Here is a 72,089-nt window from a genome sequence, read left to right as displayed (position 1 = left end):
CCGTGCAGAACCACTACGAATCGGATCAAGCCGGTTTGTACGCAAACCCGTAGATTCCAAATCCCGTGCAAGTACGCAAACTGACTTATGATCTTTGTCTCCTCTAATGGCTCCGATAGAACTAATCTATCAACCACCATAAAAATAATGGAATAACCATGTACCAGTGAAAGACCTTCTATAAAATCTATAGAAATATCTTCCCAAATATGGTCCGGTATCGGTAGAGGCTATAGTAATCATGCCAGTTTTAATGCAATTGCTTTAACTCTTTGATAGACTTCGCAAGCACGGACAAAACTCGTCACATCTCGCCTTAATCCTAGCCACATGCAACTCTGTGATATCCTCCTATAAGTCCTCAAGACACCATCATAACCAACCTCTACAATTTGATAGAAGTTCTCCAATAATTTCTGTCACAATCTATCATTTGCGGGCACCCGAATGGACCCACCATCTAGCAGCAAATCACCTCGATTCTCCAACTCTGGATAGCGCTCTGAATCATCCAACACCTCCTGTAACAATCTCAAAACATCTAAGTCAGATGTACATGCATACCTCAGCTCTTCAAAAAAAGGAAAAGTGGGAGAAGAATAGGCTACAAGCTTGGTGGTATCAGGTTGGTGTGATGCACTATCGCGCCAACCCGATACCGCCGAGCTTGCAGCCTATTCATCTCCTACCTTTCCCTTTCTTGATGAGCTGAGATATGCATGTACATTTGACCCAGATATTTTGAGATTGTTGTAAGAGGTAATGTATTATCCAGAGCGCCATCTAGAGTTGGAAAATCGAGGTGATTTGCTGCTAGACCGCGGATGCATTCGGGTATTGCAGCGTATTGGTCCAGTTGTATATCGTTTGGAGTTGCCAGAGGAGTCGAGAGTGCATTCTGTCTTCCATGTTTCATTGCTGAGGGAGCGTATTAGAGATCATGAGATTGTTGGACCAGTTCTACCACAGCCATTGGAGGAGATAGAGATTGTAGAGCCAGTTCGCGTACTTGTCAGGCACCAACGACGACATAGTACAGGATTAGAGATGGAGATTCTAGTTAAGTGGCTTGGCAAGCCATCCGATGTAATGACATGGGAGTTGGACACAGATATCTCGGAGCATTTCCTCAACTTTTCACCTTGAGGGCAAAGTGGGGGAAGCGTGGTGGGCTGATACACTTAGTTAGGATTTTATCTAATTAGCTAAATCCAGCTTTGCACATTTCTGAAAAAATATTTGTAGAATATTTAAGACATATTCAAATAATATCAAACTAGTTGGATAAGGTCGACAACCTCTAGATCTACAACTTTGATATTCATGACTTCTCCAGATATAGAATATATCTATGACAAAACGAAATCTTAATCCAAAAGGTATTCGGAGAAGATAAGGAATACTGGTTTAGATGGTTTGTTAGGGTTTCATATTGTTTTAGGACTTGTTGGCTAGCCTCTATAAATATGTGGATGGCACCCAACTTTATATTGCTATTGGATTCTTGATTTTTTGTCTCCTATCTTCTCTCTAAACTCCTCCCTCATCCCTTTTCACCATCTTTCCACCTCTACCGTTGGCAAGGTTTCTCCTCACTTTTAATCTCCCTCAACTGTCGAGCCACCTCTCTTCTTTGGGATCTCGACCACTTCGTTCCCTTCCTCTACTTCCCTTAATCACTTCCACAATCCACCCTCATCTTCATACCCATCCGTAACCCTAACATCCACTCCACCAGTCACCACCACCATTACCCACGTTATTCCGTATTTTCGTCTCTGCTATAGTTCGAATCTATGAAGGGCGTAAATACGAAAGTTATAGATTAGGAAGATACGGATCCAACCCAATTAATTTTATAATTTTCTAACTACCAGAGAATATATGAAAAATATTTTCCCACAGTTGCGTGGACTGCTTCCTGCAATAAATTTAGATCTTAAAGAATTCTTCCATAGCCGATCTTTTGGTTCTAGATCCCATCAATTTAGTATCCAAGCTTTAACAAATTGGTATCATAGAGTTAACACTATGCCAACTTCCGACACATCACATTCCATAATGAACTCTTTGGTGAAGTCCGGTAGAGCTAGAACGTGCGACGTTGTCATTGTTGTTTTCAGTTTTTCAAAGGTTGTAGTGGCTTCATCCGTCCATCCAAAAGAGTCCTTTCTCAGCAAAGAAGTGAGAGGAGCAGCGATCTCATCGTACCTGGCAATGAAGCGACGATAATACCTAGTCAGCCCCAAGAATCCTCGCAATCCTATGGTGGAAGTGAGAATAAGCCAAGCAGTCATGCATGCTACCTTTTGACGATCCGCCGCCACTCTTTTTATTGAGATGATGTGGCCTAAATACTTCACTTGTGGTACTCCCCATAGGCACTTGGACTTCTTAATCTTCAACTGGTTTTGCTTCAATAAATTCAGGGCATTCTCCAAATACCGCCAATGCTCTATTTCAATCCTATTGTACACCAAAATGTCATCAAAACATACAAGGCATACCTTCATAGTAGAGGCCGAAAAATATTATTCTTGAGGCCTCGAAAAGTAGCTAGAGCATTGGTGAGACCAAAGGGCATCACCCAAAACTCGTAGTGCCCATCCGGAGTCTAAAATATAGTCTTGCGCACATCCGCTAGGTAAACTCTAACTTGATGATACCCGGCCCTTAAGTCAAGCTTGCTAAATATAGTCACACCTACAAGCTCATCCAACAATTCCTCTATGACCAGAATGGGATATCGGTCCTTAACGATGATAGCATTTATTGCCCAGTAGACGACACAAAAACGTGCCAATAGCACGAGCGATGAGTAAGAGCTATGACTTGGTTGTATGAAGCCTTGCTCCAACATCTCGGCTACCATCTTGGAGATCACTTTCTTTTGCACATGTGGATACTAATATGGCCTCATGTTCGTCGGGGCTGCCTCTATCCGATAGTCTGCCGTTCGCCTTGGTGGCAACTCCCTTAGTTCCTCAAACAGTCCAGCAACTTTATCTAATAAATTAGACAATTCAATTGTAGTACCTAGACTCATTAGAGACTCATCTCCTGCTGGTTCTAACTAAAGAAGATAGGCCAAATCACTCGCACAAGGCAGCCCCACCATTAGCTGGATCGCTAGAATCGACGGAGAACGAACGCCATCAAGCCGCATATCTTTGTTTCCTTACTTAAATTTCATCCACATGCTCTAGAAATCAAAAGTGATGGGTTCCAAGCTCTGCATCTACTAAGTACCAAGGACAATGTTCGCTCCTCACAGTGTCAATGGATATAAGTCCATAATGATGTCGTGTCCTTGTACCCGTATACCTACCCAACGACACAAGCTCTCCGCTATTTTGTGTCCATAATGATGTCGTGTCCTAGAAAGTTGTGTGTACTCCCAGAATTGATGAGGATGTGCATAGAATGCTTTCTAATGAATTCGTCCACCCGCAATATCCTCGGCGCGGAAGTACCTAAATATGCATGCATTGATATTTTATCTTGGATATCTTCCACCGCACCCCACTCTATGACCTCCTCGTGGATCTCTTCTGAACACTCTCCATCACCAACAATCTTATTGTCCTCCTCGAGACCGTCAATGAGCATCATACTCCCAATCGGTTTGGTACACCAATAACCAGGGGTGAAACGTTTATCACAGCAAAAGTAAAGGCCCTTCACTCTTCGCTCCTCCACCTGGGTAGATATGAGAGTTCGAACATGAGGTCTTGTGCCTTCTCTAACATCAAAAGAGAGTCTCAAGAGTGGTCGTGCTTTAGTACTAGCAGTCGTTGTCTTTGAACCGGTAGAATTTCTAGCCGACATTCTAGGTGCAAACCACCTATCTCGGTTGCCCAAACTTGCTTTCACTGCCATCTTGAAAGCCTTGTACTTTTGCTCCATCCTTAAGAGTGGTAGGACAAAGAGCATGAACATCCACCTATATCTCCTCCCGTAGCCTTGAAATGAATGTGCTTATCAATGTCCATTCGGGCCAATGTAGCTCGCAACGACTACTAACTCTTTCAAATTCTGCTTGGTACTCTAACACGGTCGTCCTCTGAACCATCTTGCTTAATATGGCAGCAAAATCTTCATATACCACTGTCCTAAATCTGCGTGTAATCCTCCTAAAAAAGTCTGCCTAGCTAGTAAATCCTTCACCATGAATAACCGATCAATACCAATGCAATACCGTTCCTTGGAGGTGAAAGCTTGCTATCTGTACCTTTACGTCCTCTGCTATCCCTTAACAATCAAAGTATTATTCCACTTGAAACACCCAATCCGTCGGATCACCGCCTTGGAATTTTGGAAAGTCGAAACGTGCGGATCTCCCACGAATAGAATTGTCAGGTTCACGAAAGATCCTTGATTCCAATCTAAACTTTTGTTCTTGTTGATTTCCTTCTCTGAATCCTTGAGCACGCCCATCACCATCTCTGAAGGGATCAACATCATCCTCTAAGTGCTAATCCTTTTCATCAACAAAACGTATCGATGCCGCACGCCTCTCGAGTTCCACCACCGTCGGTCTTGGGTTGTGTATTAGAAGTAGGGGATGATGTGTAGAAATAGGTAAAAGAGGATCATTGACATTAACATATCGTACCTGGACCTGTGGGATATCGATTCAGTGTGGTTCCACAGCTAGTCCTTTTTGAGGCATGGATCTTCATCGATGAGATAATGAAGCCGATCGATTCATAAGATATTCCTTTAAGACATTATGATCATTTTGCATTGTGTCAACCCTATGCAACAATGTTTGGAACATGCCCCTAAGTTCATCCACCAGGCCCATGTTCACACCCATAGACATTGGTTGACTCGGTCCAACTGTGATTACCCCAAAGGAATCGGCTTCACGGTTAGGGTTATCGTGGATTGAGTCTTCCCTTGTTAGTGTGTTCTCCATCTATCTCCTTGTTGATGCTATCTTTCTTGTTTCCACCATTAGTGAAGGTCTGAGGTTAACCTAGCTCTGATACCAATGATAGGCTACAGAACGATTCCTTTAAGATCTGAATTTATTCTAGAAAACAGTCTGCGCAACTGAGGGAAAATATTCACCAAATATTCTCTTATAATTATAAAATTACGAAACTAAGTGGAATCGATCCATAGATCCCTGATCTACGTTTTTTATATTTATGCCCTTCATAGTTTCGAACTACAATTGGGATGAAAACACGATATAGTGTGGATGACGGTGATGGTGACGGGTGGAGTGGATGATAGGGTTATGGATGATAATAGAGATGAGGGTGGATGTTTGATGTTGTTTAAAAGATAAAAATGAAGGGGAAGAAGTGGTCGAGATCCCAAAAAAGAGGGAGGACTCAATAGACAAGGGAGATTAGAAGTTATGAGAAACCTTGCCAATAGTAAAGGTGGCTGGTTGGTGAAGAGGGAGGAGGGAGATTAAGGTAGAGAGACTAGAGAAATAACAGAGGAGGCAAGAAACTAATATTCTATAAGTATTATAATTTTGACTGCCATCCACACTTTTATAGAGTGTAACACCCAACTCTAAACACGTACACGGCATGAGCCCACACGGCACGTGCGTAGCACCTGACCATTTGGTTAGATACTGACAATCAAATAAACCTGTAGCAACATCATAATTTTATCCACAACATCTAAACTAAGAATAAATCAAGTTTAACTGTCAACAGCATACAAATAACCCTACATGGGCCCTACACAGGCCACAACACATCATCAAGAGCTTTTCACAACTATATATACACAACGGTAGTACATACATAATTATACAAGTACAATGTCACCTGCTAAAATATAAGACAATGATACAGATACACTTTGGAGGATGTCCACTAGTACATCAGATAAGATAACTCATCTGACAGAAAACACTAACCACACTCTACTCCTCACTCACCGGCAAGACCTCTAAGGGAATATCCTGCTCCTCTCAGTCACTTGGGTTTTTGGAAAAGAGAAAACAAGAGAGTCATGAGCTAAAGGCTTAGTGAATAGACCTTACCCCGAATCAGTGAAGCTAAATAGAGAGTAAATCGTGTATTGGATAATATGAATCAGAAAGCAGTATGATGCCATGTATGAACATATATATATATATGTATCCTCAATGACTTATATATAAATGAAATCAATTCTCATGAATGACCATATTATATCCTTAACCGAAAATATATAACATGATGAAATTATCATATAACATCACCGAATATAACACCATATCATGTATAACAATTATGATCCAATGATACTAGTCATATCAATAATGATGCATGATGCATGTCAATCCACATATCTCTCACTATCACAATCATCTATCTCAACTCTAAATATCATCACTATGCTAGACTATGATACCTGGCCCCAAACTCGATACACATCATGTCACAATCTCAGAGCATACCCTGTCATACACTAAGAGTATCTCTGTAGATAAATCATACCCTGCCATACGCTAAGGGTATCTTTGTAGAAAAATCATACCCTGCCATACGCTAAAGGTATCTCAGAAGAAAGTAATCATACCCTGCCATACGCTAAGGGTATATCAATGATAGTTGTACCCTATTATACGCTAAGAGTACAACTATCAACCATCACCATACTCTACCATACGCTAAGAGTATGTCCAGTACCAGTCCGAACCGTTCCAGCCATCACATCACATCACATACACAACTATTGTCATGATTTCCTGTACATGATAAATCATATGCATATATCCAGTACTGTAATAGATCATGCAACTCAAGAATTTAGGTGGTGAAGAAGCCAAGAGAGAAATGATGCAATGTCGACTCCAACCATGTATCTAACACATGCATACTCATGATAAAGATCATCCCGACATAAAATCATGATAGCATAATCATCTCCAATCATCTCTATATATCACCAATGTACTCATATCCCAGATCAGCCGAATCAAATGCATGATAAAATATGCTTGACTGAAATCATCTCTATATAAAGTCATATAATCATGCTGGAAGCCAAAACATGCATGTACATAATATATAATATATCCTAATTTGATAAAGGCGTCTAGGGGATAAGACTACTTACTCCACTGCAGATACCAAACCACCACTTGTTCACGCTGCTACGATAACGATCAAGCCTCGATAGCTAAGTCCACGGGGTCTTGAACAGGGGGTTCGGGATCTGAAATTATTTATAACAAATATGTCAGTCTTTTTATTAATTAAAATTAACCCGACAAAAAGACAGTTTCTTGTTGTAATTATGTACTCTTCATTTCTGTATTTGTTTCATTATTTATTAATCATAATTATATTATTTAATAGTGTATTTAAAACATAATTATCTGCCTATTATTCTCCTTGATAATTAAGAAAATAAGAATTAAGTTACTGCAAATAATTACGTAAGAATATACGTACATAAACCTAATAATTACTATTACCTACCTAGGATTTAAAATAGTAATTTATATTGCAGGTGTTTTGCTAAACATGATATAATTAGAATTATTTAATAACTATGATATAATTAAATATAATTTATACAAATTAAATACATTAAATTAACTAAACTAATTGAATAACTAATAACGTACTCAAATATAATTAGAAATAAAAATGTGCATATATGTATGTATATATATATATATATATAAACTACACATAGTGTTGGGCTCAGCACAGCGCTATGCACAGCAGGGCATTGGACCGAGCCCAGCGCCTTGCCCTGGGCAATCTAAGAAGAAAGAAGGGAAGGAGGAGGAGGAGGAGGATGAGGATGAGGAGAAGAAGAAGAAGAAGAAGAAGAAGAAGAAGAAGAAGAAGAAGAAGAAGAACGCGGAAGGAAGGAGAGGGTTGGGCCGTGGGGGAGGGGTGCGGCCGGCCTCTCCCCGACGGCTCAATCCTCCGGCGGTCACGAGAGAAAGCCGACCAAGAGAGAAAAAGAGATAGATAGAGAGAGAGAGAGAGAAAGAGGAAGAGAAGCAGGGAGGCTCACCGACGTTAGTGGAGGTGGCGACGGCAGCGGCAGGCCGATAGAGTGTCAGCGGTAGTGGGTAGAGAGAGAGAAAGAGTGTTTGAGAGAGAGAAAGAGAGAAAGGTCAGAGAGAGAGAGAAAGAGAAAAAGAGAGAGAGAGAGAGGAAGAAAAGGGAGAGAGGTAGTGGGGAGGGAGGCTGCGGCGGTGGGGGCCCACTATGCCAGCTGGCCTGGCCAGGTTGCCGGGCTAGTGCTTGGGGTGCGCGGCGCCCTTCCTAGCTGCCACTGCATGGCACGAAGCTGTCGTGCCATGCAGTGAAGAAATTTTTTTTTTTTAACCTTGGGTTATTACATAGAGGCTAGCCAACAAGCCAAAATAATAATTATTAACCCTAATTCTAGTGGACTCCCGCCGATCACGTTCAAATGTGCTCGACCGCGTTTGAATGCACAAAAGGCATTCTCTATTTTTGTGAACCTAATGCAGGCGTTTGAACACGCCCGACCATGTTCGAATGCACCCCTTCCGCATTCAAACACAACCTATAGAAAATTTATTTTAATAAAAATAATAACTAGTGCAATAAGAAAAGACTCTAACAAGGTGTATCAGATACCAAATGTAACAATAAAAGAATACGATCCAAAATACAGAATTAAACTCTATGAAAGATCAAAGCTAAAAAAAAACACTAAAGATCATTATACCTCCGGCCATTGGTGTCCAAGTTCACATCTTAACTTGTGATTTTTCTCACATTAGCTTTGGCTCTTCTAAACAAACACTCTAAATTGATAGTGTGGCTTTTTTGAATTGAGTGAATGAGCTCAGGGACCAAATCCACTATGTATAGCCTAGCTTCCATCAAGCTTTATTGTTATGAGTTACCATATTGAAAACAAACGTTCATCTCATGAGAAAATTTTTATCTCAATCAATAAAAAAACCTTCATCTTAATCAACAAGACAACCTTCATTTAATCAATGAGAAAATATTCTAACCATCATGAATGTTTGGTATAAGAGAGAAAAACGTTCGGGCCATACTAAATTGGGTTAAAAGAAAAAAATTTCAAGTTTATGAGATATCTACCTGTTTTGATAAGATTCCGACTAAACATTTTCAAGTTTTGGAGAAAATAAGTCACCGCATTCACATCGTGTTTGAACACGAAATCAAGCGTTCGCATATATAGAGAACGTGTTTTGGCCGTTTGAACCCACAAGGACTACATTCGAACGCACTTGGGCTGCATTCAAATGCACCCACGTAACATGTAAGTTTTTGGACTTCCGAGAGTTCTGTTTTGACTTAGATTTGGCTTTATCTTGTTACCTATATAAGTGTTTGGATGCCTTTACACTAATGAGATTGCTGATTGCTTTTAATAAGAAGGTCTTCGAGCTACAACATTCTTTCACCAATAAGGATTGTCTATTTTACAATGCACCAAACTTTCGTCCTAAGGGTCATCTAGACGAATGATCAATCTTAAGGGTTACTGAGATTGGAGATCAATCATAGGAACAATGAAGCGCGGGATCTAGCAATCAAAATTGAAGAAACAAAGTAATGGGGATCGATGGTTGTTTTGTAAGTCGGTCTTGTAATTGCTATAAGTTTAGTGATTGCTTATGATCCGAGCTAGTTGATTGCTTTTATCTTTCTAGGAGCAAATCATAGCAGTAGAAGCATCCCGATCTTCTAAACCCTAGCCTTCTTCCTCCACTAGCAGCCACCCTATCTTACGACCGTCCACCACCACCCTCCGATGACTGTCACAATGTTGGTTATTTACTATTATTCCATATCTAATCTTTCTCTACTATTTTAACCATAACTTTTTAATACGAATTCGAACATATCGGATTACATCGAAAGAAAATTAGGCTCAATGGATTGAGTCTAATTATTGGTTATTTGGTTTAGTTAGAATCTTAGTAGGTTAGGATTTTATTTAATTAACTAAATCCAACTCTACACAATTTTGGAAAAATATTCGTAAAATATTCTACACTTATCTAAATAATATCAAACTAGCTGTATAAGGTCTCCAACCTCTAGATATATAAAGTTGATATTCATGACTTCTCTAGATTCGGAAACTATTTGTGACAAAATGAAAGCTTAATCCGAGAGGTAATCGGAGAAGATAAGGAATACTAGTTTAGTTAGTTTGTTAGGGTTTTATATTATTTTAGGACTTGTTAGCTAGCCTCTATAAATATGTGGATGGCAGCCAACTTCATTATAGAATTGGATTATTGATTTCTTGCCTCCTATCTTCTCTCTAGACTACTTCCTCCTCCCTCTTCACCATCCTTCCACCTCTATCGTTGGCAAGGTTTCTTCTAACTTCTAATCTCCTTCGACTGTCAAGCCACCCCTCTTCTTTGAGATCTTGACCATTTCGTTTCCTTCGTCTACTTTCCTTAATCACATCCACAATCCACCTTCATCTCTATACCCATCCATAACCCTAATATCCACTCTATTCCGTATTTTCGTCCCTGCTACAGTTCGAATTTGCAAAGGGTATAAATATAAAAGTTGTATATCAAGAAGCTATGGATCTAACCCAATTGGTTTAGTAATTTTCTGACTACCAGAGAATATCTGATGAATATTTTTTCACAATTGCGTGGACTACTTCCTATAATAAATTCAGATCTTAAGGAATTATTCCGTAGTCGATCTTTTGGTACAAGAACCCATCAAAGCGGTATCAGAGCACACCAAATTGGTACCAAAGCTTATCAATTAGTATCAGAGCCCATCAATTTGGTATCAGAGCAGGCGAGCCTCAGACCTTCATTAATGATTGAAACAAGTAGACCTATAGAGAGCACACCAACAATGGAGGACTCAATGCACAATGATCCTAACCGTGAGGCCGATTCTTTTGGAGCGACCATGATAGGACTGAGTCAACCAACATCCATGGGTTCGAATTTGGATAAACTTAGGAGCATGTTCTAAACATTATTGCATAGAGTTGACAATATACAAAAGGATCATAATGAATGCAAGGAATATGTCGTGAATCGATTAGGTTCAATATCTCCTCGACGACAATCGGAGTTTCAAGAAGGACCAGCGGTGGGACCGCATCGAACCGATACCCCACAGGTCCAGGTGCGTCATATGAGTGTCAATGATTCCCTCTTACCTATGCCTACATATCATCTCCCACCTCCGTTACAAAACCCAAGACAGGCGATAGTGGAACCTGAGAGGCGTACGGCACCGGTGCACTTCATCGATGACGAGGATTGGCACTTTGAGGATGAGGTTGATCCCTATGGAGATGGTGACGGACGTGCTTGAAAATTTAGAAAAGGTGATCAACATGCACAAAAGTTTAGACTTGAACCAAGGATTTTTCGCAAACCTAACAACGCTATTCAGGGGATAACCGCACGTTTGGATTTTCTAAAATTCCAAGGCGGTTATCCAATGGATTGGGTATTATAAGTTGAACAATATTTTGATTGTCAAGGTACAACAGAAGATGCAAAAGTCTAGAGTAAGCTTTCACCTCCAAGGAACGGCATTGCATTAGTATAGTTATTCGTGGTGGTGGATTTATCGAATGGGCTGATTTTTTTAGGAGGATTACACACAGATTTAGGACAGCGACATATGAAGATTTTGCTGCCACATTAAGCAAGATGGTTCAAAGGACTATCGTATTGGAATACCAAGCTAAGTTTGAAAGAGTTAGTTGTCATTGTGAGCCACCGTGGCCTGAAAGTATATTAATGAGTATATTTATTTCAAGGTTGCGAGAGGAGATACAAGCGGATGTTTATGCTCTATGTCCTACTACTCTTGAGGAGGCCTTTGAGAAGGCCTTGAGGATGGAACAAAAGCATAGGGCTTTAAAGATGGTAGCGAAAAACAATTGGGGCAACCTAGATGGGCGGTTTGCACCTAGAACGCCGACTGGAAATTCTGTAGTTTCAAAAACAGTGACTGCGAGCACTAGACCACGATGACCTTTGAAACCTTCTTTAGATGTTAGAGGAGACACTAGACCCCCCCGTTAGTCAACTACCTAGGTGAAGGAGCGAAGAGCGAACGGCCTTTGCTTTTGATGTGATGAGCATTTCACCCCCGATCATCGGTGTTCTAAACCGATCGGGAGTGTGATGCTTATCGATAGTCTTGAGGAGGATGATGAGGTTGTTGATGATGAGGAGTGTCTAGAGGTAGTCGATGAGGAGGTCGTTGTGGAGAGCGTTGAGGAAGATATCCAAGCTGAAATTTCGATGCATGCATATTTGGGTACTTTCGCGCCTAGGATGTTATAGGTAGACGGACTCGTTCAAAAGCATTGTGTGCAGATCCTCATTGATTCAGGGAGTACAGACAACTTTCTAGACGAGAGGCTAGTGAGGAGATTGGGTTTGGATGCCAAACCGACCATAGGATTTGACGTTGCTATTGGAGACGACACGAAGCTTAGGGCGGAGAGCTTGTGTCGCTGGGTCAGTATACGGGTGCAAGGACACGACATCATTGTGGACTTGTATCTGTTGGTGCTGCGAGGAGCGGACATCGTCCTTGGTGCTTAGTGGTAACAGAGTTTGGGACCCATCACATTTGATTTCTGGAGCATGTGGATGAAATATAAACAAGAAAACAAAGATGTGCGGCTTGATGATGTTAGGTCTTCGCTGATTCCTGCGATGCAACCTATGTTGGGGCTGCCTTGTGTGTATGATTTGGCCTATCTTCTTTAATTAGGACTAGTAGGAGAGGAGCTTCAAATGAGTTCAGGTACTACTATTGAATTGTCTAATTTATTAGATAACTTTTCTGGACTATTTGAGGAGCCACAGGAGTTGCCACCGAGGAGAGCGGTGGGCCATCGCATAGAGATTGTACCCGAGGCTGCACTAGTGAACGTGAGACCATATTTGTATCCACATGTGCAAAAAGAAGTTATCTTAAAGATGGTAGCTGAGATGTTGGAGCAAGGCTTCATACAACCAAGTCATAGCTAATACTCATCCCCCGTGCTATTGGTTTGAAAAAAGGACGGAACATAGCGTTTTTGTGTCGACTATCGAGCACTAAACGATATTACCATCAAGGATCGGTATCCCATTCTAGTTATCGAGGAGTTGCTGGACGAGCTTGCATGAGCGACTATATTTAGTAAGCTTGACTTGAGGGCCGGGTACTATCAAATTAGAGTTTAGCCGGCGGATGTGCACAAAACTGCATTTCGGATTCTGGACGGGCATTACGAGTTCCGGGTGATGCCTTTTGGTCTCACTAATACTCCAGCTACCTTTCAAGGCCTCATGAATGATATATTCTGGCCTCTATTATGAAGGTATATCTTGGTATTTTTTTGACGACATTTTGGTGCATAGCAAGACTGAATTAGAGCATTGGCAGCATTTAGAGGACGTGCTGAATTTATTGGAGCAAAATCAATTGAAGATCAAGAAGTCCAAGTGCCTATGGGGGTACCAAAGGTGGAGTATTTAAGCCACATCATTTCAGCGGATGGCATAGCGATGGATCCACAAAAGTTTGCATGCATGACCGTTTGGCCTATTTCTACTACTACCACCGGATTGAGAGGATTTTTAGAGCTGACCGGATATTATCGCCGATTAATCACCGGATATGGCAAAATCACTACTCCTCTCACTTCTTTATTGAAAAATGACTCTTTTAGATAGACGGATGAAGCCACTATAGCCTTTGAAAAATTAAAAACAACAATGACGACGGCACCCGTTTTAGCGCTACCGGACTTCACCAAAGAGTTCATTATGGAATGTGATGCGTCAAGTGTTGGCATATGAGCTGTACTAATGCAAGAAAGACGTCCCATTGCCTACCTTAGTAAGGTTTTATCTCAAAAATCTCAGCAATTATCAACTTATTAGAGAGAGATGTTGGCAATTCTGCATACGGTGACAAAGTGGAGGTCTTATTTGATCGGTAGGCGATTCATTATCCGAACCGATCAAAGGAGCCTTCCATATTTTATATGACAATGTATACACACTCCGGCACAACAACGATGGGTCAGAAAATTGCTGGGATGCACTATCGCACCAACTCAATACCGCTGATCTTGCAGCCTATTCATCTCCTACCTTTCCCTTCCTTGACGAGATGAGGTATGCATGTTCATTTGACTCAAATATTTTGAGATTATTGCAGGAGGTGATAAATGATCCAGAGCGCCATCTAGAGTTGGAAAATTGAGGCGGTTGTTGTTGGACTACGGATGCATTCGGATGTTGGAGCGTATTGGTCCGGTTGCATACCGTTTAGAGCTATCGGAGTAGTCGAGAGTGCATCATGTCTTCCATATTTCATTGCTGAGGGAGCACATTGGAGATCATGAAATCGTTGGATCAGTTCTACTGGAGCCATTGGAGGAGATAGAGATTGTAGAGCCAGTTCGCGTACTTGCTAGGCATCGACGATAACATGGTACCAAATTGGAGATGGAGATTCTCGTTGAGTGTCTTAGAAAACCATTCGATGAGGCGACATGGAAGTTGGAGACTAACATTTTAGAGTGTTTCCCTGATTTTTCACCTTAAGGGCAAGGTGAGGGAAGCTTGGTGGATTAATACGAATTGGATTAAATCGGATCACATCAAAAGAAGATTAGGCTCAATGGATTGAGTCTAATTATTTTATTTGGTTATTTGGTTTAGTTAGAGTCTTATAAGGTTAAGATTTTATTTAATTAGCTAAATCTAGCTCTGCGCAGTTTTGGAAAAATATTCGTAAAATATTCTACACTTATCTAAATAATATCAAACTAGTTTTATAAGGTCTTTAACCTCTAGATCTACAACTTTGATATTCATGACTTCTCCAGATTCAGAATCTATCTATGACAAAATGAAAACTTATTGCGAGAGGTAATAAGAGAAGTCAAGAAATACTAGTTTAGTTGGTTTGTTAGGGTTTCATATTTTTTTAGAACTTGTTGGCTAGCCTCTATAAATATGTGGATGGCAGCCAACTTCATTATGGAATTGGATTATTGATTTCTTGCCTTCTATCTTCTCTCTATACTTCTCCCTCCTCCATTTTCACCATCCTTCCACTTCTACCGTTGGCAAGGTTTCTTCTAACTTCTAATCTCCCTCGACCATCGAGCCACCCCACTTCTTTGGGATCTTGACCACTTTGTTCCCTTCGTCTACTTCCCTTAATCATATCCACAATCCACCTTCCTCTCTATACCCATCCATAACCCTAACATCCACTTCACCCATCACCACCACAATTATCAACGTTATTCCATATTCCCATCCCTTCTCTATAGTTCAAATCTGCAAAGGGCATAAATATAAAAGTTTTATATTAAGAAGTTATGGATCTAACTCAATTATTTTCGTAATTTTCTCACTACCATAGAATATCTGACAAGTATTTTCCCACAGTTGCGCGAACTGCTTCCTGCAATAAATTCATATATTAAGGAATTATTCTGTAGCCGATCTTTTGGTACAAGAACCCATCAAAGCGGTATGAAAGCGCACCAAATTGGTATCAGAGCTTATCACTTTCCATCCAGATAACCGATTGACTTTATTCCAAAGCATTAGATCCGGGACTTTCGAGATTATTACTCCTCAAAATCTTAGAATCATCTTACAAAGGGAGCATCCTAGATCTGGTTCGAAACAAAAAAAATAAAAATTTGGAGAAAAAAGATCCTATTAGTTCAAATGTTGGGGTGGGTAACAACAATTTTAAACAAAAAACCAAAATCATAATAGTAAAATTTATTGTTTTGAATGTTCTAGTTTTAGACACATTGCACATAAATGTCTAAATCGGCACAAGAGGAAGGGTAAAGCTATGAAAGTCATTTGGAATGACTCAAATGAGTCGAATGATGATTCTAAGAAAGACAAAGAGAACTATGTAACTTTACCTCCTCTCTTTTTCATACTAACTCTATTTTTGATTATGGTAATATAAATGAATAGAAAGTGTTACCATCGAAGAATAAAAATCTGAGATATAAAAAGCATATAACAATTTATACCTAGAGTCAGTTTAATCTCAAGAAAAGAAACCTAAGACTGCTTCAAATACTCAAAGTAATTTAATCGAAAAGAAATCAATTTGAGGAGATGTACAAACTAGAACTTGAACATGTCAAAACCCTCACTAACAACTCGAAGAAATTAAAGATAAGATGAAGATCGCAGAAGCTGAATTAGAGTAATTATCGAAGGATGTGACGTTTCTAAAAGGAAAGAACAAACTAGACGAGATTTTAAAGGCTCAAACTTCTGAAAAAAAACATGTATGGACTTGGATACACCGGTAATTCAAATAATAACAAGATTATTTTTGTTTTTGTAGGCATCCAAATAGGAGATAACTTGAATCCAACTTTTCAACCTATAAAGCAAACATAGACGAACTTTACAAAGTCAAAGTTGAATCAATAACGTGGTGAATCTTCAAGGGTGACAAAGGTAAACATGAGAGACACTCCTCAATAAAAAGAAGTAGAAAAATGTTTATACCCACATGTTTTCGTTGTGGCATTCTAGAGCATATAAAACCTAATTATAAATTATTATACAAACCTAGGAGTGCATTCATTTATGGGATGAAAATTAGATAAGTTTGGGTTAACAAAGAATACATCTTGGCACCCTTTTAGTGTGATGTTATCGAGTGATTTCTTAATGGGATATGCTAGCTAAGTGGAGTATAATTGCTTATTTATAGTCCCTAGCTATGTGCTCTATGTGTATCTGATTTTAGTTGTTTAGAATGTGTGAATTCGATTTTTGTTTTTTTGGGTTTCGAATTTGAGTCATTTGTCTTTTGGTTGGTTTACAAAATCTTTTGATTTGCTTTCGTTTTAGTCTACATATTAGTCTTCCTTTAATGTTTAGCGTTTTTATAAAATTAAAAAAATATAAAAAAATTGGTGCACTTCTAGATTCAAAAATTTTTCTAGATATATATATATATATGACCTTCATTTGATTATGAATTATTATAGTCAATTTTGTTATATTGAAGTATATTATGTCATTTCTAATTTATTCACCTTCTCGACTTCTGTAATAATTAAAACTTAATGTCTTTAGGAAATGTGTATATTCTTGAGTGAGCATGATTTCATAAAATATTTTCTTGGGTAGCTTACTATTAATTGTGATTTGAAAAGTTTGAACTCATACTTAGTTAAAAATATTGTATTCATAAAAGATTAATAAAAAGGGTTATAATAAGTTAGAGTGAAAACTATCTTAATTAGAGTCCAATTTGACTCAGTAGTTTGCTTGAAAATTTAAATTAACAAATTTATATATTGTTCATTATATACTATAAGAAAATGGCTACCTACTCATGTGCGAAAGCTATCATCATTACACCTATATGGTCTAAGTGATGAAAATAATACAAAAAAAAATTTCTGTCAAGTTTGGAGAATAAGTTGAAAAATATATCAATTGATACTAAGTTGTTTTGACTACTGTGTTGCATTATTGTGTAATAAGAAAGCTTATTTAAGAAGTATCTTATCTTGTCTATGCTCAACTTGCATATGCATTCTGTTATGATCAATTAAGATTAATTTTTAATTTGTGTGTAATTCATTAGAGTTGAACATAATATGCTTTTAATGGCTTAATTGATTTATGTATGACTTATTTTATTTGATTGGCAAACTTAGTCTTGAATTTATCTTTGAAATTTTGGAAGTGCATCTGCAAAATATTTAGGACTTTTTAGAATTTTTTTTCTAACAAACTTTTTTTAAAAATAAATTCTAAAGTTTCTGATGATCAAACTTCGGGATTGCTTCACTTTTTCGCAAGATATGATTTAATTTTCTTCACGTTAGAGTTTTAATTTCATGATCTTTTAAGTGATTAAATGTGGTAAAATCATAATTGTGGCATGGCTTCTTGGTCTCTTGTGCTTTTTCTTGAACTAGAACTTTCCTCTTCTTAATGAATAGCCTTTGTCAATTTGAGTCGAAAAGGAAGAGAGTGATTAGAGAGTAGAAATACGGAGTTGTAGGAGCTTCGGGGTGTGAGTTTTACTTGATATATTAATTATGCTAAACTGTATTTGAATGACTTATTTGCTTATCTCTCTAGTATGCTAATTGAAGTGATGTTTATTAATATTTAGATTATATATGCTTATTGCTTGTATGACCACTTTACTTCAAGCTATTTTCATTTGATCTTGGATTGATATGTTACTTTTGTAGGCTTGAGGTGTTACATTTTTCAAACCTATGTTGAATGTTCATTCAGGATTCTTTGTAATTTTTATAAAACTAAATATTTTATCACAAATTGTTAAAGGGGGAGATTGTTAGATTTTTATTGTTTACAAATGTATACAAAATTAAAGAAGATAAGTCACCGCATTCACACCGCATTCAAATGCCAAATCAAGCGTTTGCAAATACAAAGAACATATTTTGGTCGTTTGAACGCACTCTAGCTGCGTTCAAATGCACTCTAGCCGCGTTCGAACGCACCCACATAATATGTATGTTTTTGGACTTCCAAGAGTTGGGATGCTCTTACCCTAATAAGATTGGTGATTACTTTTAATAAGGAGTTCTTTGAGATACAACCTTTTTTCACCAACAAAGTCCGTCTCTTCTACAAACATGAAAATTTTGTCTTAAGAGTCATCTTAATGAATGATTAATCTGAAGGGTTACTAAGATTGGAGATCAATTACGGAAAATAGTGAATCACGAGCTTTAGCAATTAAGATTGAGGAAAACAAAGTCGTGGGGATCAATGTGTTATTTTATAAGTTGGTCTTGTAACTGTTTTAAGTTTAGTGATTGATTTTAATCTGAGTTTGGATTCGTGGTTTGTTTTTTCGTTTAAATTTTTTCACAAAAAAATTTGGTGTTTATTTTTATTTACTCTTTGATATTTATTCTAAATTTATTTAAGTAAAACGTTAATATAATTACTTAGGATTTACTTAGATACGCGTGGCTAGTATTTTTCAATTACATACTCTTCTTCTGCCCACGTTATGATAATTAGATGATAACAGAGATGAGTTACCCCAGGCCAAACACTGATCATTCTAGGTTCAACGGCATGGCCATGGCTCGAAGTGGAACAGCCATGGTCAGTGTCACCCCGAACTTCTCAGTCATGTCCACCTCTTTGTCCACCTTCCAATCAAAATTTTGAAGCAATGATCCAAGCATCAGGTGCACCATTCGGGAACCCAACGGCAATCCGGGGCAAATCCGCCGCCCGGCGCCGAACGGCAACAGCTCGAAATCCTGGCCGCGGAAGTCCATCCCCTTATCCAAGAACCTCTCCGGGATAAACTTATCCGGGTTTTCCCAGATTTTCTCATCCCGGCCGATAGCCCATATGTTCACGAGCACGCGTGCGCCTTTCGGAATTGTGTACCCTCTTAGTTCTATCGTTTCCTGGGCTTGGCGAGGTAGCAAGAATGGCGCAGGGGGGTGAAGCCGGAGTGTCTCTTTAACGACGGCTTGGAGGAAGGGGAGTCGCGGGATGTCGGATTCCTCCATACCTCTTCTTCGTCCGATCACGCTCGCCAGCTCGTCCCGGGCTTTTGCCATCGACGTAGGGCTTCGTAGCAGCTCCGCCATGGCCCATTCCACTGTGCTCGAGGTCGTGTCGCTCCCAGCGGCGAACAAGTCCTAAGAACGTAATAAAACTCACTTTCAATCCCTTATATTAAGGATCTCTCTCTTATTATAAGACAAAGCAGAGGACGACATTAACATTGACTACCAACTTTTGTTTTCATTTGTTAAGATCGGATGAAATAAATTTGCATAGATATCAAGTTTTAGTTATGAATTGACGGATATTAATTATACCGTGAATAGTGATCTCGTAATCTGCCGGTCGATTCCATCCTGAATTTGGCATTTGAGGAGTACATCCAACATGTCGGTCCTTTCTTTTGACGGCTCTTCATGATTCTGACTGCTCTGCTGCAGGTGTCGGCGGTCGATCTGTTCATCGAAGATGTCGTGAAGTTTGTTGAAAAGTGCGGCGAGTCGTCGCCGCCGGCCTTGCAGATCCACCGCCGCAAGAATAGGAAATAAGTCGGAAAGATTAGGACTTGCGGCCACTTCCATGATCTCCACCACCACATCCTTGAACGTTTGCGACGACTCCGAGTTTATATCGACGAGATCGTCCGAGAAGATGGTGGTGGATAACAAGTTGAGGCTCGTCGTGAACGCCGCTCGGCCGACTTCCACCGGCGACTCCGATGCCGAGCATTTTAACACGTAGTTCAGAAGCACCTGCACCTTTTGTTGCCGGAGGGATTGGAGAGAATCGAGCTTTTCCACAGTAAAGAGCTCCGCTTTGCATATTCTCCGGAGGTTTCGCCATTTGGCAGACGGCGACTGCCACGCGATCCCGAGCTCGTGGTGGCTGAGGGCGCGAACGGCGTCGGGGACCGACCGGGTCGCAAAGATCTGGTCGTGCTTCTGGAGGACGTCTTTGGCGACGTCCGGCGAGGAGATGACGACTGTGATGATTTGACCGAGGCGGAGGGATATCAACGGACCGTAGGAGTTGGCGAGGCCGGCGAAAGTGCGGTGGGGCTTGTCGCCAAGCAGGAAGAGGCTTCCAACGATGGGTAGTGGTCGGGGGCCGGGTGGGAGTCGGGAAATGGAGGTGGATCTGCTGCCGAAGAAGGAGAGAAGAAAATAATTCACGGTGAGTGAAAGCAGCAACAGCAAGAATAGACCATTCAGTAACTCCATATTGAATGCATACCTTCTATGAGGGAATATTATGACATATAAAATGTAAACTAGATGATGTACAAACTAAAATTCCATTTGGCTTCTTGTTTTGATTGGGGGAAAGGCCAAACTTGATTAGATATAAAAATAATAAAAAAATAATTGGCTATTAAATCTGATTCGACCTGCTGCAGCTGGCATTATCTGAATTATGCCCATCTGACGGGTCACGCGGTCCCCAGATGCATCTGATGGGTCACTCCTGTATATAGATGAGATCCGACTTCAGAACGAGACTTAAATGTATCACTTCACATCATTCAGATTTAAGCCTTAATGGATTAAGCTTAGTTATCTTATTTACTTAGAGTCTAACTAGGTTAAAATTTTATTTAGTTAAATTTAGTTTCACGTAATTTTAGAAAAATATTCGTAGAATATTCTATCGATATCCGAATAATATCTAACCTATTTGATAACATCGCCAACCTCTAGATATACAACTTTTAGTATTCACAACTTCTTTAGATTCGGAATCTATCTGTGGCAAAATGAAAAATAAACCTGAGAAAATATGAAAAATTAATTTAGTTAAATTTGTTTTAGACTTTTTAATTTAATTTCTAAAAATAACACCTTATAACGTGTATCTTAAGCATGCTTAGAATAAAATATTAATTGGCTTTTGCCCTCGCATCTCTCTTAACTAGGACACCGTCCTTTACATCTCCCTCCTCATCCTTTACCAACTAGCGTCACCTTTTTCGTTGGCACAGTCTCGTCTAGGTTCTAATCTCCTTCTACCGCCAATCCTCCTAGTCCCGTAGGGCAGGCCTAGTTCTTCCCATTCGTCTCATTATTTTATTCGTATGTACCTCCCATACGGTTTTTACCACAGTTTTAGGCTAATAATAGCCTTCAACTATCTATTGCATCCAAATCAGCAAACGACCACCACTATCATCTATTGCTGAACCACCTCCATCAACTACTCGGCCTCCACTCCATCATCATCTCAATCCTATACCTAGGAATCCATACCACCAACCACGGATCCCAAATCTTGTGCAGACCTAAGTCTTAACTGCTATGAATCAGATCAAGCCGATTCGTAACAATCGGTATCAAAGTGAACATTCCTTAGACAGTCATTGCTACCACAAGATCGAAGACAGTAAGGCAAATGAGCGACCAAGGCTTGGAGATGGACCACATGGCTCCATCAAGGTCGCCATTCCTACCTCGTCCGCGAGATCCCATTATGTACCTAGCGGGTTTAGCCAATCTACCTCAAGCCATAGCTTCCATGACGTAGGCAATAAGGGAGATGAGTGCGACCCTTGTGGATATGAACCAAAGACTTCTAGGGCATACACCTAAGCATACCAACCGTGGCGAAGGTAATCAAGGCAGCACACTGACGAGAGCAAGCACAACCATAAAACCAGATCAAGCCATGGAAATGGGGGTTGAACTTGTAACGCCCCCGCCCAGAATGGGCATGTGCACACCCACGCGCCCACACGGCACGTGCAGCTCACACGAAAGGACAAGCGGGGCCCGTTATGGATAGATATATTCCTGTGCACATATAATCATGACATCATAAAATAATACTTGCTAACATATCCATGCTCATATAATCCAACACCAAAAAAATTATATTATTAGCCCGCATTAGAATGCACAATTTGCGTTCTCTGTCGATGTGAATGCTTGTAGGCATTCATAAGAGTGTTCGAATATGCCCTCTCCCGCGTTCGAACGCGACATACAAAAACCTTAATTTTTACTGAAATAAATAACTAATACAATAAGAAAAGACTCTCGCAAGGTGTATTAAGCCACCACTCCATCATCACCTCCATCTTATATCTAGGAATCCGTGACTCTACCCATGAATCCCAAATTCCGTGCAGACCTGAATCTCAACCACTACGAATCGAATCAAGCCGATTCGTAACAATTGGTATCAAAGCCTACATTCCTTGGACCGTCATGGCTACCACAAGATCGAAGCCAGCAAGGCAAACAAGCGACCAAGGCTTAGAGATGAACCACATGGCTTCGTCAAGGTCGCTATTCCCACCTCGTCCAGGAGATCCCGTGGAGTACCTAGTGGGTTTAACCGATCTACCTCAAACCATAGCTTCCATGACGCAAGCAATAAGGGAGATGAATGCAACTCTTGTGGACATGAACCAAAGGCTTCTAGGGCATACACCTAAGTATACCAACTGTGGAGGATGTAATCAAAGCGGCACACTAACAAGAGCAGGCGCAACCATCGAACCAGATCAAGCCATGGCAACGGGGGTTGAACCTGTACCGAGGGCACCCCCACAACATGACGAAGGACCATTGAGGTATACATCACTATCAAAGGAGAAATTGCTACCCACACTGACAGGTAGTAATCCCAAAGCAGTCGTCAACCATTACCAATCGCCATTTGAGTCGCTAATTGAGGGCATTGAAGGTGTGAAAGATATCGAGGATCTGATACCTAAATGGCCCAATTCTATGGTTGTGGCTACCTATTAAGTTCCTTACCAATCTAAAGGATAACCTCCTCAGCCCATAAGTGATGTGTCAAAGCCTAAAATGATCAGCCCTTACATGAGGCCTAGACTAGACTCGAGCCTACATTGGATTGTGGGTGAGTTAAATCTTAGCCTTAGACTAATTGGTTGAGCACCAATCAGCGGGCTACATTGTGTTACACTTGGCCGAGCCATGGCCTCCTAGATAGGTTACGAAACAATTCCTTTAAAATCTAGATTTATTGTAGGAAGTAGTCTACTCAACTGTGGGAAAATATTCACCAAATAATCTCTTGTATTCAGAAAATTACGAAACTAAGTGGAATTGATCTATAACTCCTTGATCTATACTTTTTTCATATTTATGCTCTTCATAGATTCGAACTGCAACTGTGACGAAAATATGATATAGTGCAGATGATGGTGGTGGTAATGGGTGAAGTGGATGATAGGGTTATGGAAGATAACGGAGATGAGGGTGGATGATTGATGTTGTTTTAAAGATAAAAATGAAGGATAAGAAGTGGTCGAGATCCCAAGGAAGATGAAGGACTCGATAGACGAGGTAAAAGTTATGAGAGATCTTGCCAACGGTAGAGGTGGTAGGTTGGTGAAGAGGGAGGAGCGAGATTATGGTAGAGAGACTAGAGAGAGAGGCAAGAAACCAATATTCTAATAGCATAATAATTTTGACTGGCATCAGCACCTTTATAAAGGCTAGCCAATAAGACAAAATAATAATTATTAACTCTAATTCTAGTGGACTCCTGCCGATCGCGTTCGAACGTGCCCGATCGCGTTCAGACGCACAAAAGGCGTTCTCTATTTTTTTGAATTTGATGCAGTGACCCTTCCGCGTTTGAATGCGGTTTGTAGAAAATTTATTTTAATAAAAATAATTAACTAATGCAATAAAAAAAGTCTCTAATAAGGTATATCACTCCTCCATAAGTCTTGCGCTCTTGGACTCGGCTCGAATGTTGGTGGGAACGATTCGGTAAATATAGAAGGTTTGGAAACTACCATGAACACCTTGAGTCAAATTTGGCAATGATACGGCAAATACAAAAGCGTGGTGGATTGATGCATTTTGGGTCAGATCGGGTCACATTATGGGGACATTGGGCTCAATGAATTGAGTCTAGTTATCTTATTTGCTTAGTTAGAGCCTTAGTTGGTTAGGAATTTATTTAATTAGCTAAATTCAGCTTAGTGCAGTTTTATGAAAATATTTACAGAATATTTTACAGATATCCAAATAATATCTAACTAGTTGGACAAGATCGCCAACCTCAAGATCTACAACTTTGGTATTCATGATGTCTTCAAATTCAGAATCTATCTATAGTAAAATGAAGGATTAATTCAAGAAGATAAGAAAGACTGATTTAGTTAAATTTGTTTTAGACCTTTTAATTTAATTTCTATAAATATGGCCTTATAGCTTGTATCTTAGGCATGCTTGGAATAAAAGATTAATTGACTTTTGCCCTGGCATCTCTCTCAACTAGGCCACCGGCCTTTACATCTCCCTATTCCTCCTTTACCAACTAGTGTCACCTATTCTGTTCGCACGGTCTCGTATAGAATATAATCTCCCTCTACCGCCAATCCCCCTAGTCCCATAAGGCAAGCTTACTTTTTCCCTTTCGTTTCTTAATCTTAACCGTCTCTACCTCCTATATGATTTTTTCCAAAGTTGTAGACCAGTCATAACCTTCAACCATCTACCGCATCTGCATCCGTAAACCACCATCACCATCATCTATTGTCGAGCCACATTTATCAATTACTCGACCTCCACAACATTATAATCTCCATCCTATACCTAGGAATCTGTGCCTTCACCCATAAATCCTAAATCCCGTAAAGGCTTGAATCTCAACCGCTACGAATCGGATTAAGCCGATTCATAACCAAATTAATTTAAGAGTTTCTGAACTAATTTAAGGAGTCCTTAAATTCAAAGCAAACAACGTATTTGATCCTATCTAAAATTATACACAGATTTCCTTATTTTTAATTTCATTTTTTAGAGATAAAATGAAAAAAAGTCCACATAAACCCTTTAGGTCAGAGGGACTATGTGGGCAAAAATTTTATTGGTTCATGGGATTTATGTGATAAAAAAAAAATTAGAATATAGTATATAAGGGTAATAATTTATGAAGCTAAATATAATTAATTCTTATTTTTTTATTCTTTTGACTTTTTGACACCCCATTTGACATTTGACATGATAATGATAGATGACAAAAAGAAAAAATTATTTTCTCCTCATCTTCTCTCTGTATTTTCCCTAAAATAAAAGTCAAATTTGTTGTATTACTAAAACTTATAATACAATCATTAAATATTCACCCTAGAAATTCACGTAATATTATATCGGTTGCTTCTGGCAAGTAAGCTTTAGTAGAATAATTTATTTAAAAAAAAGTAAGCTCTAAGTAGAAACTTCATATGGAATTTCCTTAAAACATTTGAACATTATCGCACGTTTTAAATATTCAAACGACATAGTTTCGCAAAGGACCCCATGACCTCGACTCCCGGATGCCGACCACTCAACCACTTGGTTGGTTGATAAAAATATTTAGCACGTTGAGTGAGTATTTTATTTTTCTCAATTTTTAACTCTCCTTCACTCTTAATTATCTTTAACTCTAGATTTGGTAACACAATTTTAATTAAAAAAGTAAATATATTATTCTAATTAAAAGTATTTATTCAAATTATTCCATGTATAAGTCAAATTATAATTCTTAACCTTGATTTGGCTAAAATTATTTTAAAATCCTCTTTAGTTATTCCAATAGAGATCTAGTCTGATTAAATATTATAACAATAACACCCACGTGTGGCTAGCAGTCCGGCGTTTAAGTATTTATAAGAGCAAAAATTTTAGTGGAAGAAATTACAATGAATTCCACGTTTGTGCACTTATTTTGGCCCGTCTTTTAGAGGATTTATTCATATATCGAATTTATGTACTAGCGAGAGCTAGCCATATGTCTATCCTATCATTGCCTACACTAAAGTTTGAAACACATAGAGGTAAATTAAAAATCAGGTCAAATCATACGAAAGAAGCTGTAATTTGCCCTAAAGCTTTTTATATTCAATTATCTAGAATACAAAGTACTCTTACATAAAAGCAATGCATATTTTTAGCTCATTACGACTATCTTTTTATCTATTATAATTAGAAAGTAAATATTAAATTATCTGGAATAGATTAGAAATACTATTTAATTTATTCCACGCATAAGCGCCAGTTATAATTTTAACTTTAATTTGGCTAAAGTTATTTTAAAAAAAAAATTCTTCTCATCTATGTTTTATCACCCACTTATCTCATTCAACAAACTTTCAAAGAATTTTTTAGTTCAATTTTCTCACTTATCTTTTCTCTTCTATCACTCACATATTTGATTGTATGCATATAAATATACATTATATACCTACAACAATGTGATATAGTCTAACTCTCGGGTGTATTTATTGTGATGGTTGTGGAATCGGTGGAGAGGTTGAGATTTAGAAGATGTAAATGGAAAGGATAATGATAATGATGATGATGGTGTGAATATGATATATAATTTAGAGGGAAAGAAGAGGGAGAAGATAGCCATCTCCACGAGGCCAGCGGTATGGTAGTCAAGGAGAGAGAAAGGCATCGGCATTGGTGGTGGGTGACGACTAGCTTGAAGGACTTATAGAAGGTAGAGAGAACATGAGGAAGATGGAGAGGAGAAGAAGAGGCAAATCGAAATATTTTTTTTATTGCCCCCTAGATTGGGCTACTCTTCACATTTATAGATGCTAGCCATACAAAAAATCTTTAAAATTACCTAAGTCAGAATGAGAATCAACATCAAGTGTTCAAATGACTTGCACGGCATTCAAACGTGTCAAGGAAGGTGTCTCTTGGTTTGCAACGTTAGAAGGCTGTTCGAACACTCAAGCCCAAACCTAGGGAGACCTTCAAAAATAATAAACAACTCAATCTAGATAAGTAGTAAACCCAACATCCCCCTTGAGGTGATTTGATCAAGCCTACATCACAATATTATACTATAATAAATGAAAACACCTTAATTTAAATTTTATGTCATAAATCAATTGCATCTTAGATAATTTTCACTTTTATTTCTACTTTGCCTTACCTTTATGCCACATAAAATTAATTATCACACCAATGTTTTAGATTGCAAGTAAATATTATCCTACTCTAGATTAGAGATATAATTTAACATTAAAAACTAGAATAGCTATCCCAGATTTTCTATTGATCTCAAAGTTAACGAGGTAAGTTTACTTGGTCGTATTACTAGGAGTGCACTTATTCGGACCACAGCTGTATCTTGACCCTAATCTCATTGGAAGTGAATAATAAATTGTTTTTTCGATAACGAAAATCTAATATAAGAATATTAAGTACTAGTTCGTTGTTAGCGAGTAACAATTGACTGCAATTCAGAAAGGCCAACGTGCAACTAGACTAATCAGAATACGTTGGGAAGTACAATCAAGATTATGATAACGTAATGAAGAATAATGCCCCTTTCATTGGCGGATAACCACGTCATATGTTTGGGTTGTTATTACCTTCACGTTTTGGCATTTGATTAGAAAAGGTAAATTGGGACATATGCATAATCTTCAACATGGATCGTTAAGTGGCATAATCTGAAGATAGGGACGAGCATTTCTTTTTTATTTTTGTCTTGTACAAAACGACAAGCTCATAAATTTTATCTAAAATCTTTTCTAACCTAGGATAAAGAAAGCCTATAGGTAATCATGATGTGATTCGGACCACATTGAGTCATCTCATGTATGAATATAACCTGTTGGCCCCTTTCGTATTTTGGTTTCTTAGTTTTCTTAAAGAATAAGAATTATGGTTGTCGTGTTCAAATGCCTGTATACGTTCGCATATACAGATAATGCGAATTGGCGAGAATACACTATTTCTAGGTTTATCATTTGTTAGTTTTTCTTATTAGGTTAGCCTCTTAATATGTAGAAGGCAATCTTATTGAGATTATCAATGAATATTGAGTATATCTTTCTTCTTTCCCTATTCAAAATCTTCTCCCTTGTCATTCAAACCCTAGCTGTGTGCCACCTCAATGCCTGTTACACCTAGCCTCCATCGACTGTCGGATCTTTCCTCTTCCTTGGGATCTCGACCAGCTTCTCCTCACATTTTCTTCACCCAATAGCACCTTGTATAACCATTCCATCACCACCATCATCACCATCACCCATCATCTCCACCTCCACTGTAACTTTGCTATTTTTGCCCTAGCTGTAGTGAGAATCTATAAAGGGCATAAATATTAAAAATGTAGATTAGAAAGATCCGGAATAAACCAATCTAGTTTCATAATTTTTAACTACGGGATGTGCAAATTTCTTCTCTACATCTTAGCTTGACTGGGTAGCTAAGGTCAGTTCATATCAAGTGGTATGAGGGGTTATGGTACTAAAAGATAGGTTACGGAACAATTCCTTTAAGATCTGAATTTATTGCAGAAAGTAATCCGCGTAATCGTAGGAAAATATTCGTCAAATATTCTCCTATAGTCAAAATAGATCAAAGTAGTGATGTGCTAACTTTTGGTTACGCATCAAACGCAAGGTCACTTATCGATACGGTTGTATCCTCACAAACACCCAACTACCAATGTGGAACTCCTACTCTGATGGGTTCTCGTACCAAAGTTAGGCTACGCAACGATTCCTTCAAGATCTAAATGTATTATAGAAATCAGTCCACACAACTATGGGAAAATATTTGTCAGATATTCTTTTGTAGTCAGAAAATTACGAAACTAAGTGGGTTAGATCTACAACTTTCTGATCTACAACTTTTGTATTTACGCCCTTTACAGATTCGAACTAGAAATAGGACAAAAATATAAAATAATGTGGACGATGGTGGTGGTGACGGGTGGAGTGGATGTTTGGGTTATGGATGGGTATGGAGATGAAGGTGGATGGTGGATGTGATTAGAGATAAACGAACGGAACGAAGTAGTCGAGATCCCGAAGAAGAGGGGTGGCTTGTGGTGGCCTCGCTCGTCAACCTCGACTAACCCACCTCTTCATTTGGAAAAGATAGGTACCCTAGATAAGGGCATCGAGCCCACCTAGCACTGAGTCGGGAAGCTCCATGGCCGCCGGCCATGGAGTTCCTCAACTCTCACCCTCCGACCGCACTGGCCGGAGGTTCTGATCGCTCCTGCACCCAAGTCGACTTGGGGAGGAGTTGCCGGAGCCAGGGGCTGCCGGTGACGGGGATCACCGGCAGCATCATCCCTTTCTCCTCTATTTCTCCTTCTCTGACAAGGAGACGAGGAGAAGGTGGGGGTTGGGCCAACCCCCACCGCTCTCTCTAGGCTGTGGCATGGGCTGCGCTGCAGCCCAAGTCCTCAGACCCTCTTCTCTAAGGTCTCAGTGGACTGGGCTCCGGAGCCCAGTCCACCCCTTAGTTTCTAGTGGGCTGCGGTAGGCCCACCTCCTCATTTTGTCTGACTGGGCTCTGGAGCCCAGTCCACCATCTCACCCTGCTGGACTGGGCCCTTGACCCAGTCCAGAGCACATTAGAAACTGGTGGGCTATGGTAGGCCTCCTCATCATTCTGTTGGACTGGGCTCTTGAGCCCAGTCCACTACCTCTGGTCCAGTGGGCTGCAGGTAGGTCTGCAGCCCACTCTCCCTCTCTCTCACTCTCACCTAATTTACTGGGCCTTGAGCCCAGCCCAACCTTTAACATTTTAACCCTAGACTAATTTATTATAAGTCTGTTATTTTTCTTAAATTCTGTTAGCTACATAAATTGTAATTATTATAATTTTCTCAACCATGTTATTAATAAAATTAGAAACTATACAAAAATCAAAATAGGTAATTGAATTTATTAGTCTTTTCAATTATCTACTCTTACAATGTGAACGACACTAAATGACCATTATTACTTTAATTAAGACAAATAATATCTTGGACCTAGAGAATCAAACTTCAATTTATACAACAAGATGGTTAGTTTATAAGTCCATTAATCTTATGTTTATTTTATTTATAAATTATTAGATCCATTATTGTGCGGGAAGGATCTCGAAAATCAAGAAGAGTCGACTGATTAGGAGAGTAAGACGGATTCCAGAAATAACTCAGGGGAGTAGAATTCTATAATAGTCTATGAAAAATGCATATTTATGTCATTTCTTACCCGTAATAATTACATGTCATTTTCTTACTTGTGAAACTTATATGACATTTCATATCTGCATTTAATTACATATCAATTTTTACTTGCATTATTTATCACTTAATACACATGTATGATAGACTCTATGATTGTTTATAATATCTGTTATTGTGATGATTATGTTAAATAAATAATGGAGGTCATGGCACCACGTGCACATATCACTATTAGTCAAGTCCCAGTTAGGTAGTGCCCTTTTACCCACTCAACCCAGGGTTAAGGGTAGAGTGTATATTATATAGTATTACATTAGCGGTCCACACCTAAGGTCGGTATCTGGTGGAGCATTCAGGTGATTACACTGCCCTAGTTGGAGACTAGACTAGTATGATATTAGAAAAGATGATCGAGAGGTAGGGATTGTAGTTCTAGCGATACTTGAGGACGTAGGGTCAGGGCGTCTATTGAGCAGTGTGCTCTTATCAGCCGTATGTGATGATTTCGTTCTATGCGATGATCACTAGAGCGGTGTTGATGGGCCTACGACTGGGGTCCTTAGTTTGATGGCCACAGACAACCGGTCATAATGTGATGATTTCGTTCAATTAGGATCTTTTCTTACTGTATTAGTTGTTTATTTTCATTAAAGTAAAATTTCTATAGGCCGCGTTCGAACGTCCTTGCGAACGCCTTCATTAGGTTCGCAAATATAGAGAACGCATAATGTACCTTCAAATACGGTCGGGCGAGTTCGAACGCCACGTTTGAATGCCTGCATCGCATTTGCACATATAGAGAACATCTTTTGTGCATTCGAACGCGATTGGGCGTGTTCCAACACGATCGGTGGGAATTATTTAGAATTAGGGTTACTTATTGTTATTAGGACTTGTTGGCTAGCATCTATAAGTATGTGGATGGTAGCCAAATTCATTATGGAATTGAATTATTGATTTCTTATCCCCTATCTTCTCTCTAATCACTCTCCCTCCTTCCTCTTCACTATCCTTCCACTTCTACCGTTGGCAAGGTTTGTCCTAACTTCTAACCTCCCTCGTCTGTCGAGTAATCCTTCTTCTTTGGAATCTCAACCACTTCGTTCCCTTTTCTACATCCCTTAATCACAGCCATCATCCACCTTCATCTCCATACCCATCCATAACCCTAATATCCACTCCACCCATCACCATCACTATCACCCACTTTATTTCATATTTTCGTCCAAGTTAAAGTTTGAATCTACGAAGGGCATAAATACGAAAGTTGTAGATCAGGAAGTTTTGAATCTAATCCATTTAATTTCGTAATTTTCTAACTATCGAAAAATATTTAACGAATATTTTCCCATGGTTACGCGGACTGATTTCTATAATAAATCCAGATCTTGAAGGAATCATTTCGTAGTCGATCTTTTGGTACCGTAACCCATCAGGTATCAATTTGATAGGCTCTAATACTAATGATGGGTTCTATGGTACCAATTTGATAAGCTCTAATACCAATGATAGACTCTACGATACCAATTTGATCGGCTCTAATACCAATAATAGGGTACGAAATAATTCCTTCAAGATTTAGATTTTTTTTAGTAAGTAGTTCGCGCAGCTAAGGGAAAATATTCACCAAATATTCTTCCGTAGTCAGAAAATTACAAAACCAAGTGGAATCGATCCATAATCCCTGATCTATGATTTTTATATTTATACCCTTCGCAGATTTAAACTGAAACTGGGACGAAATTATGATTTAGTGCGTATGATGGTGGTGGTGACGGGTGGAGTGGATGTTAAGGTTATGGATGATAATGGAAATGAGGATGGATGATTGATGTTGTTTAAGGGATAAAGATGAAGGGAAAGAAGTGGTCAAGATCCCAAGGAAGAGGAAGGATTCGACAGACGAGGGAGATTAGAAGTTATGAGAGACCTTGGCAATGGTAGAGGTGGTAGGTTGGTGGTAGGTTGGTGAAGAGAGAGGAGGGAGATTAAGGTAGAGAAGATTAAGAGAAGATAGGAGGCAAAAAATCAATAATCTAATAGCATAATGATTTTGGCAGCCATCCACACCTTTATAAAGGCTAGCCAACAAGTTAAAATATAATTATTAACCCTAATTCTAAAAGATTTCTACTGATTGCATTCAAACACACAAAAGACGTTCTCTGTCGATGCGAATGCGATGTAGGCGTTAGAACACCGCATTCGAACGCGCATTTCATGTTCTTTGTATTTGCGAACCTGATGTAGGCGTTCGCAACCGCGTTCGAACGCGCCTCCAAACGCGTTCGAACACGACCTACAAAAAATTTATTTTAATAAGAACAAATAACTAATGCAATAAAAAAAGACCCTAACTAAGTGTATCAGTCACTTACAATTCTTATATGACCTTATTATCCATAATATTTAATTATTTTATTTTTTATTCGAGGTGTATTTTAGTCCTAAAAGTTTTATTGACTTCTAAAGTTTTACATAATTTCATGTTCCTTGCTAATAAATTGTATTTATGTCTTGAAAATATATTGTTAGTAACATACTATTATGTTATTATTCATGAACTGATTAATATGATGATGGCTTTGATATGCAAAACCACTTGTTTATAAAATTTCAGGTTTTTAAACATAAATATTAGTTAAAAATGGCTACGTAATAGAAGATATATCATTAAACTACTTATATATATATGTTTTAGTTATAAAATTTAAAAGAACAATATATACTATTTCAATATTCAAAATTTTTTTTAAACAACCAACAATTCCAGTGAATCACTTGTTATATCAATAACCCAATGACCGGATCCCTGACCGGATCAGCGTGGGATCCAATTCTAATAAATAGATCAAGCCACAGTACAGATAAACCTCTCATACTGTTTGCTTTAGTTTCTGTTAAGGATTTAAAAGTTAGTTGTTTACTATTTAGTGTGTCAAGTACAAAGATCATTCAATAATCCAACAATATGAACTTCCCTAGCATCACTTTCAGATCTTAAAAAAGAATCTTCACCTTAGACGACTTCTTACATTGTTCATTCCCAACATTAAAATTTCCAAACTTGTGGTGTGGAATCTATGTAATAATCTAAATTATCGTGGAAGTCCAATCTAAGATCCAAGAGTTCTTTAGACTAAATTCCATTCAAATTAACTTGTGTCTCATGGATTGATTTGCCAATTTAGTCATCTTGCATATGAAAGATGTGTTTGACTTAACATCATTGTCATGATAAAGTCATAAAGTCGTTAGGCTCCTAATCAACTCTTCGTATATCACAAGTTATCACTATAGCTTAGTAATTGAGTTTTATCAAACTATAAAAGAACATGATTTAAACTCATTGTGACCCTTTTCTTAGAATAATTGGCTTAGTTATTCAACATATATATCAAGGATGGCTAGCCCCTATATCTAGCCTTATAGCCTACAAACCCGTCATCAATAAAAAAAGATTAAGGTATATCACCTTAATCTCTCTTATAGTGCATGGTGTGTGTATTTGATAGGAACGGAATGTCCTCTTCAATATCTGGATCGGTTGTAAGAAAGCAGTCCGCACAACCAAGGAAAAATATTCACCAGATATTTTTCCGTAGTTAGAAAATTACGAAACTAAACATGGTCTATCCGTAACTTTTTGATATACTTTTTTGGTATTTACGCCCTTCACAGATTTGGATTGTAACGGGGATAAAAATACGCAAGAGTGGTGGTGATGATAAGGTTAGAGATGATAGTAGAGATGAGAGTGTTCGGTTTATAGAGTTTAGGGGATAAGGATGAAGGGGGAGAAGTGGCTTAGATCCCAAGGATGATGGAGGACTCAATAGAAGAGGGAGGTTAGACAAACACCGACGTCGAGATGGCACACGACTAGGGTTTGAAGAAAGGGGAAAGGGAGATTAGGGTAGAGAGGATAGAAAGAAGATAGAAATCAATATATATTCATCATGATCTTTTTTGTTGCCATCCACACCTTAAGAGGCTGACCAAACAATCAAAAAATTATAATTATTAACTCTAGAAATAATGGATTCTCATCGATCGTGTTCGAACGGGCTCGACCGTGTTCGAACGCACAAATTACGTTATCTGTCTATGCGAACGCATACAGACATTCAAATGCGGCCAAGCATGTTCAACACACAATTTGCATTCTTTATCGATGTGAACGCTTGTAGGCGTTCGCAAGGGCGTTCAAATGCGACATACAAACATGTTATTTTTTCTGAAATAAATAACTAGTATAATAAGAAAAGACTCCAACAAAGTATCAGCCCACCACACTTCCCCCACCTTATCCTCAAGGTACAAAGTCGGGGAAACACTCAATAATGTCTGTCTCCAGTTCCCATGTTGCTTCGTTAGATGGTTTGCCAAGCCACTTAACTAAGACCTCCATCTCCAATCTGGTACTATGATATCATCGGTGCCTCTCAAGTACATGAACCGGCTCCACAATCGTTGTCTCCTCCAATAGCTTGGGTAGAATCGATCCCACAACCTGGTGATCTCTGATCCGCTCCCTCAATAATGAAATATGAAAGACCGGGTGTACTCTCGACCCGTTGGGTAGCTCCAAGCGATATGCAATTGGACCGATACGCTTTAACACTCGAAACAGACCGAAGTAGCGATGTGCTAACTTCTGATTTTGTAGCGGACGTAAGGTCACCTGTTAGTACGGTTGCACCCTCATGAACACCCAACTATCGATGTCCAACTCTTGTTCCCGGTGGCTGTGATCATAAACTTGCTTCATGCGGTTTTGAGCAAATTTAAGATAGACACGTAACCTCCTCAATGTGGCGTTACTATCCATCAATGCCAAGTTTACCTCCGTCTGATCCGTAGAAGCGATAGAGTCATAGGCGCATAATGTTAGAGCCGTGTGCCCATACACCACCTCGAATGGAGTCATGCCAATACTATTGTGGTGGGCGGTGTTGTAAGACCACTCAGCCCACGATAAAAACTCTAACCGGTGTCTCGGTATTTCTACCACAAAGCACTACAAATACAGCTTAAACTAAAGTTCAATCGAGTCCCCTATAATCTAAAAAAACTCCATCCAAAAGTTGCTAACAAATATACAATTACAATCGGAGACAATCATGCATGGCACCATGAAACCAAGCAACATCTCTCACAAAAATTTCAGCCACCGACTTGGCTGAAAATAGATGTGGCAAGGCGAAAAAATACGCATACTTGCTTAATCTGTCAACCATCATAAAAATAACTAAGTAGCCACGTACCAGCAGAAGACCTTCTATGAAATCCATAGAAATGTCTTCCCAAACATGGTCCGGTATTGATAGAAGCTAAAGTAATCAAGCCGGTTTTAATATTGTTACCTTTCGCCCTTTGACAGACTTCACAAGCATAGACAAAAATCCTCACGTCTCACCTCAGTCCAAGTCACGTGCAGCTCTGTGATAGCCACCTATAAGTCCTCAAAACACCTTCATCACCGTCATACGGAGTTTGGTGGCAGTTATCCAACAATTTCTACCGCAACTCATCATTCGCGGGCACCCGGATGCACCCATGGTCCAACAACAAACTACCTCGGTTCTCCAACTCTAGATGGTGCTTCGGATCATCCAACACCTTCTATAACAACCTCTTAATATCTGGCTCAGATGTACATGTATACCTCAGCTCATCAAGAAAAAGAAAAGTGGGAGTAGAAAAGGCTACGAGCTCGGCAGTATCGGATTGGCACGATAGTGCATCCGCTGCTCTATTTTTCGTCCCTTTCTTGTATTGAATTTCATAATCATACAACATTAATTTTGTGACCCACCTCTGTTGTGCTAAAGTGTGAATATGCTATCCCATAAAGTATGAAATGCTCAATTGATCGGTTCGAATAATAAATTGTCTATCGATCAAATAAGGCCTCCACTTTGTCACCGCTTGGAGGATTGCCAACATCTCCATCTCGTAAGTCGACAATTGCTAGGATATCTATGATAAATCCTTGCCAAGAAAGGCTACGAGACGTCCTCCTTGTATTAGTACAGTTCCTATGCCAACTCTTAATGCATCGCATTCCACAACAAACTCTTTGGTTTTGGTAAAGCTAGAACAGGCGCATTGTCATTGCTAGTTTTAATTCTTCAAATGTTGTAGTGGCTTCCTTCATCCATTTAAAAGAGTCCTTCTTCAGCAATGAAGTGAGAGGAGCAGTGATCTTGCTATAGCCAGCGATGAAGCAATGATAATACCCAATCAGCCCTAAAAAGCTGCATAATCCTATGGTAGAAGTAGGGATCGGCTAAGCTGTCATGCACGCCACCTTTTGAGGATCCACCACCACTCCTTCCACTGTTATAATGTGGCCTAAATACTCTACTTGTGGTACTCCCCATAGGCACTTAGACTTTTTAACCTTCAACTCATTTTGCTTCAATAAATTCAGCACATCCTCTAAATACTGCAAATGCTCCATTTTAGTCCTATTGTACACCAAAATATCGTCAAAGAATATCAAGACATACCGTCGCAGCAGAGACCGAAAAATATCATTCATGAGGCTTTGGAAAGTGCTAGAGCATTGGTGAGGCCGAACGGTATCACCCGAAACTCGTAGTGCCCGTTCGGAGTTGAAAATGTGATTTTGTGCACATCCGTCAGATGAACTCTAATTTGATGATACCCTGCCCTCAAATCAAGCTTGTTGAATATGGTCGCCCCTGCAAGCTCATCCAACAACTCCTCTATTACCGAAATAGGATACCGGTCTTTGACAGTGATAGTATTTAGTGCTCGGTAGTTGACATAAAAATGCCACAACTCGTCCATCTTTTGCACTAATAACACAAGCAATGAGTAAGATCTATGAATTAGTTGTATGATGCCTTGCTCCAAGATCTCTGCCACCATTTTGGATATAACCTCCTTCTGCACATGTGGATACTGATACGATGTCACATTCGTCGGTGTAGCCCCGGGCACAATCTCAATGCAATATTTTTGTAGGAGGATTACACGGAGATTTGGGATAGTGGCATATGAAGATTTTGCTGCCACATTAAGCAAGATGGTTCAAAGGACTACCGTATTGGAGTACCAGGCTGAGTTTGAAAGAATTAGTAGTCGTTGTGAGCCACCGTGGCCTAAACATACATTGATGTTCGTGCTCTATGTCCTACTACTATTGAGGAGGCCTTTGAGAAGGCCATGAGGATAGAACAAAAACATAGGGCTCTAAAGATGGCAGCGAAAACAAATTGGCCACAACCGAGATGGGCGGTTTGCACCTAGAACGCTCGACTGTAAATTCTGCAGTTTTAAAAACAGCGGCTGCGACTACTAGATCACGATCACCTTTGAGACCTTCTTTCGATGTAAGCGGAGGCACCAGACCCCCCCCCCCCGTTTGAACTCTCACACCTGCCTAGGTGGAGGAGCGCAGAGCGAAGGGCTTTGCTTTTGATGTGATGTGCGGCTTGATGGTGTACGGACTTCGCCAATTCCTGCGATGCAGCCTATGGTGGGGTTGCTTGGTGCGTATGATTTGGCCTATCTTCTTCAGTTAGGACCAGCAGGAGATGAGCCTCAAACGAGTTCAGGTACTACAATTGAATGATCTAATTTATTAAATAACTTTTCTGGACTGTTTGAGGAGCTGCAGGAGTTGCCACCGAGGAGAGCGGCAGACCATCGTATAGAGATTGTACCCGGGGCTTCACCAGCTAATGTGAGGCCATATCGATATCCACATGTGCAAAAAGAAGTTATCTCAAAGATGGTAGTCGAGATGTTAGAGCAAGACTTCATACAACCAAGTCGTAGTTCATACTCATCCCCTGTGCTATTGGTGCGAAAAAAGGACGGAACATGATGTTTTTGTGTTGACTATCGAGCACTAAACGCTATTACTGTCAAGGACCAGTATCCTATTCTGATTATCGAGGAGTTGCTGGATGAGCTTGCAGGGGTGACTATATTTAGTAAGCTTGATTTGAGGGTCGGGTATCATCAAATTAGAGTTCACCCAGCGGATGTGCATAAACTGCATTTCGGACTTCGAACGAGCATTACAAATTTCGAGTGATGCCTTTTGGTCTCACCAATGCTCCAGCTACCTTCCAAGGCCTCATGAATGATATATTTCGGCCTCTCTTGAGAAGGTATATCTGGTATTTTTTGATGATATTTTGGTGTATAGCAGGACTGAATTGGAGCATTGGCGGCATTTGGAGGACGTGCTGAATTTGTTGGAGCAAAACTAATTAAAGATCAAAAAGTCCAAGTGCTTATGGGGAGTACCAAAGGTGGAGTTTTTAGGACACATCATTTCAGCGGATGGTGTAGTGGCGGATCCTCAAAAGGTTGCATGTATGACCGCTTGACCTATTCCTACTACTACCATCAGATTGAGAGGATTTTTGGGGCTGATTGGTTATTATCGTCGATTCATCACCGGATATGGCAAGATCGCTGCTCCTCTCATTTCTTTGTTGAAGGACTATTTTAGATGGACGGATGAAGCCACTTTAGCCTTTAAAAAATTAAAAACAGTAATGATGACAGCACTCGTTCTAGCACTACCAGACTTCACCAAAGAATTTATTATTGAATGTGATGCGTCGGGTGTTGGTATAGGAGTTGTACTAATGCAAGAAGGACGTCTCATTGCTTATCTTAGTAAGGCTTTATCGCAAAAATCTCAGTAATTATCGACTTATGAGAGAGAGATGCTAGCAATTCTACATGCGGTGACAAGGTGGAGGGCTTATTTGATCGGTAGACGATTCATTATCCGAACCGATCATAGGAGCTTTCCATACTTTATGGGACAGCGCATACACACTCTGACATAGCAGTAATGGGTCACAAAATTGTTGGGGTATGATTATGAAATTCAATACAAGAAGGGAACAGAAAATAGAGTGGCGGATGCACTATCACGCCAACCCGATACCGTCGAGCTTGCAGCCTATTCATCTCCTACTTTTCCCTTCCTTGATGAGCTGAGGTATGCATGTACATCTGACCCAGATATTTTGAGATTGTTGCAGGAGATGATGGATGATCCGGAACGCCATCTCGACTTGGAGGATTGAGACAGTTTGCTGTTGGACCGCGAATGCATTCGAGTGTTGGAGCGTATTGGTCCAGTTGCATATCGTTTGGAGCTGGCGGAGGGGTCGAGAGTGCATCCTGTCTTTCATGTTTCATTATTGAGAGAGTGCATTGGAGATCATGAGATTGTTGGATCGGTTCTACCGAAGCCATTGGAGGAGATAGAGATCGTAGAGCCAGTTCGAGTACTTGCTAGACGCCGACGACGACATGGTACCAGATTGGAGATGGAGATTTTAGTTGAGTGGCTTGGCAAGATATCTGATGAGGCAACATGGGAGTTGGAGAGTGATATCTTGGAGCATTTCCCTGACTTTTCACCTTGAGGGCAAGGTGGGGGAAGCGTGGTGGGCTGATACACTTAGTTAGGATTTTATCTAATTAGCCAAATCCAACTCTGTGCAGTTTCAAAAAAATATTTGTAGAATATTTGACACATATCCAAATAATAGCAAACCAGTTGGATAAGGTCGAAAACCTCTAGATCTACAACTTTGATATTCATGACTTCTCCAGATTCGGAATATATCTATCACAAAACGAAAGCTTAATCCAAAAAGTATTCGGAGAAGATAAGGAATATTGGTTTAGTTGGTTTGTTAGGGTTTCATATTGTTTTAGGACTTGTTGGCTAACCTCTATAAATATGTGGATGGCACCCAACTTTATATTGCTATTGGATTATTGATTTCTTACCTCCTATCTTCTCTCTAGACTTCTCCCTCCTTCCTCTTCACCATCCTTCCACCTCTATCGTTGGCAAGGTTTCTCATCGCTTCTAATCTCCCTCGTCTATCGAGCCACTCCTCTTCTTTGGGATCTTGACCACTTCGTTCCCTTCGTTTACTTTCCTTAGTCACTTCCACAATCCACGCTCATCTCCATACCCATCCATGACCCTAACATCCACTCCACCCGTCACCACCACCATCACCCACGTTATTCCATATTTTCGTCCCTACTACAGTTTGAATCTATGAAGGGCGTAAATATGAAAGTTGTAGATTAGGAAGATATGGATCTAACTCAATTGATGTCGTAATTTTCTATCTATCGAAGAATATCTGACGAATATTTTTTCACAATTGCGCGAACTATTTCCTGCAATAAATTCAAATCTTAAGGAATTGTTCCGTAGCCGATCTTTTGGTTCTAGATCCTATCAATTTGGTATCCAAGCTTTAACAAATTGGTATCAAAGCCCTATCAATTGGTATCAGAGCCTATCACTTTGGTATTAGAGCCTATCAAATACACACAACTTTCTATACGAGAGGTTAGTGAGGAGATTGGTTTTGGATGCTGAACCGACCACGGGGTTTGACGTTGCTCGTGTCACCGGATCAGTATTCAGGTCTAAGGACACAACAACATCGTGGACTTAAATCCATTGGCGCTACGAAGAGCGGACATTGTCCTTGGTACTCAGTAGTTACAGAGTTTGGGACTTATCACATTTGATTTCTGGAGCATGTGGATAAATATGCCTGAATATGCATGCATCGATATCTCAGCTTGGATATCTTCCTCCGCGCCCTCCTCCACGTCCTTCCCATGAACCTCTTCTACATACTCTTCATCATTAACAACCTCATTATCCCTTTCGAGACTATCAATGAGCATCACACTCCCGATTGGTTTGGAACACTGATGACCAGGGATGAAACATTCATCGCATCGAAAGCAAAGTCCCTGCGCTCTTCACTCCACCACTTGGAAAAGTGTGAGAGTTCGAACGGGGGGTCCTGTGCCTCCTCTAACATCGGAAGATGGTCTCAAGGGTGGTCAGGCCCCCGTACTAGCAACCGCTGCCTTTGAACCCGCAGAATTTCCAACAGGCATTCTCGGCACAAACCGCCCATCTCGGCTGCCCCAACTTGCCTTTGCTGCCATTTTCAAAGTCTTGTGCTTTTGCTCCATCCTCACAGCCTTTTTCAAAGGCCCCCTCAAAAGTGGTAGGACAGAGAGCACGAACATCCGCCTAGATCTCCTCCCACAACTTTGAAATAAAAGTGCTCATCAATGTTAGTTCCGACCAAGGTGGGTCGCTACGACTACCAACTCTTTCAAATTATGCTTGGCACTCCGACATGGTTGTCCTCTAAATCATTTTACATAATATGGTAGTAAAATCTTCATACACCGCTATCATAAATCTGCGTGTAATCCTCCTATAAAATTCTGCCCAATCAGTAAATCCTCCACTTCGAATGGCCGATCGGTACCAATGCAATGCCATTCCCTAGAGGTGAAAGCTTGCCATCGTCACTTTTGCATCCTCCGTTGTCCCTTAACAATCAAAATACTACTACACTTGAAATAATCAATCTGTCGGAATCCTACCTTAGAATTTTGGAAAGTCCATGATAGGTTACGAAACGATCCCTTCAAGATCTAGATTGATTGTAGGAAGCACTCCGCATAATAGAGAGAAAATATTCACCAAATATTCTCCCTTAGTCAGAAAATTACAAAACCAAGTCTGATCGATCCATAACTTCTTGATGTATGATTTTTTTATTTACATCCTTCGCAGATTCTAACAACAACTGAGACGAAAATACGATAGAGTGAGGATGATGGTGGTGGTGATGGGTGGAGTGGATGTTAGGGTTATGGATGATAATGGAGATGAGGGTGGATGGTTGATGTAGTCTAAGGGATAAGGACGAAGGAAAAGAAGTGGTCAAGATCCAAAGAAAGGGGAGGACTCGATAGACGAGGGAGATTAGAAATTAGAAAAGACCTTGCCAACGGTAAAGGCGACTGGTTGGTGAAGAGGGAGGAGGAAGATTAGGGTAGAAAGATTAGAGAGAGGATAGAGGATGGTAGAAATTAATATTCATTAAGCATAATGATTTTTGGCTGCCATCCACACTTTTATAGAGGCTACCTAACAAGCCAAAATAATAATTATTAACCCTACTTCTAGTAGACTCTCGCCGACCGCGTTCGAATGCACAAAAGATGTTCTCTGTGGGTGCGAACTGATGCAGGCATTCGAACGCGCCCGATCGCGTTTAAACATACATTTCGCATTCTCTATTTTTGCAAACTGATGTAAGCATTCATAAAGGCGTTCAAACGCGCCCCCTTCTACGTTCGAATGCGACATATGAAAAATTTTATTATAATGAAAATAAATAATTAATGCAATAAGAAAAGACTCTAACAAGGTGTATCAACCCACCATGCTTCCCCTACCTTGTTCTTTTGGTGTAAAGTTAGAGAAACGCTCCAACATGTCCGTCTCCACCTCCCATGTCGCCTCGTAGGATGGCTTGCCAAACCACTCGACTAAGACCTTCATCTCCAATCTGGTGCCATGACATCATTGGCGCCTAGCACGTACATGAACTAGCTCCACGATCTCAATCTCCTCCAATGACTTTAGTAGAACTGATCCAACAACCTAATGATCACCAATCCACTCCCTCCATAATGAAACACGGAAGATAGGATGCACTCTCCACTCCTCAAGTAGCTCCAAATGATAAGCAACCAGACCGATATGCTCTATCACTCGAAACGGACTTAAGTAGCAATGTGCTAACTTCTAGTTTCACATCGGACGCAAGGTCACCTGTCAATATGATTGCACCCTCATGAACACCCAACTGCCAATGTCGAACTCCTATTCCCTCCCAATGGCTGTGATTATAAGCTTGCTTCATGCGATTTTGAGCAAGTTTAAGATGGGCACGCAACCTTCTCAATGTAGTGTCTCTATCCATTAAAGTTAAGTCCACCTCTGTCCAATCTATAGATGCCACTGAGTCATAGGCGCGTAATATCAGAGTCGTGTGCCCATACACTACCTCAAACGGAGTCATGCCAAAACTACTATGGTGGGCAGTGTTGTAAGACCACTTCGCCCACGATAAAAACTCCAACCATTGTCTCGGCATCTCTCCAACAAAGCACCGCAAATACTGCTCAATGCCTCGCAATCCTGTGATGGAAATAGGGATCGGCCAAGTGGTCATGCACGCCACCTTTTAAGGATCCACCACCACTACTTTTACCGTGATGATGTGGCCTAAATACTCCACTTGTAGTACTCCCATTAGGCACTTAGACTTTTTAATCTTCAGTTGGTTTTGTTTCAACAAATTCAGCACATCCTCCAAATACGACCAATGCTTCATTTCAGTCCAGCTGTACACTAAGATGTCGTTAAAGAATACCAAGATATACCTTCGCAATAGAGGCTAAAAAATATCATTTTATGATGCCTTAAAAAGTAGCTAGAGCATTGGGGAGACCAAAAGGCATCACCTGGAATTCATAGTGCCCATTCGGAGTTTGAAATGTAGTTTTATGCACATCTGCCAAGTGAACTCTAATTTGATGATACTCGCTCCTCAAGTCAAGCTTGCTAAATATGATCGCCCCTACAAGCTCATTCAGGAGCTCCTTTATGACCGAAATAGGATACCAGTCTTTGACGGTAATAACGTTTAGTGCCTGGTAGTCGACACAAAAACGCCATGTCCTGTCCTTCTTCTACACCAATAGCATGGGCGATGAGTAAGAGCTATGACTTAATTGTATGAGGCCTTGCTCTAACATCTCAGCTACCATCTTGGAGATAATTTCCTTCTACACATGTGGATACCAATACGGCCTCATGTTTGCCAATGCAGCCCTAGGCACAATCTCTATGTGATGGTCCTCCGTTCACCTTGGAGGCAACTCCTTTGGTTCTTCAAATAGTCCAGCAATATTTATCTTATAAATTAGACAAATCAATTGTGGTACCTGGACTCATTAGGGGCTCATCTCCTATTGGTCCTAACTGAAGAAGGTATGCCAAATCACTCGCACAAGGCAGCCCAACCATCGGCTACATTGCTGGAATTAGTGGGGACTGAACGCCATCAAGCCGCACTTCTTTATTTCCTTGCTTAGATTTCATCCACATGCTTCGGAAATTAAAAGTGATAGGTCCCAAGCTCTACAACCACTTAGTGCCAAGGACAATGTCCGCTCCTAGCAATTCCAATGGATACAAGTTCACAATGATGTTGTATCCTTGCACCCATATACCGACCCAGTGACACAAGTTCTTCGTCCGAAGCTTCGTGTTGTCTCCAATAGCAACGTCAAATCCGTAGTCCATCAGCATCCAAGCCCAACTTCCTTACTAACCTCTCATCTAGAAAGTTATGTGTACTCTCATAATCAATAAGGATGTGCACACAATGCTTTCTAACGAGTCTGTCCACCTGCAATATCCTCAGCACAGAAGTACCCAAATATGGATGCATTGATATTTTAGCTTGGATATCTTTCTCTACGCCCTCCTCCACGGCCTCCTCATTGACCTCCTCTAGGTACTCTCAATCACCAACCTCATCCTCCCCCTCGAGACCATCGATGAGCATCAAACTCCCGATCGATTTGGAACACCGATGACTGGGGGTGAAATGTTCTTCGCTCTTCGCTCCTCCACCTGGGCAAGTGTGAGAGTTCAAACAGAGGTCTTATGCCTCCTCTAACATCGAAAGAGAGTCCCAAGGGTGGTCATGCTCTAGTACTAGTAGCCACTACCTTTAAACTCGTAGAATTTTCAGTCGGTGTTCTAAGCGCAAACCGTCCATCTCGGTTGCCCCAACTTGCTTTCGCTGTCATCTTGAGAGCCTTGTGCTTTTTCTCCATCTTCACGGCCTTCTCAAAGGCCTCCTCAAGAGTGGTAAGATGGAGAGCATGAACATCCACCTGGATCTCTTCTCACAGCGTTGAAATGAATGTGCTTATCAATGTTGGTTCAGGCCAAGGTGGCTCGCAATGACTATGATATGATTTGGACTTCACTGATGTCATCTCGAGCATGGATACACTTTATGAGTGTCTTTTCTTATTATTTTAATATTTATTTTAGAGAAAAAATAAGTTTTCTGTAGGTCGAATCCAAATGCGGGTGGGTGCGTTCGAACGCACTTGCAATTGCCTGCATTAGGTTCGCAAAATTAAAGAATGCAAAATGTGCGTTGAAACTCGACCGGGCGCGTTCGAAGAACTGCATCAAGTTCGCATCGACAGAGAACATTTTTTATGCATTCGAACGCATTCGACCTTGTTCAAACACGATCGGTGAAAATCCACTATTTTTAAGGTTAATAATTGTCATTTTTGAATTGTTTGGTTAGCCTCTTAATGTGTGGATGGCAACCAAAAGCATTATTGATGAATTGAGTTTTTGCCCTAATCTTCTTCTCCTTCTCTCTCGTTCCCTCATTCCCTGGCTCTATTGCTTCTAGCCTACCTTGATAGGCCACTCACCCTAGACCCTTAGGGGCGGCCCACTCCTCCCCCTTCTTCAAATCTCCCTACCCTTGCCCTAACCCATTCATCATCCATAATCCCTCAATCACCACCTTACTCACGGGTGCCATCCTATTACCGCTGGCCTATCACCTCCATAATCCATCTAGGATCTCATGCCTCCATCCACGAATCCATAAATGGACTCCTAGACATTCATCTACTTATCTAACGATATCTTTAGATTCCGCCGTTCGATTTTCCTAAAATTAAATTCATTAGAAAGCTCCTTTCTAGAGCTACAACATATCAAAATTTCCTGTTGATTTGACAGCTATAACTTCTGGAATCCTCTTCCAAAGTTTCATGCTAGATCCTATCCAGATCTAAAAATATGATAGATCAAACCTTAGCCCAAGAGGAGATCGTATCAGACTACTAACTCTATCAAATTCTGCTTGATACTCCAATATGGTTATCCTCTGAACCATCTTACTTAATGTGGCAGTAAAATCTTCATACGCCGCTGTCCCAAATCTACGTATAACCTTCCTACAAAAGTCTACCCAACCGGTAAATCCTCCACCACGAATAGCTAATCGATACCAATGTAATGTCATTCCTTGGAGGTGAAAGCTTGCCATCGATATCTTTGCATCCTCCGCTATCCCTTTACAATCAAAGAATTGCTCTACTTGAAACACCCAATATGTCGGACCACCGCCTTAGAATTTTGGAAAGTCCAAGCGTGCGATTCTCCCTCGGATAGGATTGTCGAAACCACAAAAGATCCTTGATTCAGGTCTGAACCGTTGTGTTTGTTGGTCTCCTTCTCTAAATCCTCGAGCACGCCCATCACCATCTCCGAAGGGATCAACATCATCCTCTAAGTGCCACTATTCTTCATTTGCGAAGCGCACCAATGTTGCACGCCTCTTGGGTTCCACCATCGCCAGCCTTGGGTTGTGTATTGGAGGTGGGGGATGATGTATAGGAATAGGTAAAAGAGGATTATTGACATTAACATGTTGTACCTAGACCTATGGGGTATTGATTCGATGTGGTCCCATCGCTGGTCTTTCTTGAGGCACCGATCTTCATCGAGGAGATGACAAAGCTGATCGGTTCATGATATATTCCTTCAACGCATTATGATCATTCTACATTGTGTCCACCCTATGTAGCAGTGTTTGGAACATGCCCCTAAGTTCATCCGCCAAGCCCATTTTTACACCCATGGATGTTAGTTGACTCGGTCCTACCGTGACCGCCCCAAGGGAATCGGCCTCTCGATTAGGGTTATCGTGGATTGAGTTTTATCTGGTCGATGTACTCTCCATTGATCTCCTTGTTGATGCCATCTTTCTTGTCTCTATCATTAATGGAGGTCCGAGATTCACTGAGCTATGATACCAATGATAGGTTACGGAACAATCCTTTCAAGATCTGGATTGATTGTAGAAAGTAGTCCCTACAATAGAGGAAAAATATTCACCAAATATTCTTCCGTAGTTACAAAATTATGAAACTAAGTTTGACCGATCCATAACTTCCTGATCTATATTTTTCATATTTACACCCTTTGTAGATTTTAACTGAAGCTAGGACGAAAATATGATAGAATGGGGATGATGGTGGTGGTGATGGGTGGAGTGGATATTAGTGTTATGGATGATAATAGAGATAAGGGTGGATGGTTGATGTAGTTTAAGAGATAAGGATGAAAGCGAAGAAGTGGCCGAGATCCCAAGGAAGAGGGAGGACTCAACAGACAAGAGAGATTAGAAGTTAGAAAATACCTTGCCAACGATAGAGGTGGTTAGTTGGTGAAGAGGGAAGAGGGAGATTGGGGTAGAGAGACTAGAGAAAGGATAGAGGAGGGTAGAAACCAATATTTATTAATTATAATAATTTTAGCTGCCATCCACACCTTTATAGAAGCTAGCCAACAGGCCAAAATAACTCTTGATCTTCGGTCAATATTTTCACCTTTCACGTCCATCTCGCAACCATCTAACCTTTGGTCAATATTTTCACCGTAACTCTTGATCTACACATCCAATCGATCTGATTTTGATTTTGTTGGATCCCTAACTTGCAGGGGAACAATCTACCAGACTATCAAATCTTTTGGACGGTTAGATCGATCAGAATTTATCTAAAAATATCCACCTCTAGATCTATTCAACGGAGTATTTTGTTAAAACCTTGATATCTAGAAATCCACATATCGCCCCAGATCTCACGACCCCATTCCGGAAAGGTGAGTTAGAGATCTATCTTCCATCCAAATCTGATAAGTATCCAATGGTCGGATCATCGATAAATCAGCCTAGAAGATACGGCTATATTTAGATCCAAATTAGACCTCAATCATCATCTATTTCAAATTCTTTCCTATATTTCCTTAAATATCCTTCCATATCTTCCCTATTCCCTTCCATCATATTTCATCTACCATTCATAGCTATTCCATCTCCACCATTCATCCTTAATCCTCTATAATTCACCTAGGATCTCGTGCCTCCATCCATGGATCCATTGACGAACTCTCATGACGTTCATCTACTTATCTGATGATATCTACAGATCCCGCCGTCCAATTTTTTTGAAAGTAGATTCGTTGGAAAGCTCTTTTCTAGGGATACAACATATCAAAGTTTCATGTCGATCCAATGGCTAGAATTTCTGGACTCCTTTTCCAAAATTCTGTGCGAGATCTTTTCTAGATCTGAAAAATGGGATAGATCTAACCTTAGCCCAAGGAGAGATCGTATCACATTGACAAAGCTACGCCAGACAAATATTCTAGCTCTTGGCACGGCAGTATTGCTGGTCCAAATAGCTTTCCAAAGCTTTGCTTTCCTTGGATCAGAAGTGGAGCTGTTCCAACTCCCTTTTGATAGAACAGTGTAAGTGGATTTTGTCGAGAAGATACTATTAGTGGTTGGCATCCATATGAGTTTATCCTTGTCATCATGAGGAGGGTGATTGATACCAATCTGTTTGATTGCATCTACCGTCTCTAGCGGGAAGATAGAACGAAGCAAGGGTACATTCTAGCTATTCCCTCTCATAAGGTTGGTGACTTTAGTTATGCCCGGAGGAAGAGCAATGCTGGTTAGGTTTCAAGATGGCACCCAGGGGTCGTAGGAGATGGATATTATTTTTCCATCTCCTACCTACCACCTTAGGTTTCCTTTGACTTCCTCTCTAACTTGGAGAATAGAAGACCAAATCCATGAACCTCCACTTTTAGCTTTAGTTGCCTAGAAGGATTTGTGTGGAAAGTACTTAGTCTTCAAGATGGTGGCCCAAAGGGTTGAGGGTTCCTTCATCAAGCACCAAACAAGCTTGGCTATAAGGGCTCGATTCACCAAAGAGAGCTTTCTTATGCCTAGACCCACACTCTCTACATTCTTGCAGATCACGTCCCAGCTTCTTAGATAGATGTGATGCCCTCTCTCCTTCACACCCCACCAAAAGTCTCTAAGTAGTGCATTAAGCTCTTTGAGTAGGCTGGCTGGGAAGATATGTGCCGACATGAAAAAGATCGGGATTGAGGCTAGCACAGATTTGATTAGGGTTAATCTAGCAGCATGTGAGAGAAATTTAGCTTTCCAGTCTTCAAGTTTGGCATTAATCTTCTCTGCAACAAAATTAAAAGCTTTTTTCTTAGATTTCGGCATTAGTAGTGGGCTGCTGAGGTAATGATGCTGTTGGTCCAGCAACTTGACTCTGAGAATATCTAGAATCACATCTCAGTTTTGCTAGTTTGTTTTCCTGCTAAAGTAAGCTGCTGATTTTTCAAAGTTGATCTCTTATCCAGAGAACCTATAGTAGGTGTCAAGGGTAGTTTTGAAAGTCCCAGCTTCTGTAACCGTGACCTTTTCGAATAAGAGTAGGTCATCCGCGAACATTAGGTGGGAGAGCAGTGGGGCTCTGTGGGCTACTCTAATTTCTCTCAGCTTGTGGATGCTCATCTTATGTTCCAAGAGTAGCGAGGGAGTGTTCGAACCCACTATAAATAGATAACGGGAAAGGGGGCATCCCTGATGCAGCCCTCTCATCGATTTGAATTGTCCATCCGTCTATCCATTGATTTCGACTGCTATGCTCATGGTTGAAATGCACGTATGGGTTAGCTGGATGAAGTTACTCGGGAAGCCAATTAGTCTAAGTCCATCACATATTAGCCTCCATTCCATTCTATCAAAAGATTTTGAGAGGTCCGCCTTGAGGAGAAAAGAGCCAGTGATGCTCTTAGAGCTCTTTATAGAGTTTATAACCTCTTGCGCAATTACTTGATTATCTAAAATTTGCCTGCCTGGGATGAAGGCACATTAAGCCTTGGTTATGCTCTCCTCCAGAAATGGCTTCATTTGGTTTGTTAGCAGTTTTGTGATGATCTTCACCATGATATTGCAAAGGTTGATGGGACGGTAATCCCCTATTCCTAATGCATTAGACTTCTTCGGGGTGAGAATGATGTTGGTGAAGTTGGTTTCTCGCTCCAATTGGCCTTGGTTGAAGAAATGAGACATCATATTGTAGATCATGGGTTTGAGTTCTGGCCACATGAGCTGGAAGAACCTTGCGTTGAGGCTGTCGAGTCCAACAACACGGTCCAAAGGTTTGTTAGCCTGGTTGAGCCTATGGGAGAAGATTGATGGAGGGTTAGTAGTAGTATAGATATCTTTAAAATAAAAGAGAAAGGCTTCTCTAATCTCTTTTATATCATACGTTATATGGCCATCAATCCGCAGGAAGTTGATGGAGTTCCTTCGCTTTCTTGCCATGGCTGAGGCATAAAAGTAGCTATTCTTTCGATCACCACATGCTAGCCACTTTGCTCTGAAGCGTTGGTGCCAGTATACTTCATGTTTGAGCAGTATATCCTCGTATTGCGAATGTAGCGTTTGTTCCTTGAACTAGTCCTCATCACTATGGGTATTGGATTGGAGATTCATGATTTCCACCACCAGAGCTTTCATCTTTCTCGTAATGCTCCCTACATGGGTCGAAGCCCAGTGGTGCAGCTTCCTCATTAGAGTGGCTACTTGCTTTGAGATGTTTGCCTTCCAGTTTGAGATTGTTGCCTTCCAGCCTGAGATTGTTGCATGCGACCTTACAAAAAGGGAGGAAGGAGTCCACTTTGGCCCACCAGTTTTCAAAACAAAATTTCCTACAGTGATGGGATCTCACAAGATCTGTCTCGAGGAGGATTGAATTGTGATCACTGGTAATAGCCAAGAGATGAAGGACTTTTGCAGTTGGGAACCGGTTCACCAATCCATCCTTGCCAGAACTCTATCCAGATGCTGTCTAACTCTATTCGAGTTAGAGCGCCTATTGGACCAAGTATAGGCCGGGCCAGCGTACCCAAGATCTATCGACCCCGCTCTATTGATGTTGCTGATGAACTCCTTCAATCTGCTCTAATTAGTAGGAAGGCCCCTGTCTTTCTCGGAAGGGCTTGCAATGTCGTTCTCCCATGCAACATAGAAGAGCATCTTAGTTTGAGGCATAGGAGGAGATATTATCCCATAGAACCTAACTTCCAGTATGGTAAGGACTACCATAGATGCCACCAAATGTTCATCTAGCATCCTGGTAGGAGTCTCCAATTTTGGCAAAAATGAAGCTAGGGTTGGTTGCTATGACCTCAACCAATAGGTCGTCATGCCAAAGAAGCCAAAGTCCTCCGGCTCTACTCGAGGAAGGAACAATGTGGGAGTTGTGAAGAGGGAGAAAAGAAATAATGGCTTTGGATTTGTCGAAGTCTCATTTTGTTTCTGAGATAAAGGTCGTGATATTCATGCTGTGGAGGATACACTTTAAGTTTCAGATTGTCGAGGGACCTCCACCCCCTCAACAATTCCAAGCTATTATCTTCATTTCGAGTTTGGCAGCAAGGGGAGCGTCGCCACCTGTAGTTCATTAGTGACTGTAGTGGCTTCATCCAAACTTTTCGTCGTGATCGGAGTTGAGCCCGACTTCCTTTTCAATGGGGGACCAATTGATCTGAGGCTTTTCTCTTCCCCAGGGAGCAGATGGTGCTGATGGGTGTTGGCTTCAGTCCCACATTGTAAAAGGTTAGGGTATTTTCAATGTGGTGTAGCGTTATGAGAATAGTGGAGAGAAGACTTTGCAAGAAATTAGACGTGGGTGTAGGGATAGTCTCATTGGGTGTCGTGTCTGGGCAAGGACCGAGATGGATAGATTTCTGGCTTCCTTTGTTCTCAGTAGGCGGGATAATAAAGGAGTCAATCAAGTTTATGGGTATTGAGATGAGTGTCGCATTTTTATTAGCTTAAGGGTTGGAGGTAGCAGTTTTGATGGGCTTCAGATTAGAGTGTATCTTGGCTTTTGTAATAGCTGTGATGGGTGGCGTGTTAGAGCAAGCCGGTGAGTGTATGGGAGAGGATAGCTTGGGTAGGGTCAAGTCAGGAGAGGTCATAGCAACTTGCTTTGGCGACACATTGCTTGAGTCACTGTACGTTCCTTGGGACATCGAGTTAGATGACAAGCTGAATTGACGCCATTGCCCTTGGTGAGGTCTGTCTCCGCTCCTACCGGTAGCTTCTGGTGAACTTAGAGCCCTGACAAGGTGGAGAAACTTGGGTTTTAGGAGTTCCATCAGCTTACCATGTATGTGGGGAGGGAAGTCTCTCCTCATTTGGGCTTCGAGGGCTCCTCAATGAGGACATTCTGACAGCTCGTGTCCAATCCTTCCGTAAAACATGCAGTGCTGGGGCATTCTTTCATATCGAACCTGGATATCCCTTGAATCTCCATTAAGAAGGGTGACCGAGAGTGATTCTATTAATAGCTTTGTGATGTCGATCTGAATTCGCGTTTGGATGAACCTTGTCCACTGAGCAACTTCAAAGGTATCCCCCTGGACCGGTGAACCCACTCTTGTGGCCAGTTTGAGCGCTGTGGACATTAAGAGGTATTCAAGCGATAACCCGTGGAACTATACCCAGAAGTCACCTTTGGTCGAAGCACCAACAGTCCGCCGGAGTATCCGAGGCGAAGTTGTTAAGCACAAAGAGGTCCCTGTTATAGGACCAAGGGGTACCCATACGAGTTTTCCACTTATCTTCTTCTTTAGAAAAAACCAAGAGAAAGACTCCCTTTCTTGCCTCAATGAACTCCACGGGTCCATCCAGGTTCCAAGCCTTGGATAAAGAAGTTTTAAGGCCATTAGAATTAACTGGACGATCAGTGATGAGTCCGGTTGGAAAGGGTGTTCTCTCTTTCAAGGGGGATGGTTTCCTACATTTTCTTGTCTGAGAGGAAGGCATCAAACTTGCTTAGGAGCTCTTCATCTGTTAGGGCCATGAGGGTGGCTAGGGAAGGGGCCGAGGTGAGTGGGTACTGTGGAGGGGAGGGTGGGAAGAATACCTTGGGGAAGGAGGGTTAGCTCCTTAGGGAAGAAGGAGAGGCCTCTCACGAGGCCTTTGTCTCACAGCAATCCATAAAGGACATCTCTCTCTCTTCGTCTCTCTAGTCTCTATAAAATGACTTGATAACTCTTTGAGATCGGTGGTAGAAAGTTAGTAAGCATACTTGCAGTTTGTATGAGATTATAAATAATAAATAAAAGACTAAGAAATTCATGCATAAAGAGATACGTAACAAATTCTTTACTAGGAGAAAATCACAGGACAACAATAAATATTACTATACAAAATATAGAGTACAATGACTCAAAGATTATCCCAAATAAATCAATCTTTATCTAAGCACGTTGCATAAGTGGAATAGGGTTTCCCACAAGCCTCGTAACCCAACTTAAACTATTAGTAAGAGCCTACATATAAACCCTATTAGCTAGTTTTCCTCCTTATTTAAGGATAATTACACTTAGCCTCTTGTTTTTTACATATACTCTCTTAAATGTCCTTTTATTATCTATATAGAACTCTTGAATTAATAAAAAAAATATCCACATAGATCTCTCAATCTAAGAAAAAAAATAACTAGATAGACTCTAAAGTGAATTTTCGTAGGGCAGGGGGTCTATATAGTTAAAAAAAATTCATAATGTATTAGTGGAAAACAATAATAGTTTAGAGGGGCTAATTAGATTCGGATTATGATACGATCTCCCCTTTTAGCCAAGGCTCGATCTATTCTGATTTTTAGATCTGAACAAGATCTGACATGAAACTTTAAAAATAGATCCTGAAAGATTTAGCCGTCGAATCGAACCCCGGAAAAGAGCTTTCCAACAAATTAAATTTCTGGTAAATCAGACGATGTGATCTCAAGATATCATCCAATTAGTGGACAAACGTTAGGGAGTCTTTCTTAGGGTCCCCAAAACAATGTCGGCATCTCGCAAGGCCAACGAATAAAGATCCAATGTGAAAGTTTGGCTTTGCACCTTCAATTCCACACCTCCACAAATGAAATATGCCCGCAATGTGGTGCTATCTCCAATCGTCACATCAAACCCTTCCGTGGGTTCCAACTCGAGATTACGGCTTCCTTGGCTCGTCCAATTTTGTTTCAGGTATAACTTCATGGCTCGTTATTTGTCTTCCATAAGCACCGCATCTTCAAAGACCTCCTTTAAGTTTTTAGGCCTTAAATCCCTCACGTCAGCTTGTATATCTCCCTGTAGCCCAGAGATGACGATGCTGCGAAGTTGCTGATCCGTCCATGGGGGTTGTTTTCAGCTACTTATCCTCTCAAATTCTTCTTAGTATGCCTCAACTGTGGTCCTTTGCATTGTCTTCCAGAGGAGAGCATCGAAGTCTTCATACCCCAACGCTCCAAATCGTTGTATAATATCGACGCAAAAGTCGACCCAATTTCAATAGCCTCATGGGCATTGGCTGCACAAAACCAATGAAGCGTCGTATCTTCAAGGTAGAAACTCGCAAGCGTCACCTTATATTCTTCTACTGTACCTTAGTATGCGAAGAATTGCTCCGCCCTATACAACCAATCGATCAGATCGCCACCTTTGAACTTGGGAAATTCAAGAAGCACGATTTGCCCACGGATATCGTTGTCTTGATCCGGATCATATCCCAGTCCTTGTCTAACCGAAGGAGGATGCACCATGAATGGTTGATGATCCCTCCTTCGATTTTGATTAACTCGATGCGGTTCCGGTTCGTATTGCCCCACCCACGGATCTAGATCTCCAAGGCAATCTCCATAGTGGTTCGCTCGTCGGATGGGCTCACCTACAACTAGGCCTGGTGGAACCATCCTTGCTTGTCTCTACCCATAGGGTGGTGGCAGCAAAGGCTCGTGTGGGTGCAAATTCTGAACCGGTGGTGGCGGGTTCATGGGGGTGGACTCGCGTCGTGGAGTCGATGGTGCATTCTCGTTCGCCATGACTTCCCTTATCACCCACAATTCCCGCATCATCTCAATTATCATCTAGTTGTTGATGACCATTTGTTCAGAAAGAGACCCAAATATGGCTTGAACACTAGGCTCTTCCGTATTCCAATTTGGTCGAGCAGTTCCGCGGGTGGAAGTCCCTACAACCGTTTCTCTCTCCTCTATTGGGAGAATCTCTTCTTTCTCATCTCGCCGTGCAGCCATGACTTTGGTTGTCGTCATAGGAAGCGCATGTCCGAGAAACGGTGGCTCTGATACCAGCTTGATATGATCTCTGCTTTTGGCTAAGACTCAATCTATTCTGATTTTCAGATCTAGATAGGAACTTTGAAAATAAATCCCGAATGATTCAGCAAGTCGGATCGACGTAAAATTTGATATATTGTAGCTCCAAAAAAGTACTTTCTAACAAATCAAGTTTCAGGCAAATCGGACAATGTGATCTCGAGATATCGTTCGATTAGTGGACGAACGTCAGGGAGTCCGTCTTAGGATCTGTGGATAGAGGCACGAGATCCTTGGTGTTAGTGAGGGTTGGTGGACCGGCGTTAATGGGGTGGCACCGGTGAGTACGTGGAGATGGAAGGGTTATGGGTGATGAAAGGATTAAAACAAAATAAAAGATAGATTGGAAGAAGGGGGAGAAATGAGCCACCCCAAAGGAACTAGGGTGATTGGCCGGTCAAAGGAGGCTTAAAGCAGCGATGCCGGGGAACGAGAGAACGGGAAAGAAGAAGACGAAGAAGACGAAGAAGACAAGGCAAAACTCAATTCATTCAATGATAATTCCATGGTTGTCATCCACACCTTTAGAGGCTAACCAAACAATTTAAAAATGACAATTATTAACCATAAAATAGTATATTTTCACCGATGGCATTCGAACGCGCCCGATGGCGTTCGCACGCACATTTTGCGTTCTCTATATGTATGAACGCAATGCAGGCGTTCACAGGTGCGTTCGAACGCACATTTCGCATTCTCTGTACGTGCGAACCTGATGCAGACGTTCGCAAGCGCGTTCGAACGCACTCCACCTGCGTTCGAATGCAACATATAGAAAACTTATTTTTCTCTGAATTAAACACTAAAATAAGAATAAAAGACATCCCTAAAGTATATCCATACTCGAGACGACATCGATAAAGCCCGAATCATATCAGATCATAACTAGGTCAACTTGTCTAACCCGATTATTAAACAAGTCGTATTTGTATTTATTACCTCAACCTACTTAACCAGTTTATAATCTAACTAACTTGTTTATAACACGAAAAATTTATTTATAACCTTGAAAGAATCATTTATAATCCAAAAACCTTGTTTGTAACTCAAATAACCTGTATAAATTTAAATAACTCAAATAACCCAAGTGAACCATTGCGTACGTTTTTAGAAATTCTTACATGTTTAATAAACAGAGTTGTTTTCGTATTTATATGATCATGACCTGATCCGAATTCAAACCCAGCTAACTCAGATATCACAAAATAGAAATAATAAAAATTCTTTTATTCAGACTGTTAATGTTAAGAAAAGAAATTAAACATGCTGCTAATTTTAGTTGGGGAAGTGTCGAATACTTGAAAGATCTTAGATCCATCACGTCACGTCGACAAGACTCAACGCCGACCAACCAGTTTGCCGACCTAAATTGCTGGACCATATTTTTCAACTGTCTTAATGGGTATTTACGTAAATATCCGATGTAAGAAATTTTAATAAGACTAAAGAAGATAAAAGATCATGTTAATGGTTAGTCTTCATACCAAATGATAAATATTGCACGTACTAATTCAATCAACTAAAGGTAGGTTTTATATTTAAGTCAGATCAATTATGATCGATGACCAAAACTTATGAAAGGAACCCAAGAGACAACCTGAAAAATCCATAGATTGAATTTGACATACCAAGAATGATCCAAGAGTTAGATGTAATAAGCGAGGATCTAAGAATCGAAGAAAGTTACTTTGGGCCGGATTTATGACAGTGAAAGATGCATAATAATTAAGATAAGGATGAAATCATATGTCCAACTGGAGCCAGATTTGCGCTAAACTACTGAAATAAAAGCAAGAAATAGTAAAGTTATGTATACTTTGGGTACAAATAACTTCCCAAGAGAGCTCCAATTTTCCTGACTAGTCTCGCTGCCTACCATTTCGAACAAGAAGATGAGCTATTGCACAACAAAGTATGTCATTTATAAAGGAGCCCAATAAATAGAATACTGGAAAGTGATAGATCATTTAGTTGAAGAGATCAGGGTTCAACCAGTCCCTGCAAAAACGTGTGATATATGAAATATGTACCACCATCATCAGAGGAAAAGAATGATTTGGACAACTGAAAGATAGTTCAAGGCTTAAGTGCATGCTAGCTTACTTGCTAATGTCATCAAGATGATCATCAAAATCAACTAATTCTTGCCATTTCTGAGAAGCAATGTAGTCCACTAAGACTATGTTGGCAGACGGCTCCTTCAAGATCAGCTGACTACTTCCATCTGATCCAACTTGACGCCAGCTTTTTGACGAATCCCTAGTGTAGAGCTGCATACATAAAGAGGAAAAGGAAGATAATATCCAACTGTACATTTGTTAAACATTCTGTATTATAATTAAAAATAGAAAATTAAAACTAAACTAAAATGTAAAATATCAGCAGATTAGAAGCCCTTAAGACCAGACTATTATGTTTCTTCACCATATCTTGTTACAGTATTGAAAAAGCTTAGCAAGTGCTCAAAAAAATGAAGACAAATGCACTTAGTCACAGTACTTAATATAGCATGTGAAAAGATTTGGTATCTCATTACAAACAAGATTGAAACCAATGAAGAAGGATATCAGAGAACATCGAGAGACCCAAAAACAAGAATGTAGCACCTCTTAACAAATTTTAAAGCATGGATGAAGTAGCTAGAAAAGAAAATCTCTAGAGTATAAAATAAGTAATCCAAAACTAGCAACAACTAGTCAAAAGTTGATAAAAGAATGAAACCTAAAACTTTCAATCACTCAATTCATCAAAATCAAGACTGCCAAGCCACCAGAACCATCAAAGCTGAGGTAGATCAGATTTTAGCCTGACTGATTTTGCCAAAAATTTCAAACCTCATCACTAATTTAAGAAGTGCCCTATCCAACAGGAGTCCGAAGGAATAGAGATGAATAAAAAGAGCTTATCCTCTTATTCTCAACAACAACAACAACAACAAAAAAGGTGAGAACTTATCCTCAGTTCAAAATGTTCCTTGGTGCCTGCTAGGGAAGTGAGCCGAAAACTCTCTCAGTTATCAAGGCAAATCACAGACTTCTTGAGACCAAAGCACAATGTTGATGGAGCATATAATGTTCTAGGTTCAGGTTGAAATATTTGTTTTTGCAATTTCTCAATCCTCTATCCTTTCCGTGGATTTATGTTTTTCTAGGTTCAGGTGGAAACACTTGTTTTTGCAATTTCTCAACCCTCTATCCTTTTCGTGCATTTATGTATTTCTAGGTTCAGGTGGAAACAATTGTTTCTGCAATTTCTCAACCCTCTATCCTTTTCGTGCATTTATGTTTTTCTAGTTTTAATTAAACAATGATATGTTCCCTTTGATTAGACACATTTAACATAACAACTTAGCTATTTGACCCAAATTAGAGAAAATCAGGCCCTGTGGTTTCCAAGTTTATAGAATCAATCCCTATGTTTTTACTTTTATAAGAGAGACCTCTACAATTTAGTATTTTATAAATGTGATCCTTGTGGTTTGCTACTTTTTCAAACCACAGGGACTGAACTTATACTTTTCCCTTGGCAATATTTTAGGCCTCTAACCTCACTTGCTCCATATACCCTCTATTAGTGCCACATGGAACTGGTATGAGAATTATGTCTCAACATTTCATGCTAACCAGTGCCAGCCAGCCTGGTGACCCACCAAATATCAACACCAATTCAAATGTATATCTAGCTGGAGCTGCTAGAAGACTCGCATCAATTCCGGAGCTCATAATCAATAAAATCAAATATTTTGAGAAAAGTAAAAAGATGGAGAGGTAGTAGCTTTCAAGACGAAACAAAAAAAGTGAAAATAATTTATGTTATTCAAGTTCTCTACTGTCCTTTAAGAATTAGATCTCACTCATGCCATGATACAGTATCTAGGAATTTAAAGCTATTTGTGTATTCCCTAAGATATGACAAGTTCATGAGATGAGGTCTTAAGGATTCTCACATCACGATATTACCTATAAATATGCATAAGCAACTTTTGTGTTGTTTCTCTATATCCTAACAATTTGTCCCCTTCTTTTTCCTTTTCAACTTTGTGCTAATTATCAAATAAACCCGCTGATTATTTCACCAGATTCCTTGCATTTTGTATACTCCATCACTCCTTCAATGATGTCATGTCACTTAGATTTCAAGAGGTTGTTCAAATATGAAGGAACTAGCCCAAAGTGAAAGAGCAACATTGTGATATAAATTTCAAAACACCAGAAGCAACTGAGAAAGAGAAACACCAGAAGCATCAAACTGTGGCCATTGATGTACAAATTGTAATGAATTATTATTAGAAAGAGTGTATTGTATGAATTCCTGCAATTACAGGGTTTTGGGAGGGTAAGATGTATACAACAGTACTCAACATTCAAGAGGTTGTCCTGTGGCCTAAAACTAGCATACCCATGGTGCATGGATAACAATGATTGAACCATAATTCTTGTGCAGCTATGCCAATTGTGTTTGATTGTTTTCTATTGCCTTTGCTCTGTTGCTTATCCTTTACGGTCAGACACTATAGAGATTTGTCTATCCAAAAGACTTAGCTTGTGACAAGTGAAAAAATTTACTTGTAGCTATTTTTTTATACACATTGTCATCTCCCAACATAAATGAGTTATGACAATACCTTTATTAATCGCCTAAGATATTAATTCTGTAATGATGCCATTGTTGTAGTTATGACGGATTGAAGTTTTGACCAATTTATACTAGCTAGAGTCGACCTATTTGCGCTGAAACAAATGGGTTTCGGACCTATTTGCGCTGAAACAAATGGGTTCCACACCAATTTCGGAAATGGGTGCATTCAAACTTTAAGTCGAACGCGACCCAGATCCAAACCCACTTAATAATAAATTTACCTTTTCTCTCTCTCTCATGCTTTCATCTATTCTCCCATCTCTCTCTCTCTCTTGAGATCTCCCTCGATCACTCAATGCATTCCTCCAGATCTAGCACCGACAAGTGATGGCGAACCACGCTGAGTATTTTTCAGACAATGTCCACCTTCGGGGAGTACTTTTCCATATAGTTTCCAGTTTCGGCCGATCCCGATCCCAGCCGGTTTGCTGGTTTCGTCCGTTTTGGCCGAAATGGGTGAAAACGGGTCGGATTCGTCCCGAGGGACATCAATAATTGATGTCCCCACCCCCCACCCCCCTCCTGCCTCTCTCTTTCTTTCTTTCTTTCTCTCTTTCTCACGGGTCTCTTTCTCACCGGCGATTGAAATAGATCTCCGGTGACCTCGACCTCCGGCGACATTCTTCGACGAAAATTCGACCACCTCAATCTCCAGCGACTTTGGGTAAGTTTTTTTTTCATTGTGCAGCAGCTGCACCTACAACTGCAGGTACTGCTGTGCACTGCTGCAGGTACTGCTGCGCACCTGCTGCAGGTACTGCTGCAACAGCAGTGCTGCTAGTGCTGCTTATGCAGTTATGCTTTATAAATTTTAAATTATTTTATATTTTATTTTGATTTTTGTTTATGTTTTTTAGTTGCAGAGTTAAAATATCAATGGCTCCAAAAGAGAAGTCATATGATACCGACATTGGGTAGCAACATTGCAGCACTATTGGGCAAGATAAAAGACGTGTTAAATGCAACTGGTATAGAAAGAAAATGAATGGTGGTGTCAGCCGTTTGAAAGAACATTTAGCTGGAAGACATGAAAATGTAGCAGCTTGCGCTCAAGTATCCTTGAAAGTTAGAAAACAGATATTGGCTCATTTAATTGGCAAAAAAAAGGATAAACAATCTGCACAACAAAGAGAGTTAATAATTCGTGAAGAATTGATGCATAATCCTGTACATATTGATGATGATAGCAGTGAGCAAAGTTTGGAGGATGAGGAGGAGAGATTAATAAGGAGAGTAATAAAAGAGAGCCGAAATATGTATAGAGAAGAGAGAGATGAGAAGAAGTACTGATGGTAACTTTCAGAAAATCTAGATCAGTTAATATACGAGGAGAAAGAGAATTATGGGGGCAGCAGTTCTACCCATAGGACTCTTGGTGTTACAGCAGAATCTGAAAATATTAGACCAATGGATACATATCTTCAGAAAAAGGGGTCGTACACAAACTTCCATCAAGACAGCTCTCAAAGGAATTAAAAATGCAAAGAAACACATTGGTAGGGCTATCTCTAAATTTTTATTCTACAACCATATTCTTTTCAATGTAGCTAATAGTCCTTATTATCACACTATGGTGGATGCTATACAATCAGTAGGGCCTAGTGTTCCACCTCTTAGTTCAAATGATATTGCTACTAAATATCTTAACTCAGAAATAAATAAACTTCATACCTACATTGAGACATTTAAATGGTATTCTGATGAATTTGGTTGTGCACTGATATGTGATAGGTGTACACAAAACAGAAAAAATATAATTAATTTCTTAGTGTACTCTGGTATGGGGGCAATATTTTTGAAGTATGTGGATGCTACTGCTCATTTCAAAAATATAGATTATATTTGTCAGTTGATGGATGAGGTGGTACAAGAAATCAGTGAAAAAAAATAGTCCAAATGGTTATTGATAATAGGGCAAATTATAAAACTGCTGAAATATTACTAATGATAAAAAGACCTTATTTATATTGGACGCCATGTGCTGCACATTGTATTGATCTAATGTTAGAGGATATTGCAAAAAAGCCTAAAATTGACATGATTATACATGAAGGTCAGAGGTTAACAAATTTTATATATAACCATGATTGGATCTTAATTTACTCAGGCAGATGACTGATGGTAGGTAAATCATCAAACCTGACGTCACTAGATTTGCCACTCACTTTTTAGCCTTAGAGAGCATCATGCGCTATAAGGATAATATTATGCAGATGTTTACATCACAGGAGTGATCTACAAAAATTAAGAATATGAAACCTAAAGATAAATCTTTAGGTGAAACTTTGAAAAATATGGCTCTTGAAAATGTATTTTGGGATAATATTACAATTGCCACCGTAGTATTTGAGCCTCTTGTCAAAGTATTAAGACTTGTAGACAATGATGACAAGTCTGAGATCGGTTTCTTATATGAGGCAATGGACATAGCAAAAGAATCAATAAAAAAAATGCGGGCTAAAGAGATAGGAAATGATGGAAGATAATTAATTCTATATAGAACAAACAACTACATAGAGATATACACGCTACTGGTAGGCATGCTTTTAAATTTTAAGTTTTAATTTACTAATTTACTTTTATTTATGAATATTTAAAAATTTGAATGCTTACAAATTTTAAATTTCTACAGGGTATTTTCTTAATCCAAGATTTTAATTCTCTAAAAATGTCAATAATAATAGTGAAGTCTTGTTGGGACTTAGGAAGGTAATCAATAAGCTTGAGCCCGATATTCATAAACAAATCCTTTGCAATAAAAAAGTGAGTTATAATTCAATTAAATAATTTTATTATTATTTGTTTCAAGTTTTAACTTTTAATATAATCAGTATGCAATAAGCTAATAATATATTTCTGATTTCAGATGAAGAGATATAGATTGAGAGCTGGGCAACTCAGTACTGCTAAAGTTGCTACAGCTATATCTCATAACACTTCAACTGAATGGTGGTCTATCTATGGATGGGAGGAGGCACCAAATTTGACACCAATAGCAAAAAAGATTTTAAGTCAAACTGTGTCTTCATCACAGTGTGAAAGAAATTGAACTACTTTTTTCTTAATCCACACAAAAATACGCAACCGATTAACAATAGAAAAATTAGAGAAGTTAATTTTTTGTCATTATAATATGAGATTGAGGGAGAGAAATTTAAGAAGGCAGAAAATGAACTGATTGATTTAAATCATGTTTTTGATGAAGACCCCTTGACTCCATGGATCAGATAAATAAAGACAGGTTATTAGATGACAGAGATAACCCATGGTTAGATGAGATATTGGGAGAGACCACAACGAAGGCAGAGGCGGTGGTGAGATCGTTCCATCTACATTTGTTGAGAAAAGTCAAGGAGGCATAACGATTGAAGACAGAGAAACTGAGGATATATATACATATCAGCGACGTCGTCATAAGAATGTTGCTTCCTATAATTATGGTACATTAAGTATTTATTGTTTGGAGCCATCACAAGATCTATATGCTAGTTATTATCCTCAGTATCCTCAATATTCTCAGGCACAAGATCCAAATGCTGATTATTATCCTCCTCAGACGCAACTCACACAACAAGATCCATACAACATGACTAGTATGATGGAATCACTTTTTAGAGCATCAGTTCCAGATATCAATATTTACAAACTTATGGTGATTATAATGATGAAGACTATAGAAATTTACGAAAACCAACTCGGTATTCATCAAAGTTTTAAATTTTGAGTAAGTTAATACATTTTTTAAGTTTTGACTTCATATGTGAGTAATTTTTGTTTTCCTAATTTTTTGTCATTTTTTCTAAATTTTTCTGCATTTTTAAATAATATTTAGAATTTTATATAATTAAAAAATAATCTGATCCGATACAAACGGCCGATACGGCCAATACATATCATTTTTCTAGATGGCCGATACCGATCCCGATCCCGATACTAGGAACCTTGCTTTCTAACAAGAGAAAGAGTTTTCTTTCTTTTCTTTGGTTCAGGTTTTCTTTTTTTCCTTTTTTACCATCCCTCTCTCTCTCTCGCTTTTCTCCTGCACCTCTCCCTCCATTCGCCCCCTCTCTCTCCCTTTCTCCTTGCTAGTGCAGCAACATTGCCTTTGCGGCTATAGTAACACAGAGAGATAAAGGGTAGTTGGTGATAGAAGGAGAGGCTAGAGAGGTTTGGGTGATGTTTTATTTTTCCTATTATTTTTTTATTTTTTGAAACTTCTATTGCATTTTATATTAATTTTTAAAATTTTATATAATTGAAAATATAGTCAGACTCCGTATTGACCGAAATGGTCGATACGTATTGTTTTTTTCGGATAATCAATCACAATCTCAATACCGATATTCAAAACCTTGGTAATTATTACTAAGCGTCCAAAACTAGCATAGAATATCAAATATTGGCTATAAGAATCAAGCTATGACCAACAAAAGTTTATAATCATTGTGTGGCTTGACCTTGACTCCATTTGGATCAGATGAGAACAATGCAATTCCCATAACTAATCCTCTAGCATTTGTACTCTTGTTTTTTCTTTAATTCTTTCTATTAAGCACTTCATCTTAGCAGAGAGACAGTCACATATTAGCTTATAATATGATATTTGAAAAAAACATAAAGATTGTTTTTAACCACCACAATGATCTTGCTAATTTGCTAGTAGCATCACTTATGTTGTATAGTTTATCCAGAGCTAAACCAACCTAAAGAAGACAGTAGGCTACAAAGAGGTAATGTTGCAATTAAAATAATCAATAAATACAGATTGGAATGAAACTAAAGTGGAACCCTTGGTTCAAGAAATACAAAATGTGGAATGAAAGATAGGCAGTAGATAGATGAACTAGGGGACACCCAATGCTGCCTAGAGCTGAGATAGACATCCATGAATTAAGTTGGTTCAAACATAAATGAATTAGCGATACAATACTATAATAGTTCAGACAAAAGTTCTAATTAATACAGAAAACCAGTAAACCAAATTCATGCATCATTAGTAGAAACCACAGAAAGCTATCATAATTGAGAAATCTACTAGGAAGAAACCAGCCCGAAGCCTATGCATAGGCCATTATGCAATAAGATGGTTGTCCTTAAAAATTATGACAGTATCTTATACAAAAGTTACAAATTATAAAGACTCCTGAGAGTAGAAGTATTGGCACTTCCGAGATGGCCACCAACAAAATACTTAATTATCATATTAGATTTTAGATGTCATCCTTAACATAACCACCATCAAGACTGAAAAGATAAGTCATCCTGTAGAGGTCACCAAGGTGACAATCCACCAACCTACATAACAAAGTTTTTAGAAACTTAGAACTCCCAATACTACAATTGAATGGTCTTGTTTCTTGTTATTCAGACACTATTCATGCAAAACTAGCTGAGCTTCTCCAAACCACGCGTGTTATGAACATAATAGTTTCTAATTCTATAAACAAATATCCTAGTAATAACTTCATTACCTAATAAATTATAAAGCCATTTCTCCTTGTCCTATAAAGAATGATGCTGCCTACTTTTACCTCTTATTTGTAGCATGCGGCTCCAGAAAAGGAAATTAATTAAAAACAAAATTGCATATACAAAGTCTTCTATACTACAGGTTTATTGTAGCCTTTGGAGCCAACACAACACCTCATGAGTCATCAATTACCCTAAAATACTAGTAGAATAGGAAAAGAAAAAAAATAAGTGTAATTCTAAAACCTTGAGAAACTCCTTCATGAAAACTAACCAAATATAGTTCTAGAGTCATTCTCTGTGGCCAAAATAATTGCAAATTTGGAGTTGTCACCAACATAATTCTAAGGTTGTCACTTGGTGTGACAACTAAGCTTGCCCAATTTGTTGTTGGTTTAAGACATGGAAATAGGCAAATAGATTCTTTCACAATGTAGGTAAGGCTACAACATCTTGAGTTCTTGACCTTCCTAATTACCACATCAGTTGAAGCAGCAATTGAGACTACTGCTTCATTCATTCATTGGTTACCAGTTGTTGACAATGGTTGGGCAGACGATGACACTAGGTTCCTCTTCTTTTACCTCCAAACCATGGTTCCTAGTTTCGGCCGATTCTGAATGGGATCGACCGTAGCTGATCCCGATCCTAGCCAAAACCAAAGAGAGAGAGAAAGAGAGAGAGAGAAAGAGAGGGAGCAAGAAAGGGAAAGAGAGGGAGGAAGAGAGAGGGAAAGAGAGAGAGATGGAGCAAGAGAGGGAAAAAGAGAGAGAAAGAAAGAGAAGGAGAAAGAGATAGAGTTTGCGGGTTGCAGTAGTAAGAAGGAGAGGGAAGAAGAGAGAGAGGGGAAGAGGAGAAAAAGAGAGACATAGAGAGAAAACAAAAATTAAAAAACTATGTTAAAGAGGGAAAGAGATGGTAGTCGGACAGGGAGAGTTTTTAAGGGAGAGAATAGGAGAGAGTTAATTAGGGAGAGAGTTTGATAAGAGAGAGTTAGTGAGAGAGAGGGTTTGATAAGAAAGAGAATTAGTGGAGAGAAGGTAAAATTTTTTTTTTAATTTGTGTGGGAGGGAGAGTGTGAGTGGTAGAAAGAGAGAGAAATAGAAATTGAGAAAATAATATTTATTTTTTAGTTTTTAGACTTTATATATGAACAATTTATATTTATATCTTATTACTATTTTTCTAAAAAATTAAGAATTTCTTTGTATTTTAAAATTATTTTAAAATACAGGCCGATACGGACGACCGATACTGCAGATACCGCCGATACGGCCGATACGTATCATTTTTTCAGACGGCCAATCCTGATCCTGATTCTGATACTTGGAACCTTGCTTCAAACATCATTAGATAATGAAATACTCCTAATGGACAGATACAATATGCTAGATTCACTATTTATATAGAAATCAACAACCATAACAAACTAGAGCCTTTTCCCCCACTAAAGTCGTAACCTAAATATACCTAGGTCATGAAGCCTTTCAAACAAATTCAACTACCAACCCAGGTACCTTGATATAACCAATCAAGGATGGACTCCCATTTTGTCTAGATAGCAAATCAAGAGAGAACATAGATCCTATATGTATCAAAAATGTTGTATTACATTGTATGGATTTCCTTATAATCCTAAAAGAAATATCTATTATCCTCTCTTCTCTCCATGTTTACATGGATTTCCTTATAATCCTAAAAGAAATATCTATTATCCTCTCCTCTCCATGTTTACCTATCTTTCGTCCAAAAGGATGTGCCTGTGCAAGCCTCCCATCAATTCAGAGTAAGGAGATGCCAAGAAATTTGCAGAGTTACCTAAATAACAAATGCCAGCAGAAGCGGAAAATAGATTCATCTACTGCATGTCTAATGCAAAAAGGAAGAGAAAAAAAAAACCAAATCTCTTGAGATCAAAACTTTTTCAAGCTGTGTTACGCTATCCGAGACAAACTCAGTACAATTCTACTTAGTTGCGGAAAAAAAATGTTAACACCGGCTTAGTAATAAAATTCCTTCACCATTACCTGGAGCGCCGGATCCCGCCCCTTCCCCTCCATCAACTCCTCCATCTTCTTATCATCCAACTGCACAATCAAAAATACCAAATAAGGAAACTGGATCTGTCAAACCCTACCACCAATTCAAGAACCAAGAACTCCACCAGAAGCACAGCAGCGCGGGGAAAATATCGGAACACATGATCCCCGATCTTCTTGGCCGCGTTCCCGAGCTCCCGATCATCGTACCGCTCGTTTGCGTGGTAGTATCCCACGATTCCCATTCCCTTACTGCTAAAATGCTCCTCCACCTTCGTGGTACCAAACCATATAATTAGAACCGATCGAAGAGAGAGAGAAAGTCAGAAGAGAGAGAGAGAGAGAATTGTGTACTTGAATTAGGGCGAGTTCGAGGGAGGGGAGGAGGGCGATCTGGGAGTGGGAGAGGGGGATGGAGTCGGCGATGTGAACGACGGCGGCGCCGTCTTCGGTAAGGTGACCGACGAGGAGGCCGTTAACAGCAGCGGACCGGTGCTTGAGGGCATGAAGGACGAGCTTTATGTAGGCGGATTGAGATAGCTCATATCGGCACTCCAACCCCATGGCTTTCGGTTTGTCAACTTTTGCTTCTCTCTCTCTCTCTCTCTCTCTCTCTCTCTCTACTCCAATGCCCACAACCTGTTTGATCTCGGATCAAAGCCGCCGGCCGCCAAGTTGCTGCCGCTGCAGAATATAAGATCTATTCTGCAGTGGCTTTTGTGTTGGAGATTTTGTTATATATAGATTTAGGTATAATGAGTTATTTGAAACTTGATTTATTAGACGAAAAGTCACATTTCATACCCTACATTCTCTCCAATTTATATTCAGACCCTCCCTTTTAATTTTATTTTTTTGATTATTTGCACGAAAAACAAATTTTATTTTCGTTTCTATAACTCGAGCTTATTTTAAGTTTCCTTATAAGTCAAGCTTATTTTCGTTTTCTATAAGTCAACCTTGTAAATACAATATTTTTATAGTGATATATTCGTGAATAAAATCCTAAGTACTACGTTCTGAGCTTATAGTCAATTCGCATAGCTTATAAAAGATTAGATAGTGCAAAGAAATTAAGACGGAACAAGTTATTTTAGAATTCAGCATATGTATTTTCTGGACCTTGTTTGAATGATTAGAACACAATCACTTTAGGAAATTTAAATAGAGTTAGACAACACTTGTGGCATTTGGGAAAATTTAGATTCTTCAATAGGCTTGGAGTTTTCTTTGGAGATATTTCCTAATAAGAATCATAGATATATCATACCTCTATTTAAGTGAATTAGAGGGAGAGGTTGAGGCACAGAACTAAATAGATTGAAGGGAAAATTGAAAGCAATGCTACTATCATCTTAAAAGAGTTCCAATTCCCTCGTGGAGGTAAATTCCTATGTTGGATTTATACGCATATCGAAGGATTTAAATCATCCTTTGATATATATATATATATATATATATATATACCACCGTTGACACACTTATATTTTAGAATTAATTTGACGCTTGGGTACTTATTAAAGAGAGGCAATTTGCTTTACAAAGATAGTTAATTTTGTGATTTGTATTTACCAGGTTATTTAAATATTACAGCACTAGAGTGTTGGGGGATATATAAATCTTATTTTTAATGGTTGGTAAAATAGATAGATTAGATTTGAGCGGGTCTGATTTGTTCCTTTTTATACAATAAAGATTTTCTACATTAAGAAATCATGTCGTAGTGTGTTTGTCATGTTTTTCCTTTCTTCCTTTTAATTAGTATTTTTTTCTATATGCCAATGGCATGTTTTTTCAAACTTATTTTTGATGAAAAATTTAGAATATTTAAAGATAATATTCAGTCTTCGGCACATTAATCTTTGATTTTTAGTTAAATATATGTATTAAAACCTATAATTTAATATTTTATAATTAGATTATTTTTGTAAATGACCTATTTCAGTAAAGATATAGCAATCATTAAATATAAGTATTATTCAACGCATAATATAATTGAAATATTTATTAAAACTATTATTAATGATTGAATATTTCTTAATATGATTGAATATTCCATAATATAATTGAGCATATAATATTAACTGATAATAATTTAATAATTAAAACTAATATCTAGTTAAACATAAAAGATAGGAAAGATTAAAGACTTTATTTGTCGGCACAAAAATAGCATAAAATGTTGCATTGAATATTATCGATAATCTTTAAAAAATTATTTACTAATAGTATTGCTTATTATAATGTCTCGTATTGTCTTTATACAAATATGAATTTTGTAATTCTATATATATATTGAGCATGCATGAAAATGACCAACACTTACATAGGCACATAAAAAGCATTTGCAGATTATGAATATGAAGTATAATAAGGGTATTGTAGCTCTAGGAGATATGATTGATATGATGGTAATGATAATGAACTCGTATAAATTTGTGAGCTCACTTCTCTTAATATATTGTTATCTATAAACTCGAGTCCTTCCATCATCTAATTATAGTCATGTTGAGTATGAGATAGTTTTTTTTTTTTCTATCTCTAATAAATTTTGTTTCGTGATTGATTGATAAATAAAATAGTTACCTAGTAGGATATAATTACTATATAGGCAGTTCTAGCAATTGAAAGAACTCATCTCGAAATTGGCATTCGAACAGGCCCTATAGGTGTTTGAACGCACATTCTAGAGAGCGAAAGATTATATAGGCATTCGAATGGTCCTACAAGGGTTCGAACACAAATTCATGAGAGTAGAAGATTAAATAGGCGTTTAAACAGTCCTATAAGCGTTCGAATGCAAATTCCTGAGAGTAGAAGATTAAATAGGAGTTCAAACGCCCCCAAAGCCATTCGAATGCATTTTCTCAAGAGCTAGAAAATAAATTGACATTTGAACGCCCACAAGGTCATTCAAATGCTCAACGACAAGGAACTCTAGTTTAGGTGTTTTAATTAAGTATTTTTGCTTATATTCGACAATAAGATTCGAGCATGTTCGATCCTATTCCAAGTCTAGTCAAGTCAGGGAGCCACCTATGTTGCGAGACAATCAAACCTTCTGAGGGGAGATCATAACAGCATCATTTGTTTAATTTGTAGACATTGTGTTATGCACCAGATCTGGACCTATCCGGACGTAAGAAAATTATGAAAATTTAGGTAGTTGTACCCTTACACGATAGGGTTATAATGACTTTAGTTTCACATAAATCGAAGGTTTGTATAAAAAGATTAGAATATGGTACAACGGTAAATATTCGACCTTGAGGCAGTGTTGAAGGGTGGCGGATGATCAAGGGTGGTGGTGGACAACCGTAAGGTAAGATGGCTACTAGTGGAGAAAGATGGCTATGGTTTGGAAGATTGGAATGCTTCTACGACTATAATCTATTCTTAGAAAGATAAAGACAATCTAACTGCTATGATAAAAGATAAAGATGAAAAGAATAATTTGGTTAAATTCATATTCATTCAATGATAATTATCAACACTTTTTATAGGATTTGAAATTGAAAACAATAAGATAAAACTAACTAACTAACTCAAGTTGACTCTACTCGACTTAACAAACTTGACTAACCTAACCCATGTGGTTGGATCATAACAATCCACCATTTTTTCGACACCTAGTCCTCAAGGTGACTATCTCTCACGTCCTTATACTCGTACAGCTTGTCGTGCCAAGTCGTGGACTCAGGTTCATCCTCTTCGAGTCCACCTAGGAACGTGACATGGATTGGCTAGTGCTTGCATTTATGGTTGGGGGTAAATCAGCCATCATAATAAAAACATAAAAATTTCCTTCTACACAGACTGAGTCAGGGTAAACGCATTCTCTAGTGGGCCGTGGGTTTGGGCCGTCTTTCTTCTCTTCTTCTTGTGGATTTGGTTCCACTAATCCAACTTGGACTCCATCAAGATAGCTAAGGAGAAGGCTTCATCAAAAGTAGTCTGAATGTTAGGCCTGAGCCCACTAATGAAAGTACTCTTTAGGCCCAAGTCTGATTAGTTAGTGACCCAATTGCAAATTTGCTCGAACTCCTCCCAATAAGCTCGAACTATTATTGACTGAGTTAGTTTAGTCAATATGATATGAAAGTCTTTGTACTGGGTGGGACCGAATTGAACATAAATTGAATCCGTAAAATCCAAACAAGGCTCAAATGGTTGAGCCCACTCAGTCAAGTAGTACCACATAACCACCATGCCCTCCAAGTGGAAGAAAGCTAGTTGGACCTTTTGGTGGTCGGGCGTGCCATGGTATGTGAAAAACTACTCTGCTAGATAGGTCCAATTTAGCAATTTTCTCTAAAGAATTTTAGGACATCAAGCTTGATGATCCGAGTTTGGATCCTAAAATGTTGCCTATAATCACAGGCCAAGTGAACACGTCGTCGAGACTGGTCACATGGAACATGAGCCCACGA

The 72,089-nt window shown here is 39.4% G+C and overlaps 2 protein-coding genes across 2 annotated transcripts; both read right to left on the bottom strand.

The window, feature by feature from the left end:
* Positions 1 to 18,929: 18,929 nt before the first annotated feature.
* On the bottom strand, positions 18,930 to 20,775 carry LOC140761803 (geraniol 8-hydroxylase-like). Its single transcript, XM_073099303.1, has 2 exons — positions 19,846 to 20,775; positions 18,930 to 19,662 (listed from the first exon to the last, which is right to left on the bottom strand). Exons 1-2 carry the CDS (start codon positions 20,746 to 20,748, stop codon positions 19,063 to 19,065), a joined length of 1,503 nt encoding a protein of 500 aa, XP_072955404.1. The 5' UTR covers positions 20,749 to 20,775; the 3' UTR covers positions 18,930 to 19,062.
* Positions 20,776 to 57,211: 36,436 nt separating this feature from the next.
* Positions 57,212 to 68,381, bottom strand: LOC140760749 (ER membrane protein complex subunit 8/9 homolog). The gene is made up of 5 exons (XM_073097739.1): positions 68,014 to 68,381; positions 67,785 to 67,931; positions 67,648 to 67,707; positions 57,617 to 57,783; positions 57,212 to 57,511 (listed from the first exon to the last, which is right to left on the bottom strand). Exons 1-5 carry the CDS (start codon positions 68,221 to 68,223, stop codon positions 57,481 to 57,483), a joined length of 615 nt encoding a protein of 204 aa, XP_072953840.1. The 5' UTR covers positions 68,224 to 68,381; the 3' UTR covers positions 57,212 to 57,480.
* Positions 68,382 to 72,089: the final 3,708 nt, after the last annotated feature.

This window comes from Typha angustifolia, chromosome 6 (genome assembly GCF_048772165.1).
Source record: "Typha angustifolia cultivar Huaian chromosome 6, ASM4877216v1, whole genome shotgun sequence".
In the NCBI taxonomy this organism is placed as follows: Eukaryota; Viridiplantae; Streptophyta; class Magnoliopsida; order Poales; family Typhaceae; genus Typha; species Typha angustifolia.
Note: the sequence above shows the minus strand (reverse complement) of the source record. Positions and strands in the feature narration are given on the sequence as shown.

Excerpts from the sequence above, each read along its gene's own strand:
- LOC140761803 (XM_073099303.1), bottom strand. The coding sequence starts at position 20,748 with ATGGAGTTACTGAATGGTCTATTCTTGCTGTTGCTGCTTTCACTCACC. Across the intron at positions 19,663-19,845 it reads TTACGAGATCACTATTCACG|GACTTGTTCGCCGCTGGGAG; the intron begins GTATAATTAATA and ends TTACGTTCTTAG.
- LOC140760749 (XM_073097739.1), bottom strand. The coding sequence starts at position 68,223 with ATGGGGTTGGAGTGCCGATATGAGCTATCTCAATCCGCCTACATAAAG. Across the intron at positions 57,784-67,647 it reads GGCGGGATCCGGCGCTCCAG|CTCTACACTAGGGATTCGTC; the intron begins GTAATGGTGAAG and ends TTATGTATGCAG. Across the intron at positions 57,512-57,616 it reads CATCTTGATGACATTAGCAA|GGACTGGTTGAACCCTGATC; the intron begins GTAAGCTAGCAT and ends ACGTTTTTGCAG.